Source organism: Aphelocoma coerulescens, chromosome 12, assembly GCF_041296385.1.
Source record: "Aphelocoma coerulescens isolate FSJ_1873_10779 chromosome 12, UR_Acoe_1.0, whole genome shotgun sequence".
In the NCBI taxonomy this organism is placed as follows: Eukaryota; Metazoa; Chordata; class Aves; order Passeriformes; family Corvidae; genus Aphelocoma; species Aphelocoma coerulescens.
In genome coordinates, this window is record NC_091026.1 from 20,948,300 (window position 1) to 21,020,388 (window position 72,089).

The following is a 72,089-nucleotide window of genomic DNA, read 5'->3' on the forward strand; positions in this document are numbered from 1 at the left end:
CTTGCAATTAAGTATTTTAATAGACATTCTGAAGATGGTTTTGAAAGGATGTAAAATTAATATTAGCAATGGTATGCATCAAGGGGCTCAGGCTGAACGATACCCATCACTTCATCTGCTAAAGAATGAAGTGTAAAAATAATACCCTGTAATATTTTGTACCAGCACCCCTTTTGCCTGTCCCAGGGGCAGACATCCTGGAATTGCTGTGAACAGCAGCCTGCACCCCCATATTCACAGGTTCATGACAGCTTTGGTGACCCTCCTTGATTCCTCAGGTCTCCAGGTCATCCTCTCCTCGAAGGTGCCTGGCACAGCCCTGGCACCACCACCACACCAAGCTCAGCACCCCAGGACATTCTGGTGCAGTGTGGAAGTGGGACATCCCCCATGCCACCAGCTCATCCCCACAGCTGAGGCTAAGCACACTCTGGCTAAGAAAACATTATTTCCATTACATTTGGCTTAAACCCACTTATTTATAATTAAGTTACTGATCCGTGCGTTGGTGTAAAACGACTCTACAATGTAAGTGCAGCAATAACCCAGAACTAAATCTTTAAATAACAATTGTCTAGTGAGAAGATATATATAGAATATATCAAAACTAATAGTGTTCATCCATCTTTCAAAACAAGTTAAATGTGCCTGTTTCTTCTGGAAAATGTGTGTTTGCTCATTGAACATTTTATTTTCATTACATTTGAACCTTTCAGCAGAAATAAAATACACAGTCAAAGTAGGATGGTTGTTTTGATTGGTTTGCAGGCATTTATATGTTAGAAGAAAAGGAAATACATTAAGATTCCTAGAGACATTTGTGCTGGTGACCACTGGGAAGAAGCAATATAAACAGGGAAACGTGTAATCAGGGATGACAGCTCCAGCACAGATCTTATTAACCAGAGAATGTAGAACAGGCTGCTAAAGAAAGGAGAGTCCCAGCACTTGGGACATTCCTGAGGAGTTTGGACTGAGAACTCAAACAGCATGCAGGGAGCAGGCTGCTGAGCCACAGGAGGGGAAACTCGGTGACCTCCTGAGGCTGGGACTCGCTCCTGGAACATCCCACACAGTCTGCACCAAGCACAGCTGACCTGGAAATCAAAATACTCCTCTCTGAGCAGGTGTCCCATGGGCAGGGACTGCTTTTCCTCAGAGCAATCAGGAAACAGCCAAAACCCCACTGACGCTGCACTCACAGCTTGGAAGAGCTGATTCCCAGTGAATTTGGGCACCTCTCTAGTTCTGCACCCACAGACAGACACCCTTAGGGGAAAGGACCCTAAGCAGTCAAACTGAATCCAACAGTGATAACCCAAGTTCTGGAAGGAATGAATTCCTTTAAACCACAGGGAATACATCTGAACTTGGCCATTCCTGGGTACAACACAACTGCCCATCCCACCACTGGGGACCCCTCTTGAATGAGCAGCTCAGTGACTTACCTGTCTCAGGAACAGCAGAAACCTCTGGTCACCACTGACACCAGGAGACCTGAACGGGAAACAGACTTTGTTGTTCAAAAAGCACATTGAACACATTGTCCATGAGGAATTCCACAGGAAGCTGAACTGTTCTTTGTCAGTGCTTACTGCACACTGCTTGGCATCAGCTTCAAGCTACTACATTATGCACCCAGCTCTTGGGCTAGACAGGAACACAGAGAATCACAGCCACGAGAATTTGAAGAAGTGTTGCTCCTAAAGCAATTAATTATCTTAAATACTTCTAAGCCTTTGTGAACAGATGTAACCTCATAAAGAAGCCATCATCCTCAAGTTCCTCAACTCACTGTATCTTCACATTCATCGCTGACACTACTGAATTTCCTTTTGGATCCTTTAAAGACATCTCATTTATCTTTATTGGATTTCCTTTCACTTGGGTTTAAAGTTAAGCCGTGCAGGAGAAGTTAAGCTGTAGCAGAGGAGAAGTAATCAGTGCATAAAGTCTGAATCTTAACGAAGGGTGTCCCAACTTGCTGAAAATGCAGAATCTTGTGCAAAATGCTGCTCTTAAGGGGCTGCCTCAAACAGGGCTCTGTGTGTGTGTGCAGTCACAGGTGCCAGAGCTGGGAACAACTCGTTGCACTTCAGGAAGCTGACTCTGGAACACCTGGAAGGTACTGAGTTCTGCCACACACCCAGGACTCACACAAACACATAAAGTATAAAATCAGGAAAACAGAAGAGTATTTGGTTCTGAAGCACCAGAACTGATCCCTGGCAAGCAGGAGCCAGAGGTGAGGCCAAGGCTGGGAGAGCAAACACATGGAATGATACAATGGTTTGAGTTGGAAGGGACATTAAACATCATCCATTCCCCCCCTGCCATGGACAGGGACACCTTCCACCATGCCAGGTTGCTCCAAGCCCCATCCCCCTGATGTTGCATCTTAGCACATGGACACAGGGCTTTGGGTCTGGGGCTACCAAGCTCGGGAGGAGACTCCAAGGAAAGCCAAGTAAAATCAAATACATTTAAAAAGCAAAGCCATTTTTCACTGTCACTCTCCCCTTGTGCCTTTCCTCTACTCAGTCCTGCCACATCCCAGATGATTTTGGACACAACCCTACAATAAGATCCACCTCCCCCTTTGACTCCTCTTGCAGCTCACCACAAGGGCTCCCTGCAGATGCAACCACAAACACTTCACCAACCAAGTGCAGAAAGTAGATTTATCAAACTCTCTGAACCCCACGAGAAGTCCTTGCATGAATAACACAAACTGACAGCGCCCAGAGAATTAAGCACACGTAAAATAAACAGATTTGGCGGTGCTAAATCAAGGATTAGCACTGCTCGTGCAGCTCGGCTGCTGGTGCAGCCCCAGATTTGCAGAGCAATGAATCAAACAGCGCCGGGAAATCGCCCATGGTTTGCATTTTGAACTGCCAAGGAGCTGCAGCTCCTGAGTGCACTCTGCCATTTGTGCTGCTGGAGCAGATCCATCACAGCACCAAGTGGGGAGTGCTGGGTGCTCCCCCCCTCCCCTGCTGTAAATCTCCCTGCTGAGTTATGGGAGGCTTCACATTTAAGAGAGTCAATTAGAAAATATGGATGCTCAAGGTACACTCATGCTGTTTACCTAAAATTGATTAAAGGCTGGAGCAAATAACTCCTCCATCATCTGTCCCAAGGGTGCAAATATAGACACTGCCAAATGTTTGGGTTTACTTCTACCACTACATTAAAACAGCTCAGCTCATAAATGGCACTTTGAGGAATACGGGCTCAGCTGCAGGGCTTTGAATCTTCCGTGATACACTGACATTATTTGAAGTTTATCTTCATTGAGCTTCGAGTATGGTATGGTAAAAGGAAAAAAACCACCAGTAAAACTTCCATGAAATGAGTTACAGATGCAGCTGCTTTAACAGAGATTGCAAAATCATGCAGTTATTCCACATGCTGCTGCTTAGAGTGTGCTTCACCCTGCACTACAGCACTCGAAGGAACAAAGGAAATGGAGCAAAATCCAAGATGAAAACATCCCCAAAGGAGACATATCGTCATCCTGTGCCATAACTTCTTTGTGGATGCTCTCCACCATGACTCACATGTTTTAACAGCTCCTTTGATGCCATTATAGTCATTTTTGAAGTCTCCTTATCTCAGTGGTTCCCGTAAATCAGAACAGCTGGAATAACTTCACTGGAATTACAGGGTAACAGTGTGCCACTGACTGCAGTGAGAGCCTGGCTGCAGGTTCCTTTTCCAATTATTTGTCTAATCCACCTGTGATCCGTTTCTGAGCACAAATCCATCCCATACTACACACACCTGCAATTTCTTATCACTGACACCGGACTTTGTTGCCACAGTTTCAATTTACACTTCAATATCACAAGAAAGAGATGGAGAATGTCTCTTCACCTGACCAGCATCTCAATGTTCTGGATTACAAAACTGTCTGCACAGAACTGAAGAACTCACTTATGTTGCCCTGGTTTCCTGTAGAACTGGGTAAGGAAAAGATATTTTGAATCACTGATCATCCCAAGAAGCGTTAAAAGAAAAAAATTTAAAAAGCATAACTAAAATAAATGTTAACACACTGATGAATCAAAAAGCTCAAAGGTCTGGTCTGGGATAAATATATATCTATATATATATATATAGATATATATATATATATATCTTTTTCTCTTGGCAGTATTCAATCTTACACTTATCAATGTGATACTAAAGGTTTTCAAAAGAAAATGGCAATTTAAAAAATTCTGAACAAGCCATTAAAAAAATCAAGCAAAATAATACAGTTTTAAAGCCTCCATCTGCTGTATAGCTCATAATTAATGTTTCTCAAATCGTGCTGGGATTACATTTATATTTCTATTGAAAAAATCTTGTGCAAAAATGTCCTCCGGTCCCAAATTGAAATATTAGAACAAGTGCTAACAAATTCTCCTCCAATCCTAATTTCTAATGTCCTCCTTGAAATTAATTTTAATTTCCTGATTTCCTTAGGAATGTCACACACTTAAGTGGCTGAACTGAGGCTCCTTGAACACAACCTTGATCCAAACTGAGGGGCAGGGAGAAGAAACAGCTCCTGCCAGGAATTCTCTATTTCTGTTTCAAAGCCATATTTTACTTTTCACCCAACACATTTCAGAACTGCAGTTTTCCATCAAGGCCTTGGCTCGTTAGCCAGGATTTCCTGTGGGATGGGAAGAGCCTGGTGGGATCCCCCCAGACCAAAGCCACAAGCTGCAATGAAATTGTGCCCATTGTGTTTCTGTTTGGTTTGTTCTGCCAGCCAGAGCTCCCCCTGACTGCCCTAAATTCACCTGCTCAGGTGCCATGCCCACACTCCAGGCTGGGCACAGTTATTGCCCCCCTGTTGGGTGGAAGTTAGAGCAGGAAAACTACTTCAAAAATGAAAAGCAGCAAGGCCAGGAGGCAAACGCAGGTACAAAGCTCTCGGCCACTTCCCAGTTAATCTGGGGTTTCTCAACACCGTTTAAGATGTCTGGGGGAAATAATTGAGTGGAAATCTGTTTAAAGTCCTGCACTTTGATTTTATCTAGGAATACAGATAATCAATCTCTGGGCTGAAAGCTGTGGATTACAAAATGTACCAGAGCAAATGGGAATTTTATTGGCTCAGAAATAAACATGAAGGGGCCAGCACAGAGATGACCTTGTGGTGGATGGATGGCAGCAGGGGAGGAAAGGCTGCCAGCCCCACTCTTTAATCATCCAGGGCATCTTCCCAAGGAGGAATCCCAGCTTCCAAGATGCAAACCAGCCCCAGGGGATGAGCTGAGCAGGTACTTCAGCTTTGGACGACACTCTCAAGCACGTGGTGGGATTCTTGGCATGTCCTGTGCAGGGCCAAGAGCTGGACTCTGGTGACCCTTGTGGGTTCCTCCCAGCTCAGGAGATTCTGAGATCCTGACAGATAAGTGGGGAGCCTGTTTCACACTGCCCAGCCATGCTCTCCTGCTGTCCTGCCTCCTCTCCAAGGGTGCTGGTTCCCACCAGCTCCTGCAGCCAGGGGCACACAGAGCCACAGCGGGTCCAGCAGAGCCCACCCCACCATGTGCTCACCAATTCCACTGCACACGCACTTCAGCATGTGAGAAACTGTTTGTGAACTTCAGTATTCAAATCTGTCCAACACTAAAAAAGGCTTTTGAAAATCTCTCCCCTCCTCAAAAAATTTCTAAGCCCCATTGGGCTTTTTTGTGAAATAGCTTTTTCCTCCCTTTTCAGTAACACAATATGTTATTCAAGAGCCAGAGAGTTGTCAGTTTTTCTGTTATGATAATCTTCTCAAGCATCCAATTCTATTCTGCTTCTTCCCGTCATGCTGTCACTCACATTCCAGCCTGTCACAAAAGAAAATGGCTGAATACATTAATTACAACTTGTTAGACCTCCATATAGTTAATGCTATTGAAAAAATCAAATCACTTGGAAAAGAGCTAAAAAAGCTAGAGAGAAACAGTTGCTGGTATTGCAGAATCTTTATGTGTCACACTTCAAAGCTGGAGCTTTGCAAGACAACAAAGATGATTATTATAGAGAATGAGAAAATCAAATACAACTTGATCCTCTACCCTTGGAATGTTTTCTGAATGCATTACAATATATATTTTCTATCCTGGCAAGAGCAGTTGAGCACTTTTCACATATTACCTTCTTTTATGGACTAATTACAAATACCAGTTTGGAAATTACAGTATAAAAACTTTCTGAAGCTAGGAAGGGATCCAAGCCCCCACTCACACAAACATCTCAGACAACAGTGAGGGCTGCATTAAAGTGAATAAAAGATAATTCTGTTGGGTCTAAGAAGACAAACAGTTGCCCTGGGGTTGGTGAAGGGAGGTGTTGACATGATGTCCTCAGTGAGACTCTGACCCTGACTCCTGTGGCTCTGCACAGGACAGAGCTGGATTTTTAACTGAAAAACTCAAACACACACCTAACTATTATGCTTTAAAATGATTCATTTCTGAGACCCTAAGATCGTTGTTCTGTACAAATCACAAAGCCCTGACACCCTATCAGACTTCCCTGGAAGTCCAAATGAGTTAACCCCAGGTTTTACACATGGCTCACCCAGAGAGGCAGCTCTGCAGAAACTTCCACCAGAACATCTGTGAGGACTGTGCTGCTGATGAAAAGTGACTGCACTGAACACCGAGCAGGCAAATTCTTCCCAAATCTAAGATCTGTTATCTTTCTACCTTAGGGACATTTGATTAGTCTTATATTAGAACAAATAGCCACTCCCCCATGTATGAAACCATTGTAGTAGTGGGGAAAGACAATAAAATCTTTTCAGCTCTGAAGAAGTTACCTGAACAGCAAGACAAAAATAAGAAACACCTTTGGATGATGCTGACCTTGTCCCTTTGTGCCGGTCCCAGTTCAAATTAATCTCTGGCGTGGCAAAGTGGGAGGATTAGGCCCAGTACCAGTTGTGCTCTGTGCACAGTTCTGGGCTGAGCCGTGGCCACAGCCAGAACTGCTGCAGCAGGAGCTGTCAGAGCTTGTCCGAGCTCTGAGGAGCCCACGGCTCTGGGAGTGCCCAGAGGCTCCAGCAGCACCTGCTCCAGAGTGCTGCTGGCTGTCAGAGAGCTCTGGCACACAGAATCCTCCCCCTGCCTGGGGTTTCCTTCTCTCCCCCTTCCGCCCCACGGGAGCAGTGAGGCTGAGGCACAGCCTGACAGGGGCTGTGTGACCCATTGCTGCCCAGAGCAGCTGGGGCTGCCCCTGGATCCCTGGCAGTGCCCAAGGCCAGGCTGGACATTGGGGCTTGGAGCAGCCTGGGACAGTGGGAGGTGTCCCTGCCCATGGCAGGGGTGGCACTGGGTGGGCTTTAAGGTCTCTCCCACCCAGACCAGTCTGCAGGTGTCTGACTAAGCAGCTGTGCTGGTGGGACTGGTGGAACTGGTGTCAGGGAGCTGGTGCTGTGCCCCAAGTGCAGCTGGGATGAGCCTTGGCCTCATTCAAGCACCTTTTGGGCATTTCCTGCAGATGTTCATCCTCAGAGTGGCCCTTGGGATGGACCTGCCACAGCAGTGTGGGGACAGTGACCCTGTGGGTGACAGCCTGCCCTCCCTCCAGCTCTCCCAGCATCAGCACAGCTATTCTTAGACTCCCCACCTTCTCCCTCACTGCTGTTCTGTTACAGCACAGCCACCTCGGGACCACGAGGAACAGAAACAGAATAAAAATGAACTGGAAGCAAACAGCTTCCCAGCCTCCTGCCACATCCAGCAGGTCCTTCACACTGATAACATTATGTAAAGAACAAGGCACAACTGCCTTCCAAGCTGAAAGGCTTTGCAGCATTACTGAAGCCAAAATCTCGCCCAAAGTCCCCGGACAGGTCAATGGCACAGCGAGGGGAAGCACTCAGCTCCCTGGGGAGAAAAAGTCACATAAACTTGTGAAAAGGTGAACTGCATCCCAGGCCAGATCTACAGGAAACAGCAGCAAGGATTAACCAAGGAAAGGTCCCCTCAAAGGGTGGTGCCCCACCCTTCCCGAGCTCCGGAGCTGTTCTGGGTGTTCTGGCATGCAGAAATCACCGAGTAAATTGGCACCAAAACGTATGGCCCAATTTGCCCAAGCAGATGTCAAATGGCCATTAGCATTACAGAGATTAGTAAACTGAAATTACATCTTATGGGTTTAGTGCCTTGGATCAAGCATTAACCTGCCTTAATTAAATTGCATCTCGGTAATTGATTTCACAGGGCTGAACTGTAAGTAACAAACTGCAGACGATCTGGGGTTTTATCTGGCAAGATGACATAAATCAGCCATTACACCTTGCATTACATCCTTGTCTCCATCCCTTCTGTGGGGCTTGTTCACCCCACTGCCTTTACCTCCACACAGCCTCCTCTGACTTCACACCTACATTTAATCACTGCGGCTTTTTCTGCTCCAGCAGAGGAAAGTCAGAGCTGGGTATTGCAGGGTAGAGAGCACTCAACATCTGATCACTGTGTCCTCCCCGCCATGAAGCTTCTTTTCATGTGCAGAACCACAAGTGTTTGTTCCACTCGCCCAGCCACAGGCAGTGAGTGAATGACTGAGTGTGCACAAGAGGATGGGACTGGGGCAGTGAACCAGCCAGGGCACAGCGATCCCGATGTAACCTGGGCTTGTTCCAGCTCTTCCCACACTGTGCCACAGCTATTTAAATAGAACAACAACACAATTATAATAGTTTCACTTGCTTTTGGCTACTCTGTTCAATATTGTCAAACACATTCGATGGGAGCAATCAGTGTGATCAAATACTGATCAATTCACTGTCCCAGTGCACATCCAGCTTCTTCCCTAAGTGAGGGACTGGCAGATGATCTCGGTGTCAATTATAGCCTTTTAAAACAAGGGTCATGAGCAAAACCAGGAGCTTGGGTCTCGGGGCCGAGGAGGAAGGAGAGGCAGCACGAACTGCCCTGAGCCCAGGCCCCGGAGCTGAGGCGAGGAGCTGCAGCCCAGCCCTCAGCCCGTCCCAGCACAGTCACTCCTGCAGCACCTGCAGCCGCTGCAGAAGTCCCGGCTGGGGCCAGAGGAATCACCTTCCCTGGCCCTGAGGAGCACGGAGCAGCTCCAGGGCAGGGTGCAGAGCTCCAGAGAGCCATGAGCAAAGCCCTGAGCCCCAAAGGGCACCACATTCTCTCTTGTGCCTGGGCTGTATTTTTCCTGACGTTCCCCTTTGCCTTCCAGAGGAGCTGTCAGTCCTAGTGCAGCTCAATGCAACTCATAACAGGCTGAAAAATGGCTTGAAACACATTTTATAGTGCCTGCGTTGGTGCTGCTGCCTGACAGGAGTATCTGGGATATCCACTCATGCAAAGAACTCTCTATGTCCACCAAGGCACTCCTGCCAAAGCAGCTCCCAGTGAAGTGCAAGCTCAGAGATGGACTGTGAGGGAAAACTCTGCACAGGAAACACATCTTGGTTGGGAGGATTGTGGCATTTTGCAAATATCCTACACACCCACATTTGGCATGCAGCACATGTCCCCGAGTCGTATTTCTGATCCAGGTATTTCTGTAATGAGCAGTGTCAGGCAGCCCCAGCGAGAGGCAAAGCTATCAGAGCTCCCTAAAGCCTCTGCGATAACCCAGGCACGCTCTGACTGCATCCCTCTACAATATGAGCTTAGAACAACACACTAATTATTCATGGGCTATTAGTGCTCCTTCTCCCTGCAGCACAAGACACAGAGAAAGCCTCAGAATCCCATTTTTCTTCACTTGCAAAGAGCAGGAGCAGAATGTAGCAAATTATTCCAGAAAGCACCTCTAAGAAAGAGACAGCACAAACAAAACCCCATTAACAAACCTCACACCACATGTTCCTCACACCACATTTTCCCCACACCACATGAGCAGCAAACCCACTGCCTGCCACTGGCTGTTAGGGAAAGCACGGCGACCTTTTCATTCTTTTTTTCCCTTAAATGATTTACAGCTGCATCATTCCAAACCTTCCCACTGTGTTTGCTCTTGAGCTTGTACTGAATTCCTCCGTGTCACATTTCCAGCAGCTGGCTGACACACAGCACCCCGAGGATTCACACTCGGGAGATAAAACACAGGAACACCAAGGGGAAGGGCAGAACATTCCCAGAAGGTGCTGCAGGGATCCCACCACTACAAACCAGAGCCTGGCACCAAGCCCTGCTGCTGGATCCTCCCACTCTGGTGCTTCCTGGGCTCCACACCAGTTTTTGGGTTTAGTCACATGAGTTATTATTGCTAGAGTTTGCCAGTAGTTGTTTCAAGCATGTTTTAACTTCTTCCAGTTATGCAGTGGAACCCAGATACTGAGGCTTGCCCTCTTATTTCAGGTGTTTTTATACTCCCCAGGCTTCCAAGGAAGCTGGAGCTTGCCAGAGACTGAGTACTCTCCTGGTGGCAAGCAGTAATAAACAGACTAAAGTAAATTTCATTAACAGTAATTTTTTCTAAGATATCCTTTAAAACACACACTTGTCATTGTTGCCAGGTGTTGTCACCAGTGCTGTGCCAGCAGCCCATGTCACCTGTGCAGGGGGAGCCAGGGGAGGAGGAAGGAGTGAGAGCAGGAAGGAGAGCAGCTCTCCAAGGCACAGCAGCCCAGGGAAGGGAGGCTGAAGTGGGCAAGGAAAAATCAGACACCATGGAGGAGCTGAAATATCATTCCCTGTGCCTGCTGACACTGCTCCATGCATCAGCTTGATCAAACCCTCCAGACACCTGACAGGTGACACCTCTACTGGATTTCTTGAAAATCACTAGCTGTAGAAAGATACAGCTGGTCCCACCAGCACACAGGAGATTTGCAAGATAAAAGCCAAACACAGATGTACAAGAAAAACACTGCCAGACACTTGGAGGCTCTGTGATAAAGTGACAGCAAGAGGCAGTGAGGGCTGTGCTGCACAGCTCCTGCAGGCAGCACTCGGGGGGTTGGGATACCCCAGAGCTGAGCCCACACTGCTGCCCCTGCAAAACCTCACTGAGCACAACTGCTCTGGGCCTGGCAAACACAAACCAAATTACTTCTTTCTATTGAGTTACCCTAAATCACAAGGCCTATCCAGCTAAGAGAAACCAGCCCTTATTCAATTGTTCCCAGATTAATTGCTGCCACAGAAGCACCACTTCCTCCAGCTGTACAAGGAGCGTCTCAGCCAACAAGAAATGAGGATGGATTGAGTAGAAAAAAACCCTTTGGGTTAGAGCATGTTCTCCATCCAGCACTGCAGCTTGGGAAGGAGGGGCTGAGGAAACTAGGGAAAGGAGGCAGCAAAGGCAGGAAGCAGATCCACAAGCTGTCACCTGGCTGAGAGCTGTCCTGCAGGGCAGGGGGGGCCCAGTTGGTCCCCAAGCAGTGACGGGGGCAGCGGTCAGTCTGTCACTGGTGTGACTGCTGAGAGGGGATAAGGTCAGCAGGAGGTAGGGTGAGAACACACGGGGACATTTGCTCTCCAATGAAATACAGGGACAACCTAAAAATGCCTCAGTGTGTGGCTGCTCTGCCAGCAGGGGATGGACATGGCACGTTGGGAAAAACCAGAGGGATCCACTGAGCAATGGCTCCTGGTAGCCTGAGATCATACCCTGCTGCGAGCTACTTCCTCCTGTTAGCAGATTGTTATCTGCCCTGCTGGTTATTTCCAGGACACTTCTCCTGGCTCCTACCCTAGATCACTTTTCTGCACTCATAGCCCCAGTGTGCCCAGTGACTCTGTACACTTGTCTCAGTGACGCCACCTTACCACCTAGAATTACTCTGTTACACAATAAAGTGATGTGCAAGGTGATGTGAATTGCTGGTTTAATAGACTTTCATTGTCTTCTGTCCATGTTCATAAAATATTCAAGTGTCTCTTTCCTGTTCTGGTGCTGCAGGGGAACAACTGGTGAGCACACAAGGAGAGCTGTGTGCGCACACGGAGCTCCTGCTGATTAACAACACAGAGCTCCCCTCCCCTCACCCACCCCGGGTCATTAGGGGACCATAAGCATCCTGCTCACTCCAAAGGACACTGATCGTGGCCCCTGTTGTCGGGGGGAACATTGGGGAGCTGCAGAGCAGCAGTGAGTGCAGCCCTCAGCTCCCCCGAGTGCCAGTGGAACTCTTGGAGCTTTTATTAGCTCTGAGATGGCAAGGCCTGGTTATTTGTACTCTCTGCTCAGCTCTTCTTAGCAATTAGGCTTCCCCCCCCAGCAGAAATGTCTTTATCACTTGGCATTTCCCGGCTGAGCACATGCTCATCACGCAGCTCTGGTTTGTTTATTCCGCTCCAAACTCAGTATCATTATAGTTCATCCCACAATACACATTCCTGGGTATTTCTAATGAGCAAACATCGAATACAGCTGCTTGCAGCACAAACCAGGGCTGATCCTCAGGGGCTGCAGGGCCACATGCACTGGCTACACCCATCTAGATGCACCTCCAGTCCAGCAGACAACCTGCAAGGAATGGCTCATCCCAGGCGTGGCTCAGAGCAGAGTCAATGGTGAAATCTCTCATGTATTTAAAGGACGTGTATCCACTACTTACAGTTTCAGTAGAAGGCTGATGAGAGTAGAGAAGTAATTGGGAAGCTGCCTGGGACAGGATTAATCTTGCTAACACATCTGGCCTTAGACAAGGCAAGATCCAGGGGACAGTTTGATTGCAAATGAAATCCCCAGGTGACCACAGCACACTGGGCTGGGGCTACGAGGAGTGGGCAACCCCCGTGAAATGTGGTGCCTTTGCAGTGACAGGAGGCAGTTGAGAGATATTTTTTTTAAATGCCTTTGGAGTGATTTTAAGTCCTATATCAAAGTTGCTTTTGTTTATTTCTTCCCACCAATCGCTCACAATGGGAGATTTACCTGCTATAATATATGCAGATGTGGGGGACTAAGAGCTTCAAAAAATGAAACCTGCACCGATTAAACACTTTGATTGGGAGAGTTTGCATCTCTTGTTTGTTTTTAATTCAGAATCAAGGCTGTTAATGCATAATATCCTGTTGCTGTCCCTCCACAGGACAATAAAGCCTTCTTGCTCTGACTAAGCAAGAGGAACCCCCTGTACACTGAAGCTGGGGATCTGAGTGTGCTGAACTCAAACCCAGAGGTTCCTGCTCCCACCCATCTTCCATCACCTGTTATTCAAACTCCCACTGCACTCAATAATCGGTTTCACTGAAGGAGTGAAAGAAAACTAATAGTGCTGATATCATCCATTCATGTCTTTTCTTTCATCTCAGCAGATCACATGGAATTTTACCATCTTCCCACTCCTGCACCAATGCTCCTGCAGCAGCTTAACCAGACAGAAGGAACACACAGCACAACAAAACCCCAAGGCTGCTACTCCAGGCCTGCTTTGAGCCCCTGAAAATGATTATGAAGTTATAAGGCACTATCTGCATGGCTTGTGGTCATTTTCAAGGGATGCCCACCCAAGACTTTACTGCTACATCATCTTTGGCCCTCCTCAGAGAGGAGATTGCCAGTTTGTGCCAAATCTGCCACTTCCTTCAAAGAAACTGATCAGGACCCCAACTGAAAAAATTCACCCAGCAAAATTACCAGGAGTCATGTAGCAAGAAAAGGGAGACTTGCTTGTATGAACATGAAGAAAAACTCTAATATGAAAATGAAAGAATCCAGAAAGGTCATCTGGTCTGTGTAAAGCCGAATTTCTTTTCTGCATCCAGCATAAGCAGCAAGCCATGTCTCCAACACACTCTGACATTATCACCTGCAAACCACTCTGCACTTCAACATAATTCATCATTTAGGATATTGGGCGTTTTTAATTAGCTCTTCTCTGTTTCTAAAGAGAAATTCCTACCCCAAGTAAAAACCTCTGTACTTACTGGCAAGTTAAAGGAAGGTAGAAAATAACTAATTGGGAGGTTTTTCTTTTTCTTTCTTTTTTTTTAGTCATTAGATGATTGAGATGATAGAAGAAGGAAGAATCTGACAGATTAAACAGTTCTTGAGGAGATATGTCAGCTTCAATAATTTCAAAGCATTAGAACTGTCAAGCTTTCAAAACAGGAAAGACTGTATCTATAGAAAACAAGGTTCTCCTAATTGGCATGCGTGAAAACCTAAATTGGGGCTAAAACCCTGTGATTAAAGGCTTTTGCTGATCACAGATATCTGCAAGCAACTCCACCTGTGGAGTGGTTCTCCTGCTCTGGGGGATGGTCAGTTCTGGCTGTTCCTTGGGCTGCACAGACACCCCAGCAGCCACAGCTGGACATCAGCCCTCACCTGGCTGGGCTCTGGCTCTGCTTTACCTGTGGCAGCTCCCAGCACCTTCCAGCTGTCCTGTAACACTGCTCCCTGCATATCCACAGTTCATAAAACTCAGCCTGAGAAAACCAAGCCTGCACAGCATATTTTTGGTCATTTCTCTGTAAAATGGTTATTAGATAAAAGGGGGCTTAGACAGGAAATTGGGGGAAATTGGTAACAATGCTCTCAGTCAGAAGGTGTAGGTCAAACTACTGCCAAAATTAATTTTTTCCAAGAGCACAGCGAGGGAAATACCAGTTTGGGCTGAAAATGTCCATGTTTTGCTGCCTGAGATAAAAATGTAACATCTGATATTGGAACAGTGGGTAAAAGATCCAAGTGTCTGCCTACCCTGGTGTAAAGAGGCCGTGGCTGCAGCCCTCCCACCCCGGCATCCCCTGGCAGGCTCCAGGCAGGCACTTCCTGGCCTTCTCCTGAAACAGGCTGGGAGCCCCCATCCCCAGGGCAGGGTTTGTTCAGCAGATTTCCACCACAACTCCATCCCACCAGCTTCGTGCAGGGAGCCCACCAAACCCCAGAGCTGCACACACACAGACAAACACAGCGTGACTCAGCTGGCTCCCAAACACAAAGGCAGAGCTGAGGAACAAAAGTCCAAGTGGCTTCCTCCAAGATGCCATCTGTCCCAGGCCAGCAGAGTGATTTCATTTGTCATCCCTGCACTTCCCAAACCTGACTTTCATGGAGAAGTACATTCCACAATGCATGTCAACCTTTATTAATCTGATTTTCTTCTTCCTCTCCAAAGATATTTAATGGTTTAGTAATGATCAATATTCTTGCTCTGATGATAAACAGAGACAAATGAGCCTGTGCAGCCTGGCTGGGATTTGTAATTACCACCTCTGTAGGCATCCAATTCCAGCTGATGGGAGGGTGACAGGGCTGCCTGGTGGCTCTGACAGAGATGCATTTGCAGAGGGCACTTGGCATGCAGGTGTCACAGGCTCATTTCCTCCACCACACCCAGTCCACTGCTACCAGCACAGTCCAGTGTGGGTATATGAAACAAAATGCCCTGACACCCCTCCTAATGAATTCCTCAGGGAATAGTTCAGAGGCCCAGCAGCTGCCACCTCACCCAGCCACCAAGAGCTTCATTTACCAGAGTGGCTTTGTCTGGGACAATGTGGGATCAATCCTCAGCATCCAGAGCAGGGGGGCATGGCAGAACCAAGCAGTGCTGGTGGTTTGCTTCACTGCCAACCCCTTCCTGGGCATGGACAGCCTTCGGGCAGGGAAACACCCGAGCTGGGGCCTGGGGATCCTGGGAAGGTGACAAACACTGCAGCCCTTGCCATGGCTCAGTTCCCCACTGCAGATCCCTGCATCAGGGAAGGTGTCCCTGCCCATGGCAGGGGCTTGGAATGAGATGAGCTTTTAAGGTTCCTTCCAACCCAAACCATTCCATGATCCTATGAACAGAAAAAGATTGGGATGGGGGAGAGGGAAGGACTCAAAATACTTCAGCATCTCAAGGGAAAATAAGCCAGAGCTGTGCTTCCAGTGGGTTTCGATGGAATGAGTTGAAAAGCGGGGATTCTTTCCCTGGTTTCCTCTCAGAAAAGATAGCTGGGATAGCAAAAGCAGGAGACTGGCAGTGGATGCAGAGGTGCAGCAGGAGAGACACCAAGGACAGGGCCCTGCCCTTGTCCAGCACCACCCAAACAAAACAAGGCACAGAAAAATCTCATTCCTGAAGCCACTGCGCCCCCATCAGAAATGAAAAATTCCTCTTATTTCCCATTGCTGGGTGATTTCAAGAAAGAACCTTTGCTTGCTGTATACACCAGTGCACATCGTTGACTTTTGGTGCTGCAGAGGACAACTGAATTTCCTGCCCTCAGCCATTTGTGCTTCTCCTTTCAGCAGAATCCAGCAGCCACAGATAATCGAGGTTATTACAGCCCAGTATCAAGGTATCATTCCAGCAGTTAAGGTTTCTTTCAGCTACTGTGTCTTCAACCATTTTAAGTGCTTTAAGTATAATTGTGTTCTCATTATAATGTTAAAACAAAGAGGAGATTCTGATGCCTTTGATCTTGTTTAGGAGTGATCAAAATTCATTGTTATTGTTATAAAGAAGAAAACATCTGTATTAGCAGATTTTCACTAAAATTATTCTGATTCTTTATGTATGCATACCAGAGTGCCAACTTCAAAGGAATTTCACAAACCTACAGCAGCTAAAGATGCAGACTCAAGATTTTTCTTTCATATTATAAACCAAATAGGACAGACAAAAGCTTTACTAACCTTGGGGTGCTCTTCCTCACAGTGCCAAAGGCTCCCTGACATACCTAAGGGAGCCACATCCAGCTCACCAAGAACAAACACGAGATGATGCTTTTCTCCCAGATCACATAAAGGAATTTGAAATACATGGTAATACATGTTTGGAATCTGAGCTTAAAGAACTCAGAATTTTTGAGCAGTGACAGAGAAAAAATGTGCAAGCTCGATACTTGCCTAATGTCCAATCTTGCCTGGGTTGGCCAAAGAAAGGTGAATAGTGGCAGACGTGTCAATATACTGAAATAAGAGCTGTTATTCTCTGCTGCTATGCAAGATAAGAGCTGAAGCATAGGTACTGAACCAAAATCCTGCTCCAAAGGAGAAAGAGCTGCCTGTGTGAGGAGGGAACCAGGAACAGAACTGTCAGGTCGATTACTGCAGGTCTGTGTTACAAAGACACCACGGTGCTCCAGAGGAAAGGCCCATCCTGGCAGCAAATTCCACTCCATGAGAGCTGTTCCATCGCACCTTGAAAGCATCCTGCTGTCTGTGCTCCAGAGAGCTGCTCCTGCCTCGGCACAGGAGCCCTCTGCTGTGCTCCACACAAGGCACCGTCCCAGCTGTGTCACTGCAGCTGCTCCCTGAACAGAGCTGCAGAGCAGCAGCAGCTTCTGCCACCTGCCTGAAAACACTGGCACATCCCAGACCTGTTCCTGGTGTCTGGGACTGCCAGAGCACCCAGGCACTACATGGGCTGCCCTGTGGGAGCAACAAGTCAGTGGCAGGACACAACCACTTCTGACACCAGTGGGAGACTTGCAGAGATTCCAATGGCTCCTATGTCTGATTTGCCACATCAAATCCAGCCTCTGAGCCACACAGCCCAGAGTCACAGCCCTGCCCTGGCCACTGCCACGCCAAAGGGCTCCCAGAGAGGTTCTGACACTCCTCCATGCACCCCAAACCCTCCTGTCCACTCCTCCACGCACCCCAAACCCTCCTGTCCGCTCCTCCACACATCCCAAACCCTCCTGTCCACTCCTTCATGCACCCCAAACCCTCCTGTCCACTCCTTCACGCACCCCAAACCCTCCTGTCCACTCCTCCACGCACCCCAAACCCTCCTGTCCACTCCTCCACGCACCCCAAACCCCTCCCATCCCCTCCTGCTGAGGCTCAGCGTGAGCTCTCTGTACCTGCTAACACACACGCTGCACCTCAGCTTTGGTAAATCAAAACATGCTCAAAAATCCAATGCTTCCAAGTAAATGTGATGCATTTCCTGAGGAAAAATGAAGAGATGAATTTTAAGCAATTATTCAATTAACAATTGTTATGTGTACAAGAGAAGCTGATTTATGGGCAGCTGTTCATTCAGGCAACTGCTTTAATTGGACAGTGTGCTCCTGGCTTCTCCCCAGCCCTGGCTGTTTAATTAATGTTAAACAGTTCAATACCCATTTAACCTACCAGCATATGGAGAATTTAACTAACACTGCAGAGGGAGGAGAACTCCATTCATTTCTAATTGTGCTGTAATAATAGAAAGATGTCTGAAGTGCACTGAAGTGCAAACCTGTGAGGTGAAACAGATTCAACACCAAGGATACACCCAGGTATTCAAAAACACAACTTTGCTTTCACAAACTGTGCCCAACCTCCTACAATTGTGTCCTTATTCCTACATTTCCAGCAGTAAGAAAGAGGGGAGAGATCAAGAGAAAAAAAAAAACAACACAAATGGACATTGGAATACAACAAGATCAGGCATCCTGCAAAGCCACCCAGGAAAACAGAGCAGAACCAAGGATCAAACCCAGACACCTCAGTTTTCCAGGCACAACACTAACTGCAGAAAGGATCTTATGTGCTGCTGCTGACACAAACAAAGCGTTCTGAAGTTCTGCTGCAGAGTAAAAATTAATTCTGGCTCCATTTTTAAAAGGTCAGTAAGTGTAAATATCTCATCACACAAATCCAGGTACGAGTTGAAGTGTTAAGCACTACAGTGACTCGTTCAAGGTCAGACAATGGGTCCCCGTCGGGCTCTTCCATTTCTTCAATCCATTGGGACACTTTTGAACCCAACCCTTGTTTGAAATTCAAATCTCACAGAGCAGTGTTTAATAATCCCACAAAACATTTTGTTTCAACTGAGAACAAAGGTTTCAGAGGTACTTGCATTTGCTATGAATAAATTCTTAATGGCAAATTTCTTAAGTAAATAGCATCCTAACTAATATTCTTAGTAAGTGAAAATTAAACCTGACACCCAGCTCAAATACTCTGGTTTTAAATCTCCCCATTGCAAAACCTTCGAAAAAGGGAACATTCTGTTTGAATTTACAAATGATTTGTGTCCAATGTATGATTAACTATGAGGGGATTTATTTACTCTGAGTTATGTGTGACAGACTCTAAACTCACAGACTGCCTGGGTCACGCAGCCAAGATATAAATAAAGGCAAACTTTGTCTCCTGACAGTGGAGCCAGTGTGAGCCTGAGGTGTTCCTGCAGACACGAAGATAATTTATCAGTGAAAAGGGGCAGGTCTGTAAGAAAGGTTTGTTCCTTCTGGCCACACTCCAAGCCCTCTGGAAAAGCCAGCACAGTCCCTGAGGCTGTTCAGCCCCAGCAGCACAGCAGGTCCTGCTGAGGGAAGGAGGTTCTTGACTGCAAGGAACGGGGCATTGCTTGGCTGTGGCACCAGGAGTCACCCTGGCCTACCTGGGGTCTGGGAAGAGACAAGCACGAGGTGCCTCCACACAGCACAGCCAGATGTGAGCTAAACACTGTACACCTGGGGCATTGCAAGAGAAGTAATATATAACAGCAGTATTTCAAATACTCAGCGTTTCAGAGGTGACTGCAGCTGCCCTCATTTACCCCAGTGCAGGGTCCTCCAGAGAAGCAGAGTTGGAGTGGCAACAGGGAGCTTTGGTCCAGGATCGTGTCCTGAGCCCTGGAATTCACAACCAACCTGCACCCAGGAGCTCCTGGGCCAGCATGCAGAGGGTTCACTGCCAGCAGCACCAGCCTCACCGTGTGAGCCCTGCAGAACTGGCAGTGTGTGGCCAGAGCCTTGGAGCCCCTTGAAAAGCCTGGGTTCCTTCCCAGGCACGGATATAAACTGCAGTGACCAGGCTACTGCCTCTGGAACAGCCGAAAGGGAAGCACGGCTTGCAAGGACAGATGACATCAACACTGCTGAGACAGTTGGAGAAAAAGGCTCACAGTCCCTCAGAGCTGAGCCTGAGCGCATCTGCTCCCCCTTCAGTGGGAGACGCTCCCTTCTCCTGCAGCCGTGCCTGGCATTAACAGGAGCGGAACTAAACAGAGGACGCGACTTCTGAGCGAGTGCCAAGCGCAACGGCACAAACAAAGCAGATCTGCTGGCAAACCTTTGTAGTTATTTATTTGTTCGAGTGCCGAAAGAACAATCATTTCCAGCTCAAATGGGCAAACAGGGCAGAGCTGAGCAGTAACACAGCACAGAGGGATCATCAAAGCTTTGCTCTTCTGATCTATGATAAACTCAGCCATCAGAAACCTTCCACCTCAGCGCTTTCAAGTGCAACAACACATTAAGCACTAGAACACAGATTACAAGGGAAATACACTGGGTAAGACTTATTTTCCTCTCAAGCACAGAGACATTCTTGCAGATGCACAGAGTGATGCTTTTGTTTGGACTAGAAACGACCCCAGCTCAGGGGGTCCAAAACCAAACCTCCATGAAACAAAATTGGTTTTGCTTCAGGGTGAAAGAATGCAAAAAGGTTTGAATTCAGCTTCATTTGAGCACCTCCTGCTGAACTGTCCTCTCCAGCAGCTGAAGCAAGAAACTGTTTGTGTCACCTTAGCAACAGATCCCTCAGGCACCAACCTACTGGGGCTCATTTATGGCACAATGGAAACAGCCGCATCCAGAGATCCCAAACACCAATTCCTGATCTGGGGGAAGAACCTCTTCAGATGGGAAAACAGGTTAACCTCAGTGAGCCATCCCAGCCTTGCCTGCTGTCCTCACTGAGCCCCTGACTCTCCAAGAGCAGAGAATGATGTGCCTGTGTCCCAGGGAAAGGCAGGGGGTGTCACCTCTGTGCACACAGGGACACCCAGGGCACCCTTCCTGCCACTGGCAGGTGACTTTGTGTCACACACAGCCGAGGTTTCATTATGCCAGCCTGTTCCTAGCTTTGGGCAGGGGGGATAAAAACATCAGCCAGCCGGGGGAAGCAGCCTGGCTTCAGTGCCACCTGTAGGTGTAACTGTGAGGCACTGAGGGCAACTCTGATTTGGACCCCTCAGCCTACAAAACACTCCAGACCCAACCATGAAGGGAGGCAGGCAGGGTTTGTCTGTCCCACTCACATCTTGATGTGGTGAAAATGGAAGAATTACGTGAGGAAAATGAAAAGATGTTGTTGGGGTTTTTTTTTTTTTATATCTATAAAGTTTGTGTCACACTTGATGGCTTCTATGAACAAAAAATGTTCATAACATTGAGAGTCTGAGAAGAAATTTCCTTTTAGCTATCTGCAAATGAGGTCAATTTCTTTCTTAGGTGGTTTTTGACAGGTTAATATTCATGCTCAGCTGATGTGAGAGCTGGGGATGTATAGCTCGTCAGGAGCCCTGACATCTCAGGTTTCTCACAAGCCAGACTGAAGCACCTGTGCAGGCACCTTCCTCCTCCCCAGGACACTGAATTCCCCAGGAAGGTGGACACAGAGCCCACCTCCTGCCTGGCCAGGTACAGCTGCACTGCTGATGTGGGAAACGCCTGGAATTGGGTCAGATTAGGGGATTTCTGCCTCTGCACCAGGGAGGGGTGAGAGTCAGACACACTCATGAGCAGTGAACACCCACTGCAAGCCTCACACTGTCCATCAGCAGAGCAGCTCTGACCCACTGGGGAGAAGAACTGGGTCCCCCTGCCCTGTGCACACACCAGGTGTTTTATTTTATGTCTGGACACCTCTCCATGGTCAACACCAAAGTCATGACAGCATTTCTAGTTCTCTTCTTCATGTTCTTCATAGAAGTTCACCTTTCACTTCTGCAGCCCTTCCAACACCATCTAAACTTCTCTTACATTTTCTTTCTGTGTTTCCATGAAGTACCAGACAGAGAAGTGCATGAACCTGCTGGTGGCAATAATTATGTCTCCTGTAAACACTGAGCTTTCTGGTACTAAAGCCCCTGCAAACATCTGACAGTTTATAAATTCCTGGTGGTCGATTCTATGAAGCTTTGTCAATACAAACTGAGCAGCCACCTTGGGGTCTTTGTATGGCTTGTTTGTTTTTCTTTAAACCCTTCATTTTCACCTTTCTCCAGATTATCTCTTCCATCTTAACAGAAACATAATAGAACTTTATAAAATACTTGCTGAATGCTATTTAATATTGCAGATAATGGGCCCAAAGCAAGTTATCCCCTGCTATGCTCTTCAACATAACACTTAATTCTGTGCACAGCAATAAGACTGTACAGTGTGCACCATCAGTGCACATTAAACTGGGGATTGATAATCAAACTTTTGCCAGCATTCTCTGATTTATCCAGCTACCTACTGCAAAACTCCTTGAAAAGAGGTTTCCCACAGAAGCTGTGGCTGCCCCATCCCTGGAAGTGTTCCAGGCCAGGTTGGAGCAACCTGGGATAGTGGAAGGTGCCCCTATCCCTGATGGGGGGTTGGAACAAAATGAGCTTTAAAGTCCCTTCAAACCCAAGCCATCCTGTGATTCCACAAAAATTTCACCTAAATCACTTCTTATGATTCTTCCTTTCTGTAGAAGCAGTAGCTGCTCTCCGGAGGGTCACAAAAGGTTTTCCAGCAAAGACAACACAGCTGCTAGACACAATCTGAGTTCCATAACAGGTACAGAGCAGGACTGCAGCTCCTGGGAGCACAGGGAACTCCCTGCTCACAGCTCAGCCTCTGCGGAGGGGTTCTGCTGGAAAACCCTGATTTCCATCAGGCCATAGAAGAGATGATAAACTCCCCTGTGCTGCCCAGCTGTGCCTCCTGTGCCAATCCCCCCTTTCAGGAGCAGCTCGGGCTCTCTGTGGCTCAGTTGCTGCCCACCAGAACGAGCCCTGTGAGCAGCAGCACTGGCCCAGGTGTTGTCCTGCACCGACTCTGCCACGGCCCCAACCCGCAGCTCTGCCACGGCCAAACCGGGCTCCAGACCCGCTCACAACCTGCCAGATTTAGGGCTTTTAAGTACAAAGGCGTTTCTTCCAGTTAAGCCATTCATCAGGGGGTTTGAAGCAGCAATGCCCAGCAGCACCAGAAGCAGAGGGCAGTGCCCAGAGGCACAAGAACAGACTGTTCTGTCAAAGACACATCCCTGGTGTAACACTTGACCTGCAGTGCCTGGATGGGGCAAGAAAACACACATTCACTTCAGATGAAAGCTCCAAAGCTACTCAATGTGTGAGAAATATTGCTGGCTCTTCCCTCTCCCATATCTTAGATCAATATGTTCCTTTCCCTCCTCTGTACTGTCACACACACAAACCAAACTATAAATTTCTTTTGCAGAGGTAATATATTATCCCTTTTCTAAGCCAGCCTCTTGCAAACAGCATTTGTTGTCCTACATGCATGAGACATAAAAAGGTCCCTAAGGCAGCCAGAGACTGCTTTGATGTCCGGGAATGTTATGGATGGGGGCCAGTGGGAGGCCCAGTGCAGGCAAGACAAATCAGATGCCAGCCCCCCAATGACCCCCAAAGGTGGCCAGGCCCCAGTGATGCTGATGAGGACATTGGTGTTTGTCAGCTCAGGCTGCAAACGGGGCAGCAGAGACAGCCCAGCAGTGATGCACTGGGCTGGAGAAGCTTCTCTTCAAGCAGAGTATGCAAAACCAGGGGAGACCTTCTCTGGTAATTACACAAAAACTTTATCAATCACTTTGCCAGGTGCCTTCTGCTTCATCTAAGGAGACATCCCATCAATTTTTCTTTTTCCTAGTTCAGTACATCTCTTCACTATGGGCTTCCAAGGCCTGTAGTTTTAGCAGTTATAGTCATCTCCTTGTCAATGGAAGATGATGATAAAACCAGCTGGATTTCATAAAGTACTTGGAGTATTTGGAAATTAATTACATGTTGCCTTTTTTATTATTTATTTTTAATATTCAAGAGGATCTTTCAAAAGCTTCACATAGTCTGTGTCTTTTACCAAGACACCAGAAATTTAAGCGCTTTTCAGTGAGCTTCTGCCTTCCTGATCAAAAGGCATCTCACCATATGGGGAAAAAATCCAGGTTCCCACTCCTATTTACAATTATAAAACAAGGAGTCAAATTCCAGCTAAGCTCGGCTTCATTGACAGAAATGGAACTACAGCACCTGAGAACAGAGATACTAATTGTCACTTCCCTTAATTACACCTATTTTCTACCCATTCTGGTGGCTTCCATGGCAGAATTCCCAGTTTTCTGGCAACCATTTGGGGTTGTACTGGCGACATATTGGCCTCGGCATGCAGTGGAGGAGCAGGACTGGGATGGACCTGGAAGGGGCTGATCCCAGAGCTGGGCTCCTCTTGGGTTTTTCCCACAGTAACCCCCAGAGTTCCTGCAGAGGAGCAGGGCCCTGCAGGCTCTGTGCACGCACTCAGGCCACACTCCCAGCACAGCTCACACCTTTCCTGCCCTCCCAGAGCCCACAGGCACTCCAGGAGAGCAGCTCCACCCTCCCCTCCGCTGCCTTCTCCTCCTGCTGAACACGCACCAGGCATTAACATCGAATAAATCACATCTTCAGAAAGGGAAAAGGCAAATGGAGCAGCTGTTGCATTTTTAAACATCCCATAATCCCAAATAAATATTTCAGTTAATGAGTGTCTGATAATGAAGAGAAGAAGAAGAATGAAGCTGTTTGTTAGGAAATATGTCTCTATTTTTAAAGGTTACCAATTATAATTGTTTAGCTTTGTGCTTCCCTCACTTCTCCCAAGCAACTTGTGTCGAAAGGCAGGGATTTTCAAACTGTTCCTTTCAACTACAAAACAAACACCTGCTTCACAATATAGTTCCACAATGTTTGGGTGCAGCTTCCATATTTCCTTCTTCTCATGACACAATTTTCATTGGCCACAAAAAGAAGAAAAGTCACTTCCCAAATTACCATGCACATATCTATGTGTTTAACTATTAACACATATCTTGTGTTTAACTCTACACAATCTCATCCTCCCAGCAGCTTCATTTTGATTTAAAACAAACTCTTCATGCACTTCCCATTCCAAGAAAACATGAGCTCAGTAATGAGGATGCAGTGCTTGTGATGGAACACAGCCCTGGGCACCCGTGGGCAAGGACAGACCCACCCTTCAGAAGAGAGAATGAAGGTTTCAGGAATGTTTACAGGGGGGTTCATCTTCCCATGGCTGGGAGTTCCCAGCTTGCTGTAAGAAATCCACCTAAAATCAGGATTCAGCATTACAATTTCTCCTCACTACAAGAAAATGCATTGAAGAAAATGATGACTATTATTGTAACACCAGGAAACCCAATAAAAACACATATATCCTCTATTACTGTAAACCTTTATATTCTTATTAAATATTCTCCCCGGTTTTATATGACATTATTTTATATTAAAACATAAAGACCAAGATTGCTCAGTTCTCAGGGATGTTAAAGGCTGGGCAGGCTCTGGGGCACAGCACTGCTTTGCTCCTCTCCTCTCTTACTCTCGGGCATCTGGGGAAAAGGAAGGCACGACCTGCCTGAAAGAAAGAGAACGTGTGAGGGGGAACTGAGAACAGATTTGTTGTTCTCTGCAGGGAATCCAGCAGATCACACTGGACCTGCTGGTCAGATGTTCTGCCTCTGATGTCTGTGATTGAACACAGGCCAGGGAGCACGGGTGGCAGTGCTCTGAGCCACTGGTGCAGCGTCACCGTGCTGGATCTCCGGCACCTTCCTTGCCAGGGACACAGCCCTTCCTGCCCCACACTCTGCCTGCACCAGCTGGCACCTTCCTTGCCAGGGACACAGCCCTTCCTGCCCCACACTCTGCCTGCACCAGCTGGCTGAGGAAAAGCGCTTCACAGTCAGCAAACTGCTGGGGAATGGAGGCTGCACACACCCCTCATGCTCCCTGACTCGCCTGCCTCTTTCTCCTGCCAGTCAGGATTCCCACCGTGTGCTCGGGAGATATTCCTCGTTCCTGGAGCAGTGATGACTTCTGTGCAGAGAGGCAGAGCCTAGAAAGAGCTCAGGCCAGCGAGGGGAGCACCACCTTCTGATCTGAGGAGTCAGAGAGGTTGAGCATCTCCAGGAGGGACATCCCTGCAGCCTCGCTCGGCTCTGCTCCCTCGGAGGATCCCACATCCCCTGTTGTCAGTGGAGAAACCTTCCCAGTGATTTAAGGAGGCTGGAATGTACCAGCCCCAGGGACATGTGCCAGTGGGCATGAACACACACCAGGAAGGAAAAGAAAGGACAAACCCCTGCCTCACCGTGCAGGTCTGACACCCCCAAATGCACGTGGGCAAGTTAAAGTAAATGGATCAATGAGAGACAAAGTGTGCCACCAACAAAGCAAATTCTTAATTATTCAAACGCCATTGGTTTTGTTCTCATGAAATAAACAGTTCAATAATTAGCTACTGAAAGTCTGCAACAGGTCCAAGTTCTCACAGTTTGCCTCCAGCCTCAGCTTCCATTTGTGTTTCCATTCGATTGCTCCTACTCTGACATGCTTAAATCTTTCTACAGATCCATAAACATGCAAAGCCCTTTAGAAGAAAAATACCACATTTGCAAAGACAAGCTGAAGTCAGAAATTCAGGGGTAGAAAATTCTCCTAAAAACCAACGTGCTTGTTTTATAGCAACTCCTTCCAGAATCCATTGCAAAGGACAAGACCAAGATCAAATTCCATCAGTGAAGGTTGCTGGGTGCTTGGTGAGGGTTGTAACCCTGAGCTGCTGCTGGCACACAAGTGTGGGCACAGAGACCTCAGCGTCCCTCCTTGCCCAGGATCGGGCATGGAAAACCACAGCCCTGTAAAAATCATCTCCAAATCAGGTAATTTTCACACAGATTATTGCAGATGGTCTTACAACCACTCCGTACTTCATATGCCCGGCATAATTCCAAACCAGCTCCAGGATCTTCACTACTACAAGATCACAGAATCGTAGAACTTAAAATAAAACCAAATCAACCAAATCAAAGAGTGATACAATCATAAGAAAAAACCCAAACACTTGCCATTCACTCAAACCATTTGTTTTTCTTCTGCAAAGATCCCAAGGTTTTGTGACCAAGCTAAGCAACATTCAAACAGCTCCCATCTCCTCCTCAAGGTCTAAATAACCTCACTGTTGGGGAGGATGAAAGTTTGATAAGGTATGTAGGCTTGGCAGAAAGGTCTGTGAATGTAGAAGGTGGGGATGAGGTAGAAATGAAAGCAAGTTTTGATATAGAGTAAAAGATGTTTTGCTGAACCAGTGATCACTGAGTGACTGAGAAGGCAAAGGTTGGAGATGAGTTGGAAGAAGATTTTTAGGAGCAGGACAAAGGTATGTGATTACAAACAAAGACATGTTTTTCAGCAAGTAAATAAGTCTCAAGAAGAGCATAAGTAAATAGAAAACATGTCTTTACCAAAAAGAGAGATATGGCAGGCAAACAAGAAATGTTGATGTAGCAAGAAGAAGAGAGGTCTGAGAATTTTCCACTGTAAGCTTTAATTGTAACTTACTTACTCTTGTGATTGGATAATAATGACTATAATATGGTGATGGTAGTAGCTATGATAGGCTATAGGCAAATGTAAAGGTGCTGTGTATGGTGCTTATTGGTTGTTATGTGTTAAGATACTCAGCAAAGAAAAGTATAAAATGCTTTGTAACTTGAACAGAAAGGGGCTTCAGGGATGCCTACAGCTGGAGCTGGCAGCTGTAGGGCTGGCTCTGGATACCCACTCCCTGAAATGCTGTAACTTCACCTATGCAATAAACAGCTTGAAGTCCAGACATCCTTCATGAGCCTTTCTCCTATACCTCACTTTTTAAATTCAAAGCTAATTTCAGTGTTTACAATTCCAATTAATCTCCAGAGAGCTGACAGAGTTAATAACATCTCAGCTGGGCAAAAGGGAAGGAAAAAATAGAAGCTGAATAGCAGAGCTGTCTGTGTCCCCAGCCTTCCCTGCAGGGGCTGGGGGGCTCCCAGAGCCATGCCCTCCCCTCCCCTGGCAGCATCGCTGGCTGTGCGAGCAGGAACAGCCCCAGAGCAGAACCAGAGCACGGCTCCCCTGCCCCTCGTGGCACCCAGAGCGTGTCCCTGTCACAGAGGGGCCACCAGGGCCTTCTGCAGGGACAGCCTCAACCACGGAGCTCCGCAGAACAGCAAAGGCTGCAGCACTTCTCCTGCTCCTCTCTCCCCAAGCACAACAGGAGGGGGGATTCTGCAGACTCCCCAGGATTCTGGGCACAGTTCTCCAGACTGATTTGCAGCACTGCTGCACACCTGCCTAAACACTGATAGAGGTTTATCTAAGGCTATGTTTATTCTCCTTGTAGCAGAGATATCCATTTGAAACACATTTAGAACATCAAACAAAGCACAGACAACAGAAAACAGAGACAAATCACCATAGGAAGCACCAAAATCATCCCCAACTACTTCCTGCTCATCCAGTGCCACCCCTGCCATGGGCAGGGACACCTTGCACTATCCCAGGTGGCTCCAAGCCCCATCCAACCTGGCCGTGGACACTTCCAGGTATGGGGCAGCCACAGCTGCTCTGGGCAATCTAAATTCAATTAAACCAGCAGGTTTTGTCACTTCAAGAGAGAAAATGGGGAAAAAATTATACTCAAGTTGGAATTTACAATTTTTCACCTCAAGCACTCTAAAAGATAAATTTAGATTTCTTTTTAAAACAGTGATGGATGATGCCAAGGTTCATTTAAGCAAAATCCACTGACAGTGTGATCTGTGTTGTTGCCCTGGCCCAGCCTGTCCACCAGCTCCACCACTGTCAGACTCCATTGTGGCTACACAAAGTGAAACTAATGCATTCAAACATGCTGCCGTATTAGGTTAACAGATCTGAAGTTGAGTGCAGCCCATTCCATCACATCTTAAACTGATTTCATACTGTGCAACACAACATGGCAAATTAGCAAACAAAGGGAAACCAGCCCATACCTGAAGTGTTAGCCTGCAAATTAAGGTCATTGTACACAGAAGGAAACACTTCTCTGCTGACTGGTCCAGAGCACTCATCTGTGTCCCTGGCCAAGGAATTGCCCCATAATTTGCATTTCTCTTGACTTTCTAAGTATATATTCTTATAGAAGCCCACTAAGGCAAGCAGAATCAGTTCCCATGTCACAGAGAGGAGGTTAAGTGACAAGGAAAACCTAACGGTACATCCAAAGTCAAACAAAAACCCTTTGTGAATACCTCTCCTTCCAGCCTCTGGCCAAGCCTTCACCCCCAGGACAATCCTGTATCAAGTCTTCACATTGCAAAAAATCACTCACTGCAGCAGGAGAGAATCGGCTCAAAACAGTGCTTTGAGAACAGAAAGGACTCTCCTCAAATTAAACTGATTTCAGTTGAGATGCTCTGGCAGACCCAGGGGATGCTCCTACAGCCCCCAGCAAATGCAGCCTCTCAGATGAGGGAGGAGAAAGACCACACCAACTTTTGGCACTTCCCTCACTCCATGCCAAACTGGGCTTGAAACTAAAAATCCAACTGCCCGGTGGCTTGGAAACAGAAGCAGGGAGAGAGGGAGGAGACAGCTGGGCAAGACCTTGCAGTGGTGGGAAGCCATCAGTGAACTCCAAGCAAAGCAGTTCCTGCAGCCTGGGGACACGCTGGCACAGCTCCGAGGGCCGAGCCTAAGGCACCAAACCCGGGCACACGTGGGCACATTGAACCCTTGGCTTGATCAGCTCAGGAAGGAGAACACTGTGTGCTTCAAAGCCAAAAGCAGCTCTAAGACAAGCTCAGTCCCACTGATCCTTTCCCATTTGGACCGCAGCTTTAGCCTCAGCCCACCATCAGCATTTTAAAACTCAATTAGAAACCCAGGTAAAGCTGTAAGATAAGGACAGACACATTCAAATGGTCACTGTGGAGTCTGGCTACCCAAACAGGGTTTAAATCTTGCAGGCTTTGAAGCCTTTAGGTCACACTGAACAATTCAGAGTGGAAGTTGTGGCAGTTTGTAATTATCTGTGGGGGTTTCTCTCAGAGATAATTATATGAGATTCTCTCTTACAGTTCAAGTAATTAACACAACTTCCTTCATCCGTTAACATCGCTGACACTGTGGCCTCATCCTCATGGGCACAGGGAAGCTGAGGAAATCAAAAGGATCCCATTATCTCCAACTGCCTTGCAACAATCTCCACGACTCCTGTTCCTTCCATCAGAGTTTTCCTGCACTTTGGTTCCAGGCCAAGGCATCAATTAATAGCACACTGCTACTTAAAAGCTTAGGAATAACCAGACTGAAATTAAACCAAACTACCACTCTAGCAAGTACAAAAGCAGAATTATAGCTTGGACACAGCTACATCTCCTCCCAGTGTAGAGGAAGGGAATCCTACAGATCAAATAGCTTCAAACTCAAGAGAAGTTTGAATGAAAAGAGTGGAGAGGGTTTTTTAATTTGTTTTGTTATTATGGAAGCAATTATTTCAGTTTTATTTGCAAAGCCATGTAAACCCACAACTCAGTTTTCTGTGGAAGACTCCTAAACATTCACAGACACTGCAGTCTAAGGACAGAACTTTTCTGTGTGGAATGGCCATGACAAGCCATTAAACGAGGTAACAATATTAGGGAACTCTGTCTGCTGTTTTATTAGCTGTTCTGAGGCAGACATGATGATCTGAGGCTGGAAGATTTATACAGACAGTGCATTTTATTAGATCAACTGCTGGGACCTGGGTGGGGGAAAAAAAAGTGGGACAAGCTCTCAGACACACCAGCCATGAAGACTGCTGTCCCTGTTCCAGCAGTCAGACTCATAAAATAAATTGCCTCTTACTAAAAACCTTCCCTCTGTCATTTCACCCAATGTCAATACAAAATAACTTCAAGTGACTCATGCTTTTTTTTTATTATTATTTTCTTCATTTCTGAGGAGCAGTTGCACCTCAGCTGTTCAGGAGCCCAGCTCACAGGAGGCTTCTGGAGCGCCTCAGCCCCTTGAGCAGCACTCACAGTGCCACTGAGTCAGCAGGAGGATGCCACAAGCCCGAGGCTGCTCTCAGTCCTGTGACTGCCACAGCCACCAGAAAAACATGCACATCTCTCCCTGATATCAGCACAGTGGCACCCGAGTGCCTCTCTCCCTGCAGCTCCTGGAACTCCTCCTTGTTCCTCCCATACGAGCCCTGCCAAGACACTTTGCCTCAGCGCAGTGCAACAACCTCCCCCGACAGGGGATGTGTATCTTGCATCACAAGTTCACTTAAGCAGCCCCTCTGCAACCTTGATGCAGATTTAATCTGTCATTGTACACTCAGTTTTAGCTCCATTCTTGTCTTTTTACAGTCTGTCCTAAAAAAGTCAGCTAGATATCTTTTCCTTCACTCGCAGCCTATTGAGTGACCTTGGCAATAGTCTAATCTGTCTTGGCAGATTCAAGATAGAGAAAACAAGCAATGGAGACAGACCTGCTGGGCTCTGCTATTGATCAGCCCCTTGAGTGAAAGCTCATTATGAGCAGCAGGAACGTGTCAGGTACAAGTTCTCCTACAGAGCAGCAGCCAGTGAGATGAGAAACTCTCAAATGAAGAAGGGGTGGCTGGGCTTTGCCTTCTGGGGTGGGAAAGCACAGCATGGGAAAGGGGGAAAGGGCAAGGGGACAAAGAGCAGACAACACCAAGTCCAGTGAGGCTGTACATCAGAGACTCCCAGTGAAGTAAACTAAGTTTATTTATCAAAAAATCCATTTATGTTCCAATTCACAAGGTTACATTGGCAAACTTTACAACAAAAAAGACCAAGCTCTTAAGAAAATGTTGATGTTTAGTGGGTGTAGATATATACACAGATACAGGCACAGAGTAATGCACCATTTAAAGTATTCCTTCTACTGCTCACAGAGCTCAAAAAGAACAGCAACAATACACTAACAGCCAAATGAACTCCCATTGTTTTTCCCTGGCAATCAGTGTGTAGCACAAGGTTATTGACATGATTGTTTGAATAGCACTGCCTCGTCTCCAGAAAGGTCTGTTCTTATCTGCAGACAATTATTCTGTGCTCTCCCTGCAGCACAGGGACCTGGTGCAGCTCCTGCAGCCCCCAGGGCAGCAGCTGGCACCCACACCGGGCTGTTTGGCACTCCTGTTATCCCCCCTCCTTGGGGAGGCACAGAGACAGGAGACCTGCCTGTGTCTGCATCTTACAGGGGGGCTCATAACCAGCCCCCTTTACAAGGTGCCCCAAACAAACACTGCCTGGCCCTGGCAGGGTGAGCACCAAAGCCTCACCCACTGCCAAGGTTGTAACTGGGCACCAAGGGGAGCAGCTGCCACTGGGAGGGGGCTGTGCCTGCACTGAGAGCCAGAGGCAGCTCCTGGGGTCTCTCCAAACCACCCCCAGAGCCAGAAGGGGTTCAGGTGAGCAGCACCACGGCCTGAGCTCTGCCCTGGGCTCCACCCTCGGAGTCAAACAGCCGCACTCAAACACAGCCCTGCTTTCACTGTGGGGTGGCTGATCCTCCACCCTGCACAGGGCAAACCCACTTCACATCCGTGTCAGATGCTAAGCTGAGCTAGGTGAAGACAAAGATTTCCAGCATCCAGCTGAGAGGAGGAATATCTGACCCTGAAGGATGCTTAGAGCTCACAGACCTCACACCAAGCAGAAATGTGCAGGGGAGCAGACAATGGAGATTGAGAGCAACCAGTAGGCACACACAAGGAGGGGGAAATCACAGCACAGGATAAATCCTGCACAGGAGACCTGATTTCCTTCCCATTCCTCAGAGTTAGACACCCAACCCCAGCTCAGTGTTGTGCCTGCACAGCTCCTTCACAGGGACTGTGGGATCACAGACTCAGGCATCCTTCCTTCAATCATTCATCCAAGAAAAAAAAGGGCAAAAAAAACCCCTCAAGATAAAGATTAGGCAGTGCAAGGCATCCAAAGGAGGAGAATCATGAAGCAAAACTCTGGGGAGAATTATGAGGGAGATGAGAATCACAGGGTGTGCCAACTCCCCACAAATATCAGCCCCACTAAAGGTGCCCAGCTCTGGTTCCTCAGCACTGGCACGTGGGTGGTTCTGTGCAGCACCTCTGCCCCTGGCACACCAGGCAGACAGATAACTTCACACACTGAGGGAGGGGAGAGGGGACAGAGCAAACCTCGGGCTATTTAAGGGGCTGCTGGGATGCCTGGACAGAAGTGCCACCAACCCATGAACACATCCATACCTGGGGGTACAAAATGCTGCAGTGACTCACAGTCCCATCGATCCAAGGAATCGATGATCTCCTACCTCATGGTGGTCATCACCATCACAAAGAACGCTTTGCTGCAGGAAGATCTCACTGCCATTAATACACCAGGGGCTTGCAGAGCAATGTAAAGTGTTCAGCCTTTATTGCTCATCACCACCTGACAGTTTAGTGCCTGAAGCCAACCAGTACAGCCACTCCTGAAAACCACAGACCTTTTACCTCCCATCAACAGTCAGCAATAAAACAGGGCTCAGTGAGTGTGTTCCCAACACAGCAAGAAATAGAGATCACGAAGCACCTGCCAGAGCAGCTCATCCCCCCGAGGTCACACTGGAACAGCAATTAACGGGGACATTTCACACTCCAGCAGTGGCTTCAAGCTTTCCAGATGAAAAAAGTGATACAGAGTTATTCTTTGTGGTTACAGCTTTTGGAAGACGCTGCTCAGGGCCCTGGAGGAGGAGCCGCCGTCCCTGGGAGCATTAAAAAACGTGGCTGTGGCACTGGGGACACAGCTTAATGGTGAACATGGTGGCAGGCTGATGGTTGGACCTGGTGATCTTAAAGGTCTTTCCCAACCTTAACAATTCTGTGATTCTGTCCTCAGCTTTAGCTGATCTCACTGAGAAATTTTAAGGTATCTCTGTTTCCTCAGGAGCACTCTGCATAAGGAAAAAACCAGTGGGGAAGGTGATACAGTGTAGGAGGACTGGAAAAAGCAATTGTGATGTGCCTAAAAGCCTCAAAAGCGTTCCTCTGAAGCAAAGTGTTAATATTTTTCATAAAACATTTATAAAGTGGTACATGATATTTATAAAAGAACATCAGCATGCTTTTATAGAGAACTGGGAAGTTCTCAATACTGGATTTAGCAGAAAAAGGGAACCTCTCTTTTAGAGTACTTTGCATCATTTCCTTGACATGTTGGGTTTTTATTAAACTTTATAGGATGATTTCAAGAAGTTGCCCAGTGGTTATAAAGCTATACCTGATTTGAAAGACCTTTTTCACAACAGAGAATAGAGGCACATCTCTTCTTATAAAACTCTTAGAAAGGGCTCCATATTCTTTTCCCCTCACAAATTTCATCAGAAGCATTTACAGTTTTATACAACAGCTAAAACCTGTGCACCGAATCCCAGAATAACCAGTTCAAAATAGAAGCACTGGCAGGAAAAATCCATGGTCTCAAGAGACAGCATTAATGTCAATTGCTGTCTATACTTGTGAAAAAGCTGCTGGGAGACAACTCCACCAGGTGTCCCATCCCTGGCAGTGCCCAAGGCCAGGCTGGACAGGGCTTGGAGCGCCCTGGGATAGTGGAAGGTGTCCCTGCCCAGGTGGCACTGGATGAACTTTAAAGTCTCTTACAACCAAAACCATTCCATGATTCTCTGGCAATTCTGAGCCATGTTGGCACTATCATAAGTTGTTTAATCAAAAATGTCCTTATTCTTGTTGCATTAGCACAGGGAAAGCAGCCCAGTCCCTCAGTCTTTTCTAGCCTGAAGGAATAGATCCTGTCCACAAAAGAAAAGGTCTATTTCCTTTTGCAATTGTGGATTTTCTGCCAAATAACAGAAAAGGTCAGCTTTAAAATTAAAGCAATACTTCTGGTGGGTTACTCCTGGTCAGTGAATAAAGCCATATTTCTGCAGCACATTAGTATTATTGGATTTCTAAATCACATTTCAGAAGCTGACAAAACACAGACAAAAAATCCAATATCAGTAACAACACAGATATTGAATGGACTCAGGTAAAACAGGTCAACACCACAAGAACATTTTATTTAAACAAAGCACATGTACAAGAATCACTCTGGATACTTACTAACTGTGATCGGTATTAAAACCCCAAACATTAAATCACTTCCTACAAGACTTTCTACTGGGCTATATGCATAAAATTGTCATAAGATCATAAAAATTAGTGTAAAATCTTTCCCCAGTCCATCACAATGACACAAAGCAGAACCAGCAATGAGGGTGTGCCAACACAATGTGTTCTCTCCCCCAAAACCCTATGGAGAGGGAGGTGTAGGGATCATACAAAATGCAGTGACTATTTATTGCAGTATTTAACTCTCCTCCCACTTACAAAGTTTTTGCTATTAGCAGATATAAACCTCCCTCTTGCAGCAGATGCTTTTGTTCTGTTCTCTTCCCAGGGCACAGAACAAATACTTAATTACCACCCCTATTGCCACACAAATCTGCACCCAAACACGGGAAACAATGAAAAGCTGATTTAAATGCTGCCTGTGCAATATTTAATAGCAGTTGTAAACTGTAGAGGACCAGGCTGTGTAATGTTTTACTGGCAGTACAAACTCCCTGAGCCTTTCAAGGCAATTGGAGCCCTGGGGATTAATGTAACTGTGTGTGTTCCCCACACTGGGCTGCCAGACCACAGCCTCTGCCTCACTTAAATTCACTTCTTTCTGTAGTTCTGCAGTGAATCACAGAAAAAACCCCAGCTATTATAATATAGCCAACACCTTTGCAGCAATGTCACCTTCTTGAATGGGACCTCCCTCTAAACCATCAGGTTTAATTTAGACCCCTGATTCTACAAAGAACTTGGTTTCTCTTGTTTCTAAAAGGCACTTAGCAGCAAACTCTCATTATCATCACTGCAATACCCAAGAAATTGACTGCCAGAATCCCATACTGCAAAGAATTACATTTGTTGACTCAAAAATTGCTGTCTAGTTTAGTTGCTGAACACGTGTGGCTTGTGGAAGGTAAAGATGTTACAGCAAGGAAATATAATTAGCACAATGAGGATCATCAAACTGCCAGGACATTCCATTTGGTGTGACAAGGCCGGTTTACAAGAAGAGAACAAAGTGATTAGGGGAAGAAAAAACAAATCACCAAACAGATATTGGGATGAAATCCTTCCCTGGGAGGGTGGGCAGGCCCTGGCACAGGGTGCCCAGAGCAGCTGGGGCTGCCCCTGGATCCCTGGCAGTGCCCAAGGCCAGGCTGGACATTGGGGCTGGGAGCAGCCTGGGACAGTGGAAGGTGTCCCTGCCATGGCAGGGGTGGCACTGGATGGGCTTTAAGGTCCCTCCCAACCCAATCCATTTAGTCTGGGATTCTAAATAAACCAAACAAAAATAAAAGGAGTAAAAAAAACCCACACACACACAAAAAAAAAAGCTCCTTCCTGAGAAGTCAGCGAACCCTCACCTGCACTTCCCAGGGAACTACAACAAATCGGGAAAGGCACAGTCAGTGCCCTCTCTGCAGCTGGAACAGCCCAGTCATTCAGAGGCATCACAAAATTCCTATCGGGGCAGGATTTGCACCACTCACCCCTACCAGAGACACAGGAAAGCCGGCTAAGTCTTGGAAAGACTGGCAGTGGAACATCAGACCATGCAGTGATGAGGCTCGGTGTCTGAGGGTGTCACTGCTGTCACCACCACATGGCTCTTAAAAGACACTAAACTCTGCCTGTAATAAGACAGATGCTACTTTTAACCTTTCAGAAGTGCAGCTCTAAGAAGTGCTTTGTGCTCAGACACTGTGAGGCAGTGAAAGAAAAGACCCCTGCTCTCCATCTTCCTGAGAGGAGAAAAGCACTTGTGTGTGTGGAGGACTGTTGTCACCCCACGGATGTTCCCGAGTGCTGCCCTGATCTGACAGGGACCTGAGAGCTGCTGAAATGCCACTGAAGTGAAGAAAGCAGATTGTTGTGAGCAACAACAAACGTGCCTCCCGGGCAAAGGCTGACCAGGAGAGGAAAGCCTGCAGTGAAAAGCCATGTTGTAAATGCTAATGCAGCCTTCAAAAAGGTGCAGTGGGAAAGGTAATAAAGGTGGTCTGGGGGGGGGGGGTTGAACAAAGAATTCCAGTTAACTCAAACCACGTCCATCTACCACATTAATACAACTAAAGCCCTATTTGAATCCTGTGTGTTACTCCAGAATAACAGTGATTGGAGACAAGACAAAATTAACAACCAGGTTGAGGACACGGACTCTCCAGGTGCCAGCTGTTTTCTGAAACAGGTCATTCAAAAGTATTCAGCTTTTAGACTCAGCAATAGCAGCAGGGGGAGGCTATTTAACCTGAAGATAACACATGAGACTGCAGTGCATTCCTCACCCATCCTAGGCAGTTATTTCATTCTCTAGATGGCACTCCCGACAAGAAATGCTGCTTTCACATCAGGTTTTCCTGAGCCCTGTGATCTCCAGCATTGGAGGCCCTCAAAGCTCAAGTGGATGTGACCCCAAGCAAACTGGTGTAACCTTAAATTGGGTTTCCCTGGCCACGTGGGGCCCAGTCAGTCTCCTGAGCTGCACTCCAACCTGTGCCACAGCTCCAAAGCTTCACTTACACAAAAATCCACATTTTGTTTCAGAAGAAGGCTCTCTGCATGAAGACATTTAACTGGTCATAAGTGATTGTGTTACAGCAAATTTATCTGGTCACAAACACACAGGTGGTGTCAAAGCTGTAGGTGAGAGACAAGAAGTACCAGGAGGAGGAATGAAAGAAGCAAGAGAGACTCAAAGAGCTGCTGGCAGGTGTTTTCAAGCCATTCCTGTAAGCAGCACCTCTGCACATGCACACACACGTGGCCAAACACAGGCCCAGCAAATTCCTCAAGTCCCACTGCCCGTGAGCTCATGTCGGCAGAGAAATGATTAAACAGAGGGTAGTGATTATTTCTCCATCTCATGGCAATACTGGAGGCACTTAATTTGATACAGTCCCAGTTAATAAACAGAAAACAGATGAGATAATTTATCTCTATTTACTAGAAATTCCACAGGGAAAAGAAAACCCTGTCAAATCTGTTTGTGTCTATAATATTGCATGGAAGTATCTGGTAACTACTTTGCACACTGATCCCAAGGCAGAAGAAAATTCATTCATATGTTGGCTTCTAAAAGCAACACAAAAATACTCCCTCTTCCTTCTGCTTTATTGCCCTCATTAGAGATCATACAACAGCACCAAAATCCTTTGATATTCTGTGCATATTGGCCCAGGTGAAGGGGGGTTATCTGTAGACTCCATCTTTAGATAAATAATTTCAAGCTTTTCCACCCCAAAAAACCCAGAGAACAGCCTGGTTTAGAGCACACAACAGGCCTGGAACAAAAGCTTAGCATAGCTGACAGGACTGGCTACACCATCTTAATAACACAACACATTTTATAACCCCCTAACACTTGGGAGCCATTAATTCAAAGTGATTTTTGAAGGGGAGACTCCTGCCCAGCACTCACACAATGGTAACTCTCAAACGCGCTCTGGCAAACTTAAACTAAAAAAATCACAGCCTTTGAACTGTCCCCAGTGCCTGGAGGTGTCACTGTGCAGAGCAGCAGGGCATTGTTCAGCCCACTCTGGAGCAGCACTTACCCCACACGTGGCTTTCAGGCACATATGGTTAGTTCTGTGATCCCAAGTGCTTCAAGACAGCGAGATAATTTTGACTGGGCATTACTCATCCTGCTGACGTGCTGTATTCCTCCCACTACCCCACTTCCATCGCTGCCATCAAATTGCAGGCTGGCTCTGGAGCAAAGCTCTACTCCCACCCTGTCTGCGTGCAGCCAGGCACACCCAGGGCCCCCTGCCAGGGGCTGCGAGGCAGCAAAAAACACTCCCGGGTTCGTGTGAATAAGTGAATGACTGAAAATGAAACCTTTGACTCAGCTTTAGAGAAGAGAGCTTAAAATAGCATCCGAATGAGAATGAGTTTGATCAATGCCTTCCACCCATCCAGGCCTGCGTGGTTCTCGCTGAGCAAAAGGCGCCTTTGCCCACCAGGGCCAGGACAAGCCCCTTCCCTTCCCTGGAGCAAGCCAAAGGCATGGGAAAGGTGTCTGCCCCAATTGCACCCCGGGGCCATTTGCACACTGGGTCAGCAGCAGAGCCCCCTGCTCTGTCCTAGAGCCCCCTGCTCTGTCCTAGAGCCCCCACAGCCCCTTCCCAGGAGGACAGGGCTGATTCCCCCGGCAGCCCGAGGGGACCAGCACTGCACCAGGCTCCTGGCTCTACCCAGCAGACCCAGAGGGGAGGCAGCAGCACCCTCTCTCTCCAAAGGGGTGCAGCTGTCCCACCCCACTGCTGAGGAAGGAGCTCCTCCCCAAGCTGAACTTCCCCCACCTTCCCCGGGTCAGCATCAGCTCTGGACAATCAGCACCCAGCATTACAAGGATCAGAAACAACACCTCCAAGCAAGAGCAAGTTCTGTGCTGCCCCTGCTCAGAGGGGCTCTTCCTGCAGGGACCGATGTGGCCCTGATGGTTTCCAAGCAGGTGTCACACCAGGCCACTCCTAGGTGCATCCCTAAACCACCATAATTGAGCAAAAATTCATTCTGGGAAGGATTTGGGGAAACAACTAACAACTAGCATCCCTCCAAAAAAAGAAGTTCTCACCAGGTATGACAGAACCATAAAGTATTTTGGCATCAGTGTTACAACAATCCATCATCAATGCAAAAACACCAAACCAAGGGAGATGGGACATGAATTCTTCATCAGGGCAGTTCACTTTTCAAGTCTACCACAAACACCGTTAGTCTTCATTTCTACAATTCAGCTTAACCTTTTGGAAATGTTACAGCTAATAAACTTAAGGGAATAATAAAGAAACATTCCTTTCCTTGCAATTTCTATGCCTGACTTCTTCAGCTTCTCCCTCTCACTTTCCCATTGTTTTTAACATTACTGCTCACCGCCCCCCCCCAGCGTCTCAGCTCCCAGATCTCAGTCCTGGCTCTCATGTTTCTTCTCCTTGCTCACACATGTTGGGGGTCTTTAAATTCCTGAAATATTCCCCACCACAGCTTAGGAAACAGAGCCATTGCCTGCTCACCCAAAGCCAGCCACACTTCTGCCACAGCCTGAGGCAACAGCACCAAAATCAAACCAGTCCCTGGCTGAGCTTTCAGTCTCTGGCAGCCCCAGCACCTGACGCTCCCCCAGCTCAGAAGGGGTGTCCCTTGTGTGGAATTTGTCATCACCCTAGGGCACCACCCCAAAAGCCAGTTTCCGTCGGACACAGCAGTGTCCCGTAAGAGAAGCTCCCAGGACAGGGAACAGGGACTGCTGCCAGGAGCTTCCCTGCAGGAGCTGCCATTTTCTTGTTTATACAGTTCATCTGTTTGGTCTTCCCTTGTTGCTAAAATAGATGCTGAACCCCAAAATATCGAGATGGAAGGCTCTTTTCTCTGTCAAAACTCAGTTTACATCTCTGATCAAAGCCAGTTTGAAAGCATCTTACAATACAGTTCAAGCACTTTCTGTCAGGTTTCTTCCTGCTGTGAAAGCCATCATCTGAGAAACTGCTCCTTCAAAACCCCATGTGCATGGCAGTTGCATTTGATTCATTATGCTTAATAAGGAAATTGATGTAACATCATTAAACAGTGCAATTAACTGTCCAAATGACACAATTACACATGTACCCTAAGTACATGAAGAGCCTGGTAATTGCCTGAACATTAATTCAAATTATTCAATAAAATTATATTTAAAAATACAGATGCTTAGTGCAGGAAAATAATGACAGGAGTCCCAAACCAAAGGAAACAACCTGTGCACATTGGCCAGGCACCTGTGCAGGCTGTTGGTCAGCTGCTGACGTGGCCAGGTGCCATTGTCACACCTCCAGCATCAGAACAATCCTGCACAGCAAAGGCTCATCCCTGAGCAGGGACAAGGAACCAGGATCCTTTCCACAGCAGCAGGAAGTTTATTTTCAGGAAGCAGACTGCACAGATTAATTTTTAAAGCCACTACTCGCTAAATCTTTTAGTATTTCTACAAAGGCACACACCTGCGCTATCCCCCCTTTGGGACAGAAAATAAACCCCAGTTATTATTTCTATAAACCTGGATCACATTTTCTGCCTCTATTTGATGGCTGAGACCTCCCAAAGAATGGCTGTATTTAAGGTGAAATTATGCTTCAATAAACAGTGTCTATGGGAGGATCACATCGACTTGGAAGTAAAACACAAGCCTTTGTTCTTCTACACGAACCACAGAGAATCCAGAAAAAACAGGTCAAATTTTTCATCAGTCCAAAATCATATGAAATATCACTGCCTCAAGCCAGGCTCACCTCTCTCAGGAAAGAATTCAGCTGAATCTTCAGCAAAATAAGTAACTCTGAAAGTGGCTGCAGCTGTAGCAAGTGCCCATTCCTTGCCCTGCTGGAGAAGTAGCTGTTGGATGATATTTTTCTAAGCAAACACAAAAAGTAAAACCCCTTACTGGTGCTTTAAGAAGAAATTCTGTAGTCCTTAAAATTTTTTTACTCTTTTTTCTTACAGCTTTTGGGGCCATCCTTCAAGTGTTGAAAGTGCTCATAACTCACTGCTTCAGTGCTGCAGATGCTTTACTGTTAATGAATTCGGGCTTACAGCACATTAAATGCTACAACAAAGCGTGCAGGGGGCCATAAAAGCTGTGTAACCTTGTAGTTCAACTGGGATAGTTTGAGATGCACAAGGATTTCTGCATCAGACCAATAAAAACCTGATCTGGCTTTCACAGGGGTACCCAACACAGAGTTCCAAGCCAAACTATCAGCAGCCAACCATGGTACCACATCCTTCACCTGCAGGGGAATGGCCAAACTCCTCCTCCTCCCAGCTTAAAATGCAATTTTCAGCTGCATCATGGCCTGGAGCACCAGAGCTTCATCTCCTCTAGGGTCCCCCAGATCACTACTGCTGAATGCTCAAGTTTTCCTGCAATAATGTAGGGATTAATGAACCCTTGTTTAACACACAACAGAGAAGTTGTTTATAAGGTGCTTCCAGAAAAAAGACATTCAGACACGTCGCTCTAATAAGTGTTATGAAACTATTAAATCCTCAAAATACTCATTGAAATGAATCTTAAATTAATTAATCGTGCTTGAAAACAAATCCACTTTTTCAAGAAATGGACTGTGTTATACACACATACATCAGGTTGCCACTAAGAAAAATAATTTGCTTCTGAAGTGACATTTGTCAACTAAATGAATAAGTACTTTGACATTTATAGAAACTGTGACACTGCTAAAGCTGTACAGTACTGCTTAATGTTATTTTCCTTTTATATAAAGAGAGTCACAATTTGAGCATAAAAATTGCTCTTATTAGGCAGAGAATGTCAAGTCTCATTGCTAAATTTACTGGAGTGATTCAGCATGAAAACAAGCATTGCCCTTTTGGCTTTCAGCAGCTCTGTTAAAGTGCCCATTCATTACCCACATTAACTTTACTGCAGTGGCATTACCAAGGCCAACCAAGGGGGATTTTGAGTCAGAATATCCCAGATTCCTTCTAGCACTGACACAAACTCACACAAATGCAGTGCCCAGGCAGCCCAGAAAGGCCCTGACAAGTGCTGGGAAAGCGAGCACAGACTTGGGCACACTTCCTGCACGACATCCACAGCATTGCCAAAGTCCCCATAACCCCAGGCAAGGCAGGGGGATGTCCTGAAGCCACGGAGCTGAGGCAGAGCCAGCTGGGGGACAGGGAGGAAAGAGATCAGTGGAGGCTGGTCTGGGAGCGAGCAAGAGCTGAGGCAGATTTAACACTGATGAAGAATGGATGACAAATGACATTATCCACCAGAGAGAAACCAACAGATGAATCCAACCTTGGATCCCTAAATGTGCCAGGACAGTGCTTATCCCCGGATTCCTCCCATCACAGCACAGCTTTCAGTCCTAGAGGACAACATGCAACAACTCCTCAACACCACTCAGAAACCCACAAGTGTTTCCCTCAATGTTTAAACACTCCAGAAGCTCCCCCACAAACCAAGGCCCCTTTGGAGACCAAAACCAAAGCGATACATTTTTCCAGATGCTCCTGGTTGCTCCAGCTGTAATGGCACACTTATAAGAAACTGTAATAAAGAAGACAAAATGCTCATGCAATACAGCAGGAACAGAGCCAAAGAGCCATTAATATTGTTCTCCCAAAGAAAAATGGCTCACTGAATAGCCTGAAAGGACACCTGACATGCATCTTTCCCTGCTTTCACAAAATATAACCATACATAAAGCTGATATGATTACTTGCTAAATCTAATAAGTTTCTTTTTCTTTGATGGTTGTTTGCTCCTTAATGTGCTTTAAATGCATAATAAAAATATAATGAAAAACATACATTTATTCTATGTGGCAGCTACTGCATATTCCATAAAAAAAAGTAATCTTATAAAGTTTAATTTTACAGTGTTTCTTAAATCTATTTCTACTTATTCACTATATGCTGAAGGTATCTGCAAAGGAATTTAATACTGAACATAGCCCCTTTCTTCACTGATATTAATGCCAAATTTTCTTTTTACAGTCATTGTCTCGTCCCTTCTGTAAGCCTAGAAAAGGAAAAGAAAATGGATTTAAGGTTTCCAAAGAGTCTCATTAAAATGTAAAGTCCAAATATCCACATAATTTTTTCCCTGATTGCTTTAGGGCTGTTGTGGGATTTTTCCTGTCTGGGCATTTGTCTTCCATAACATTTTAATTTCCTTGAGAAAACTCTGGACTGAGCTTATCTCCTTGCCACTGGTGATATCAGAGCATCTGTTTTGCATTAAGGGAATGCAAATTTGAGCATAGCTGAATTAAAGACCACTTACTTTTCAGAGAGCATTTGTCAGGAGAAACACCAGAAAATAAAAGCTATTGACAGGAAACCCTGTGCAAATCTTTGGGATAAGGCAGTCCAGAAAAGCCTCTTGGGACAGTCTCCCTTGCTTCCCCTTGCAGAAGAATTTACTGCCAAAATCAGATTTGCAGCCAATAGTCAGTCAATCTATTTTAAAATACTCCTACATTACACACACTTGGCTTTCATTCCCTGCCAATCATTTAAAGCAAAAAACCCGGCCACAAAACTCTTCAGGATGTCAGCTCACATGAGATCTTCCATGGACCTCAGGAGGTGACGGGCACTGAGGACCTTCCCCGTTCCAGCCCTGTTCCCACTGCCAGGCTCAGCCTGAAGCCCAGCACAGTCCCCAGCTCCTGGGTGGGACAGGGGAAGCTGCTCCCTCGTTGTGGTCACTTCAGCTGCACTTGATCCTAATTTTAATCAAGTTACTCATCTTTTTAACTCAAGCTGTGTGGAAAACCCCCATCTGTGGTGGCAGAAATTCTGTGCCCCAATTAATTAGGATATCATCCCCCTCCCAAAAGCCAGAAGGACGTTTTCCAGTGAAGTTCTAGTCCTTCCACAGACAAAAGGCTCTGCATTCCCACAATCCCTCTGACAGTCCTCCACTGCATCTATCCCATTTTCCACAGGCACACCTGCCCAGAACAGTCCTGATAACTCAGCAGGAATTTGGCAGAGCTCCTGGAGCAGAGGGACTGTCCTGGGCCTGAAGCAGAGACATCCAACCCACCGAGATGCCCTGGGGTCACTGGTGCTGGCAAGGGCCAAGCCCTACAAGGCAGAATTCCCTTCTGCCCCCCAGTGACGGGCCCAGGTGCCCTGACCCACGGCCCTGGTGCAGGTAACCCTGGCCAGGGGCAGCCAGACCCACGTGGAACATGGGCAGGGCTCTCCCAGCACAGCCAGGGCTTCCCAGGAACATCAGGTGAGCCATGAGCACCCACACACAGCAGCTGGGCTGGGGGGAAGGAGGCATCTCCTCTTTCCCTAAAAGGATCCTCACGGTAGAAACCACCCCGTGGAGTTCAGCTCTGAGACTGCCAAGAAAACTGTGGGAAATGGGAAGCTGTTCCCACTGAGGGATGGGAGTTACAAAGCAAAGGAAGAAAGATGGGAAAATATTCCCTGCAGATGTCAAACAAAGCCCAAACCCTCAGAACTAGTTTGTACAATTTTTCAAACACGGGCTCACAAATATTTTGTAATATTTCCGCACCAGTACAGCTAATTGGGATTTTGGTTGAGGATCCAATAACAAAACATTCCTTTTCCAAGAACATCCCTTGCCAGAGCTGGTGATGTCAGACTTCACAAATGCAAAGCAGTGGCAGGGCTAAGCCCTGCCAGGCTTCAGTAATGTTTATTTGGTGTCAGAATCCCAGAGGAGGAAGGATGAGCAGCAGATGAAGTAGGGCAGCACATCTGAAACAACAAAAGATCTGCCTTGAAAGCAGCTGGACTGCACCAGCCTCGTGGCACTTGCAGCTGTGCAGCTTCCACCCCGGCAGCACTTCAGTGCCAGGAGCAGCCACCACCAAGAGTTAACCTTCCCTTTCCCTCAAACAGGGCAAACATCCTCAATAACAGCAGCAACTCCCAGATGCTGAGGTTAAACCAAAGCAAAGCTGATGTCTTCAGTCCTCATCTGAGTATGAGGAGGGTGACAGAAGAGGTAAAAGCCCAGGGACCACCAAGAGCGCAGCAAAGAGTCACTCAGGATCTTCGGGACACAGAGGGAACTCCTGCCCTACAAAGCTCCCATCCTTAGGGCCACTACAGCAACTTCCAACCTTGCTAGAGCTGAAGGGTTGGTAAGCACTAACAAGGACCAGAACCTCTCCTTTGGAAATTACACTTTGGATCCCTCCCCAAATGTCTGCACAGAGCTGCTCTGCAAACATCTCACCTGCTGGCCCTGGGGTTCCCACCCCTTCCTCTGCATCACACCCACAGCCACCCAGAGGTACCACCGGAGCTGGGGTAAAATACAGCATCCTCCAGCTCCCTCAGAGCCCATTATTCTGTCACCATAAAAATGCCACTTTAACACACTCGGGCAGGAGGCTTTACTGCTGACAACAGACAGCAGAACTAAACATGCTTTAAAATGGTTTGAACTGGGAATAATCTTCCTCTCTCTGCCCATCAGAGAGGGGTGCTGCTCCTACAAACAGCATACTTGGTCCTAAGGAGAGCTTCAGGGATCCCTCTGGAATCACCCTCAGGGCTTAAAGCTCTTCATGAGCCATGACTTGAATTCACTTTCTTGCACCTGTTTGTGCACCTGTTGCTCGATACTCTTACCATGCTGCTTCTGCCATGTGTTTTCTCTCCATCTTTACCCTTAAATGCAAAATGCAAGAGCCACTTGCTCATCTCAGCAATGCTGACATGTTGAGTTTGCTCAAACAACAAGGATCAATAGCACACAGAACTCAAGAGACCTGCCAGAACATGGAAAAATATAATAAAGATCAAGGTGACAGCAGGTTTTAATTACATGAGGGGAGAGGAGAAGGTGTGTTCTGCAAGGTCTTTGCAATTTGAGACTATAATCAAAATGTCATCAGCCTGCCTCCTGTATTTTCAATCTCTTAGGAAAATGACTAAAATGGTATAACATTTTCAGATTAATTTTGATGCCTCCATCAGAAAGTCTGACATTTGGCTAATGTCAGACATCACCTACACTGTCATTTGATTTCTCTCTCCCCTCGGGTGTCACTTCACTAATGACCTAGAAGTGGTAATGAAACACAGTGAACAGACTAAAGACAGAACTTTGGAAAATGAAGCAATATCTGCTTTGACATTCTCATGCTGCTCGTGGAAACATCCACAGTTGTGTTATTTGCCACGCAGCACAGGTATTTTAAAGCCATGGGTAAGCATTCTCATTTTTCAAATTTGATAATGAACTAATTTGCTTCAACATGTCAAGAATTCACATCAGAACACAAAATATCTGTGAGGAACACCACAAAGTCTCTCAGGTTTCACAGCTACATCGCTGCAGCTCTTGCTACATCGAGCAGCTCTTGCCCTCCCTTTCACATGAAACACTGTGTAAATCATGACCTTTCTGTGCTCAACCTACTCGCTCCTGGTATATAATTATTCCCTTAAATCTCCTGGGAGTCTGAGATCAAATAACATGCCAAAAAAAAATGACATTTTCTGTCACCTTCCATGAAAAATCTTGTGACACCAACCACACATCACAACACACGAGGAAAGGCTAACTTGGCAAAAACGCCATAGAAATGCAAGAGTAACGAATTATTTAAGCCCCTTGTAAGAAAACACCATAAAAAATGCAAGTGGCATCATGGAATCAGAGAAACAAAGCTGAAAAGGAGCTCAGGAGATCAGAGAGGCAGCACTGCCCCAGGTGCTCCGGGAGCAGCGCAGGGATTTCGGCTCAGCCCTGCAGCATCCCCGGGGATTCCTGAACAGGGAATCCCATCCCAGGGAGCCTGAGGAAAGCCCCCAGCACTGGAGCCACGTGGGGCAGACGCTGAACACGGCAGGAGGACCCTGAGGACACCCCAAAGCAGCGCTCCTTCCCTACACAGTGACCGCTGGACCTGGAGCCCTCCTGAGCACCGCACCCAAACAATTCCTGCTGGCACCGAGGCACGACAGCCAGCAGGAAACAGAGACACAAACACCTTCCTGTCACTGCTCCGTCGCGACAGAGGAGTGGACAGGACGCTTTTTATTCTCCAAGTAGACTCCACCTCACAGAGTTTGTTTGCTCACATCAGCTCAAGGCAGCACTAACCCCGCTCCCAACCCACCCTTGCTCCCTGCAGGGAATATCTGGGATTTGTCACAACTCCTTCAGCACGCTGGCTGTTCACCTGCAGGGTTTTTCCAGGAGGCTGGAGCACTGCAGCAGTACACTGTGATATTCCATACTGCACTACAAGCAACAGCTACATCCTCATTTCCACTGCAAACAGAGCCCTTCCCAACTGCTCTTTATCAGTATTCTTTACATTCACCAAACTTCTTCCCATCAGTAAAGAAGATTATTGCACTACAATTTTAAAGCAAAATGTGGCTGGTTTATAACCAAATGATCGTAAGTATTTTCCAATTACTTCTCCCTGGGGCCTTTCAAGCACTGGGAATGAGAACTCTGATATCTAAGACTCTCTCCCAATTCTTAATCTTTTTCAGAGGCTCTTCTACAGGCCAGGATAACAGCAGGAAAAACTTTGCTGCTCTCCAAGGTCTCCATTCACATCACACAACAACTTGCCTTTGTCCTCTCATTTTCTAGGCGGAAGCAGCAACTGAACTTCCCAACGATTGAGTCCTTCTTACAGAATTTAACCTAGAAAGAGATTTGCCCTCCTTGTTTCTCTGGGTGTTACAAGAAACCCCAAGTTGCCCTAAGTTTCCAAAAATCCTCCAGGGAAGTCCTACAGTTAGTTTAGGAAGTTCTCTGACTGCTGTGGCCCTTACAGATAAAAATTTCTTACTCTGCATGATGACACTGTTTGGAAAAGGTGCATCACCCAGGGTGAAACCCACAGGTGGGACAAACTCTGTGCCAGTGCATCACCACATCCACCTTTTGGCCACCACCTCATACAGGGTAAGGGGGCACCCGAGCCCTCCTCAGCTGCTCACCACCCACTGGGGTTCATCCCCGGGGGACCTGAGTGCCCAGCACCCACAGCCTCCTCCCCCTGAGCTCAGCGTGACCCCACAGCTCCCACCTGGCTCCCCTCGGCTCCTCCACACTCAGGCTGAGCTCCCCCAGGGCTGGGGGCTTTGGCCACCCCAGGACACGAGGGGTGAGCCCCAGGCAGCAGCAGCAGGGCTGCAGGGGCTACCCTGAGCTCCAGCCCCTGCCAGGAAGGCAGGAACAGTTCTCCAGGCTGGGAGCAGCAGGAGCTGGGGCCGGGGTTTTACCGCACCCTGGGCTGCCCAGCACAGCTGAGGACAATCGCACTGAGCAGGTCCGGCTGCAGGGAGGAGCAGGAGCAGCAGGGAGGGCGAACACCAAGCACTAAGGCAATTTAAACCCGGTGGTCTGGTGGGATGAGCGACCTTGTCTGAAACTGGGAACCACAGCTGAAAAAAAAAAAAAAAAAAAAGCCATTTTTCTTGTGAGTCTGAAAATTGAAAAAAAAAATGCTGCAAGAACTCCAATTTGCTAATGGATAACACATAATTCCTTTGCACAGAACAATTTGAAGCTGTGTTATTCAAAGTCAAAAGGTTATCAAAGCCAAGAGTTGTTACAGCGCTGAGAAAACGAAAGATTAGGAACTCCTAATTAGTACAAAAGTCATGAAAGTATGTGTAGAAGAGCAGTTAGCTCTGCATACTCTGCTGGGGAAGCAGCATTTGCTCTTGGATCCACGCACAGCATAACCCTCGAGGGCAGAGCTGTGAGCGGGGCTCGGGGCTCACACAAAGGAACTCGGTGCTGGACAGACACTTCAGTTTTGGGGCCAGGTCATTTTTTCCCAGTTCTGAGCCTGCGAGTAAGAGTTAATTGGTGAGAACTGTGACAGCAACTGCTCTAGTGCAGAAAACGTCTTGCAGGGATTGCAGGAATGATCTCCTTCATTACTTTGCGTGTGCTGCCGGGGAGCAGATGGATGGCGGTGCCTGGTCAGCGCTGACGGGGAGCAGATTGAGCACAGTGACATGCAGGTGAGGTGGGATGTCTTTTACCCCCTATTGACTCAAGAAAGAATAGTCCTGGAGAAAGGATATCACTGTTATTGCTTCCCAGGTTTATTTCAAACCCCCGTTCCCCTCCCTTTGGAAGAGACTGGGCAACGATCACCAGCAGTACAGTGGCAAAGCAATAAATAAATCAGTCAATAAATCCTGAGCTGTCTGCAGCAAATGAAGTAATTTCACCATATTTCAGAGCCTGGTACCTGTGAGCATGTCAGGATGTGCTGCCAACAGCTGTCTTTGTGCTGAGGACCTGCCCAGAGTTTTGTGGAAGATAAACATTTGCATGCAAAAAGCCTCTTCTCATCAAAGCCTAATGCTGCTCTCGCAAAGGATCTGCCACCAGCTGCAGTTGAACGTGAACTGTTTATTTCCCATCTGGGTCTGAATTACAAGGAGTAGAAATTGTGACTGAAATAACTGGATAATTTATTGAAATAATTAAAATTTAAAATAATTTAATAATTAACATTTCTTTTCCTTTCACACTCAGGTCTCATTGGAAAATCACACACTGGGAGGAGAACATTTATATTGTTTTCTAACCACATATTTGCACACCATGAGGGTTAAAATGCCCCTAGAACAGGAGGTTTGGATGGTTAAGTGTGAGATGTATTTATTCATTTCTTTGACACACGAGAATGAAACAAATAAACTGTTGCTACTGAGAGAGCTCTGGACCATCCAAGCATTCCATAAAGAGACATGAACAGAGCTGAGCAATAGAGGTGACAGGGGAACCTGGACTGTTCTTACTCCTCATGTTCCCACCAGGTTGTATATAAATGCTGCATGGACATCACTGGCAAAAGCAGATTCCTGGTTCTCAGACAGACAGATCTGCTTTTTCTAGCAGAATCCCCAACATTATCACTCCTGTAATTGCAACAGAGTGGGGATTTGACTTTTAATATCAAGGTGAAAGCACCTTATATTTTAAAAATTAAATTTACAGTTCAATGTTGTAGTTGAAACAAACAGAAAATCTCCCGGGGAAGGGATAATGGCTCCATGTTCCTACATGAAATGTCTGCATACATGATGCATAAAGGCCATCGCTTCACTCGAGTCTCTTGGAGACTCATCTCTCCAGAACAAGCTTTCAGGCTGTTTTCCCCTGGCCATACGTGCACTTCCCAGCCCTCAGGGTCACAGGCTCTGCTTATGAAGTCGTTAACACAGAAGGAATAAGTCCTTTAAGAGAGGAGAGTTATGTAACTGAGTATCTATAATTAAATTGAGCTGTGACACCAATAATCAGACTCCATGGAACACAGGCTGAGACTGAACTGGGCAAGGAAAGCAGGGCTCAGGGGATGGGTGGGACTCCAGACTGCTCCCTGCAGCTCTGGGGGAAACAGGGCTCAAGTCAGAAACAGCCAATGGTTGTTTTTACCTCAGCAGTATTTCATGGGTCTTTGGATATAAATACTTTGCCCAAATCTCACTGTCATCAGTGGAAGCTTTTCCATGCACCTCAAGGGTCTTTGAATGAAACTCCTGGTGCTCAGACTCACAAGCAGCTCCACATGTCCCACACTGATGGTCTCAGTCCCTGGCAGTTTCAGCAGAAAAGCCACACAGGTTGCCCCTCTCACCTGTGCAGCCTCCTGCACAATCACAGCTCGGGTGTCCAGAGTAAAGCTTGACACGAGGACCATTTTCCTGCTGCTGCCCTTAATTTATACATCAGACCGTGGACAGCTCCAGGCCGGGCTCCAGCCCCGCCCTGGCTGACGCTCCCTGCTCTGCGCTTTGCAGTCACTGCCTCAGCAGACGGCTCCTGCAATATCTGGAGTTCTTTATGATCCTAATCTTTAGTTAAAATTGTGAGAGGCAGAGGAGAGCTGGTGTACTGGACAAAGGCAGACCAACAAGAGTATTTGGGAAGACATTAGGGAAACGGGCTGGGAGTATTTGGGTTTTCCACTTTGGAAGAACCTGCTGTAGTGGTGTTTGCAAGGGGAGAGGCGTGAGGAGTCGAATGCCACCGAAGCACTGAGAGCTGTGGCTGCTAATTGCTGCCATGGGGCTGGAGAACATTCCCTGTCTTTGCCATACGCAGCTACAGAAAATTGCTGCTCATCCAGCTGCGGGTGTGTGACGGGCACAGCGCCTTGGGGACAGCTTGGGGCCAAGCTGGGCCGTGCAGCAGCAGCACGTTCATGAGGAAATTCACCCCGTGCTGACACTCCAGCTCTCCCAGCAGCATCATGTAGTCCAGATAATGTAAAACCCCAAAGAGAAGGTGTCCCTGGGGGATGAAGAGGGTTCTTTGGAGGAAGAGATTAAAATATTCCTGGATGCAAACCTCCCAAATTCCAGCAAACGACAGCAGATTCCGGGGCGGTAATGGATGTGCTGCAGATTCACATCGGCCCAGGAGAGTTTAGGATCCATAAGGTCAAATGCAGCTGGTACATTTTAAACAGAAAGGGAGATAAAGCATAAAGACAAGTTCAAGCTTTATTTGAATTCAAACACAGAAGGAACCAACCGCTACTGAATTTCAACAGGATTCAAGTGACTGCAGCCTTTAGGGTCCTGTGAAAGCCTTGTGAGTAACTATCCCCCAAAGTGTGCTCACACACAAGTAACTTGCTTAAGTAAATACCTTTAAATCAGCCCTGCTCAGCGCTGCTCAGCAGGCACAGGTCTGGTGGCAGAACACCTCAGAACACAGCTAAGTGTGCAGATACACAGTGTTGTAATTAGAAGCAGGACGACATTATCACATGGTCATTCTCTTTAAGCCTTCCAAGATGTTTCTCTTCCATATTCCTCACAGCTGTACCGTCTCAGGGTATAGGTGCTATCCTAGGACCCTCACAGAAGGTGGATAAGGACAAGTGTAAGAGAAAAAGAGGATTAAAAATTACAAAACAAACCCAAATGTATCTCATGGTTCTCTTCCCCTCAAATTTGAAAGCACAGTTAATACTTGGGGTGTAAGAGAATCTTTGGGAAGCAGTTCTCTGGCCCTGTGCCCTCCCTGAGCTGTGCTCCATCCACATTTGCCAGCAGATCCATGCCCCTGCCCGGGAGCACTGGATCCAACCTGGGACCAAATATAACCACAGTCTTTTGGTAACTACTAGGATTTTAGCAGAATTAAGCAAAGTTTAATCCTTTAGGTGATACCACTAGGAACTGGGATAAGTTATATTTTGCTGCTGCTGTGGTTCTCCCTCTGAGTTCAGACTTTCATTCTCCAGCTGTTGCTGGTGTGGTTTGCAGGAACAAGAGTGGAAATACCTCCCTGGAGAGGCCCCTGGCAAAACCCCCTGAAGCAGAACGAGGCGTCTCAGCATTGACAACACAAAGGCAAAGAATATGCTGTTCTCTAAAGCAGTGCTGTGGAGATTCACAAGCTACAAGATGTAAAAGGACACGAGGAAGATGACTTTTATATTGGCTCAGAGGCAGCAGCAGCACAGGCGCCGCGACTGAAGCAGCTCTTGCCCTCAGCACATTCCGTGAATGGCCTCAAGCACATTAAAAACAAGCCAGGGAGGGAAAACAGCCAGAAAAGCCAAATTCATTTGGTTTGCTGTCTGTAGGGATAGAGCATCACGCTTGAGGTACTAACAGCAATCTGAACAATTGTGGAGATGATGGGGATGGTGTCACTGAAAGGCATCCTCTGTCAGCCCCAGCTGGCTCTGCTGTCCATCCACATGATGGAAAATGCCTTTGGAGGCAGAGGGGTCACTCTGCTGTCCATGGGACAGTCTCTGCTGGAGCAGCCAGGTGCTGCTGGATTTGTTCGTTGTTTTTCATAGCTGTGAATCCTTCAGGCAGGATGAGGGGATTTACATCCACCTTAACTGTGCCTTCTGTGAATCACCTGCAATAAAAGTGGACATGAAGAGAAACTTTGCAGCTCTAAGAAACTTTGCCAGCCTTTTCTTCATTATTTTCATTTTCTGCCTGTTCCACTTACATGATTCCTATTCTGTCCTGCTTCTCACAATCAAGCTTCCTTTCTTCCCCCTCCGTCCCTTCCTAGACAACTCCCTCCCTCTCATCCTCCACCTCCTTTCACGTCGTGACTGACAGCACAGAGCACTAGGCAAGTTCCCCTCAAAGACTTGAGAGAGTTTTGACACAACTTTGTGTTCTTCTACCTTTGTGCTATCCAGAAAAGCTGTTTGCATCCCCTGACCTGGGAGGCTCAGCTTGTAGCTTGCAGCATCCAAGCGTTGTCAAATACCTGACTTTTGAGCACCTCACACCGATGGGGAGAAACCAATTTATATCAACATTCCTGATTCTGGGGCGCTGTGAGCAGAGGGTGAACAGGGTTGGGGGTTGTCCTCTACTGCCACTCATCAGGTTACCAAATCTATTCAGGTTTGCTCAGATGATGAGGCCTTGTCAAGATTTGGAAGCCTTGTAACACTTATCTGGAATTCCAGATGTCCCACAGAACCCTGGAACAGTATTTGTGATCAGGCTGTGTGTCATCTGAAAGCCCAGCCACACTCCCTGTGTGCCAGGCAGATATCTGGGCAGGTCTGAACTTGGTCTTCACAAGAGGTGCTGAACAAAACTATCGTAATTCATTTCTCTTTTCTTTCCAAAGGACCAAAAGTAAACAAAGGGCTTAGTTCAACTCTGGGAGGCAAATCAGTCCAGTGGCTTTAGGGGTGAGCAGATCTGGAATTAAAATGGCATTTTTAAAGTGCCCTGGACCAGCTGTTATTTTGTTTCAGCTCCAAAAGCTTCTGCATGGCATTATCTGCAAAGTCCCCCTGGGATGCTGTGAGTGAGAGATACTGTACAAACCCTGACATTCATTATCCTGCTGCTGTGAACGTGCCTCGGTGGCTCGGAATTTCAGATGCCTCCTGTTAACATTACGGCTTTTAAAAGAGGATTTGCATTTAAAAACAAGCGGGTTTGCTTGCAGTCCTGAGAAATACAGAACAATAACCAGACTAAAAGGTGGCCTCCGATGTGTCAGCCAGAGCAGCTCAGGGCAATCTCTGAGCTCCTGCTCACACTTTGCCCCTTCCCCCACGCCCGTGGCCAGGGAAGGTTTATGGAACCCAGCCTGTCCATCACTGCCGGCAGTGCTGACTTCCCAGCCAAAGTGGTGGCCCAGGCTTTTCCACCGAGTGATGAGGTTTTATTCATAAATACTGTATTCACTCTGGGTTTCATCATTAGCTCTACAGCTTCACGGGGTTTAAAAGCATATGTCAATTAGCACTAAACGCACTCTTCAGGGCTGTAGCAACAGGCAGATCTTCTAAAATATCCTTTACAGCATCCTCGGCCGCATTAGAGACCGATACTCTTCCCACAAACCCAGCCTATTTTCCGACCTCGGAAGGTCCCCTGAAGTGTCCTGTCGGTCTCTGCGGGCCCGGGCGGCGCTCGGACGCGGCTGCTGGCCCGAATGTTCTCCCACAGTGCCACCCGGCGGGGTCTGCGAGCCGCGCTCCGCCGGGCTGCGGGCGCGCACCGCAAATGGCCCGACGGGGAGGGAGCCGGGGAGCCCCCGGCCAGCCTGGGACACGGGGAATTCCCACCCTTCCTTGCAGGCAAGGAGGAAAGGGAGAGGTTGCAGGGATTTGGGCTGTGCAGTACTCCCTCAGTCTTAGCATATGGGAAAAATAAACACACTATTGCAAAGGAAGCACAATGGTAGCACGGGGAATATTGGGAAAAATAAACACACTATTGCAAAGGAAGCACAATGGTAGCACGGGGGATATTGGGAAAATACGGCACAGCAACTGCGGGAAAGAGAAAGAAATGGTTCACGAGGTGTACACAGACAGGTACAGGAGTCACAGCTCAGCGCGGGGCCTCCCTCCTTCAAGCACAGCGGCTCCTCCGTGCTGACAGGCACACGATCCCAGCCTGCAGGCCTGAGCTGCTCCTCTAGAAAACAACATTTCCTTCTGTATTTCCAGGCTCCAGAATGGGACGAGCCACCAGCATCGCTTGGAGTTGTAAATCCCAGCAGACACCGACTCCTCACAGCCGCTGCCGGCGCTGTCCCGGGGATGTTCCCGAGGGAAGAGCACAGACCTTGTCCCACGGCACAGAGTGGCAGCTCCCTGTGCCTGTCCCACCCCACACAACGTTGTGGTTGCTGTGAAACCTCCTCCATCAAACAGGCCGCCATCAAGCAGCACTTTTTTCTGCAATGCTGGGTCACACAACAACAAAAACACTTCAGGGAAGGCTTTCTCCCATTTACTATTAATTCTTTTCTGTAAAAATCACACAGAGAAGCTTGACCTAAGAATGAAAACAGGAGTCTAGTCCAGAGGATGTTGTGCTTCACTTTATGATCCTGTTAGAGGTGTCCTGCGTGTCTTTGCCCAAACACATCAGCATCTGCCTCAAGTCAGGGTGTGCACAGGAGCAGCTCTGTTCCACACCTGTCCTGCAGGAACCCGCTCAGGACCGAGCTGCTGGAAGAACAGTCACAGCTGACCTGGGGCTGCACTTCAGTCCTGCCAAAGACCTTTCAGGTAAAAGGAAAAAGCCCAGTTCATGCATTGAACTGGAGCATCTTCTCGATTTTGTGGATTAGTTTAATTTTCTGTTTCTTTTCAGTGGGACTCCAGACTTCTCTGGAGGTGGGTCTGAGCAGTAGGTGATTGATTTCCTCAGTTTCCTTGATTGATACCCTCAGTTTCTTCTGCTACACAAAATAAAAGGGAAATTCTCATCTCAAATGTAGATTTAGAGACAAGACTTTCTTGCACACCCTTCCTAGGAGCTGCCTGCAAAACTGTGCTTCAGTGCTAAAGATCTGTGGCAAGCCCTCATGTTCCAATGGAGTAACAAAAATATTTACACTCATGCAATTTAGTTAAAAATTCTGAGTATCTGTGTGCTAGAAGTGTTTGTGTATTATAAGAGGACGTAAGTGGCAAGTATGAAAAAAACCCCACACTAACTGTACAAAGACTTTAAGATATTTCAATTTTTAAAATCCTGCATTTTGCATCTGTCAAACATTCCTGTGCAAGGAGCAAGGACGTGTTCTGAGCAGCCACACAAGGAGGTGAAACACCTCAGCCTTCAGGCTCTAAATCAACCCCTAATTGTGGTTAAGACTAAGGAGGGAGTCTACGTAGAGATTAGGTTTCATTCTCTGGGAGTTTTCTCATTGATTTAGAAAGGACTCAGGTCACTGCTCCAGGGTTTCCTCCATGAAACATCCGTGATCACGGCTGGATAAAGAATAAAGAATTAATTTAGAAAACGCCTAAGAGGAGACATTGAAATGTGAGTAGGGAATAGGAACCAACAGTCTGTCCTCAAGCTCCCTGTTATTAGCATTGAACATGAGAATAAATAAATACAAAATGGAACATAAACAAGTCCTGCCTGTGAGGGACTGCAGTCTGACAAAGAGAGCAATAACGAATAAAAGAGCCAAAATCCTTGTTCCAGCATGCTGGGGCCTTGGCTTAGGGGCATTCCAGAGCCTGGAGCAGGCAGAGAGCATCCATATGGACCCCTTGCTCTGTGACAGCAATTCCCAAATGCAGGCCCGGCTGTGGTGTGAGGACAGGGCCTGGAGCCAAGCACGAACAGGCAGCAATGAGTTCTCACCTCCCTCCTCACCCCCTCATGAGTCTCACAGCACTCAGAACCTGCTCAGGGAGAGACACGGCTCTTGTCCAGAGCTAATTAATAATGGATACATTCAGTAGAGAGTTTTAATAAAAGATCAGATTGACGCTGTTCAGGTGTTCCAAACACAGGTACCATCTCCACATGAGTCTGTCTGGCTCTTTAGCACCTCTGTGGTGTCTGTAGTCATAAATCTGAACAATCCATCCCACCTTCGCTCCTGCCTTCCTCCTGCTCCTGCGTTTTTAGGAGCTTCAGGGACAGCACTGCCTGGCTCTATCCCTGCTTTTACACTTGTACACTTTTCTAAAGAAATGGGATGTTCCAGGTGGCAGCATCAGAGGGGGATTCACGTGCCCTGGAGGAACAGGGATTTACACCAGGAAAACTTCCAGCGCTGATTTAGGTGAGAACATCATATCCCTGTGAAGGGAGTGGGACGGACCAGGGGCCATGGCCTCAACCAGGAGCCTTTGAGAGCTGTTGAAGGACTTTGCCAGGGACATGGAGTGACAGGACATGCTGGACAGTGACACGAGCTCTTCCTTTGCTGTGCAGGGAGGGCAGTTCTGTTCACTGAGGGTATCATTGGCCTCTTCTCTTCCTGGCCTGCAAAATCCCATGTCAAGAATACACAAATTAATAAATAAAAATAAAGTGACACCAAGATGTAAACAGCCATATTATTAATTTGAAGTGAAAGGGCAAAAAAGCCACAAATCCCAGAACGGCTGATGCTGCATTACCTTCCCATGTGGCAAATAAAAACCCTGAAGCAAATGTGTTTGCTTTTCAAAGAAACATAGAAAAAAGTTTCCAGTGTCAGTATCATCCTCCCTTCATCCCACCCTTTTTTCCTTCCTTCCCTTAAATGTTTCAAGCTCTAAATTTTTCAGCAACTAGGAAAATATTTGTAAAGCCCATTTAATATTTACAGATGTTAAGTGGCGGAAGAGCAACTTCCTTTTACATTTCCCAGCAGGCGCCTCATGCTCCATCTCTGCTCCTGCCTGTCACTGTGAGTTACATCACCAGGAGCTGGAGAGGGGAGGAATCGTCTGGGAGGCTGCAGGATCTCCACCTGGGCAGCTTTTCCCATCACATCAGAGTGAACTGATGGAGAAGCACATTTCCCTCCTGATGGGCAGGTTTCAGGTGTACTTTGGATGGGCCACTGCACTGAGAAGCTTTTCCTTCCAAATAATTTATTTTTCACTAAAAAATACAAAATTAACTTTTAATTCCGGAGACAACTCGTTTTTAAAAGCTACAGAGATTTCTCTGCATCCCTGTTGAAATGCAGTCTGTTAAATAAAACAGTTACACTTTTGTTCTCCATCCCACAGATTCTTTGGGGTTCATTCTCATTCTTTTTTTTTTTTTTTAATTTAAAAGGAGCTTGTAATTGGATAACCATGAGTAGCTGACTTTTATCAAGACCCTTGATTTATTTTGTTGCTTCCTTTACAGCAAACCATCTTTATACCTAATTATAGAAAAGGCTTATGCTACAAAATGTGCAAAATAACGATATAAACCTGTGAAATTAATTATGTGTGGTCAGGTACTGACATTGCCAGCTGACAGATTGAGCTGATTTCTGGGTTCTCATTACTGTCTACGGCAAGGGCTCCCTATTGTGCTGTTGGATGGTCAGAGCTTCCCTTTTCAAAGACAAACCTTCCCATACTTCCTCAATCAACATTCCAGTTGATCTGTCATCCCTCGTTTTAACAAAAGAGATACAGTAGGATAAGGTCAAGTTTAAATCATTAATAAAAGCTCTTTGGAGGATGAGCCATGATGTGGGACACAGCTGCCCAGGGTCACTGAGGGAACGCCCTGGCTGCCTGGCAAGTGTGCTCTTGCTGGGGCACCAGCGTGCCCCCCAAAGTGCTTTCCCAAGGAGGAAGGGGAGGTGTAAGGCACCAGCCCCAGGCTGGGGCTGTCCCTGCCCGTGGGGCACCGGGGCTGCCTCTGGCATCTGCCAGGGCTGTCACCCGTCCTTGCATTCCCAAGCTGCTCTGCTGCGAGCCTGGGCAGCTTTCCATTCTCCATATTCTTTGATTCTTTCAAAAATTAGGGCAATACGAGCTCACACCAGTTCTCCTCCAGCAAATGGAATTTGTTCTGACACCTCTGGCATGACAGGGCAGCGCCAAGCCTTAACCTCCCCACAGAGCTGCCACTTCTCCTTGACCTGGGGTTATTTCCATTGTAATCCATGTCCCACAGATGCCAGCAGATCTCCTGGAAGCTCTTCTGCCTCACACAGAACTGGCTGGAAGCGTTTCCAGGCCCTCCAGCCATGCTTCCTACTCACCTGTGATCCCAACACCTCCCTTTCATCTGGCCATTGTTCAGTGTACCTGAAATTAAGGATGCACGACGAGCAGCCCTGGCATGAATGTTAATCACCTGTTATTTCATCCTCAGAAACTTGCTGCAGATCCCTTTGAGCCCTGGCTGTTTCAAAGAATAAGTGAGGATTAGAGAGAAACGCACTCACCTGATTTTATTTTTGCTGGAGCAAATTCCCTGCTGGCCAGGGAAGGGAGCATCACATTTCCAGGCAGGCTTCTGCAGGGACAGAACTCTGGTGTTGCAGCACAAAATCCTGATGAGCCAGGTGGGGTTTCTTGCTGGCTGCACGGGCCGGGCAGTGGCTGGGGGTGACACCGGGGTGCCGGGGCAGAGGAACCCGGGATGGCAGCGAGGGTCCTGCTTGGCCCCGCTGCCGCAGCCGGGCCTGGGCTCTGCTCTGCAGCGGGGCAGGATTGTCCAGCTCTGCTGGGACTGGGGTGAGCCCCGAGCCCCAGAGCCCCTGCAGGAGCCAAATCCACCACTGAATGCTCCTGCTGAGACAGAGCTGCCTTCCAGGGCGTGGAGATGCCACCAAGAACCCTCCTCACGTCACACCTGCTGACTCTGTGAGAGCTCTGCCTTTGTCTGCAGGGGCAGGGATTTCGCCCACAGAGGCACTGGTACAGGTTATATCCATTAAATAAGGTCTTTTCTTTGCTGATGGACACAGAGTTTGGAGAAATCTGGCCAAGGCCCTGACAAAAGTAATCCTGACTCTGTTCCTGGCGTCCTCACAGAAGCACTGAACACATCTGTTCTCAACAGAGGCGGGAGAAATGTTTTTGCCTGACATCTCCATGTTCTTGATCAGGGATTATCGATTCTGCTTTTGAACCAAAAAAAATGAAGAAGGTTCAATACAGAAGCAGAGCTGCTCATTAACTCACTCTGTGTTTAACACAGAGAGGGCACCGTCTCCGACAGAACTGCTTAAAACATCAATGCGGGCAAGTTTTAATGAGAAATTGGAGATAAAGTTTAAAAGCATTTAAAAGTGAGTCTGCTAAGAGATAATGTGTAGCCTAGAATGTTCTTGGGAAACAGAGGGAGGAGGAGCCTTCACCAGCTGCATCCGAAGAATGGATTTGTCCAAAGGGATCTCTGCAGGCTGAGCAGGAACTGCCAGTGGCCAGAGCTGGAGCTGGAGGTGCCTCGTGCTGGACACAGCCATGGCACCACAGAGTCACAGAGGTAGAAAGGGAAACCCACACAAAGAGCCAGAAGTGGATCCCCAAAATCTTTGGTTGTTTTCACATTTGCTCAGGGGTATTTTATACCCAGTTCTCATGGATATTTAGCAATTTACTTGGACGTTTTTTTGTAAATCAATTTTAACCTAGTGGGGAATATTTTCATAAACCCTATTTCAGATTGCAGATGTGAGTGCTCATGCTGGAAGCCTCATTAGAAGCATTACCAGTAATATGCCATTAATGTGTCCAACAAAAAGAAATTAATTCTGAAGATGAACTACAAATGAACTTCAGATCAAGAATTGTCTGCCAAAATTACTTTGTGATGAACTCAATAGCGAATACTGGCAAATTGTGACAAGAAAATGAGGCAGGATGTATTGAATAAATTTCTTGTAGGTTTGCTGTAGTGGTGGTCAAGGTATTGCTGGGCTGAGTCTGCAGCAGGAGCTGAGCTCTGCTGCAGGAATAAACTCTGCTTTCGTTTCCTCACCTGGCATTTTCAGTGATCACAGAACCAGGGGATGGTTAAAGCCCACCCAGTGCCACCCCTGCCATGGGCAGGGACACCTCCCGCTGTCCCAGGCTGCTCCAATCCCCAATGTCCAGCCTGGAGCAATCAGGTGATGGTCCCTGGGACTTCCAGGGAACAGGAACAGGAGGAGAGGGAACGGCCTCAGGCTGGGCCAGGGGAGGCTCAGGGTGGGCATCAGCAGGGATTTCCCCATGGAAAGGGTGCTCAGGCCTTGGCAGGGGCTGCCCCGGGAGGTTTGGAGTGCCCATCCCTGGAGGTGCCCAAGGAAGGGCTGGAGGTGGCACTCAGTGCTCTGGGGACAAGGTGGCATCGGGCACAGCTTGGACTCGACGGGCTGGGAGGGCCTTTCCAGCCTCAGTGCCCCTGTGAGCCCGTGCCCCGGCAGGAAGCGCCGTGTCCCGGGGGGCCGCTCCCTGCCTTTCCCTCGTGGCTCCCGAGGCGGCGGCTGCCGCCAGCCCGGACACAGCCCCTGCCAGGAGCGGTCCCTCGGCGCTGCTTTGGGTCGGGGCTGCGGGGCCGCAGCTGCACTGCAGGGCTGGCCACGAGGCTGGCTGTGCTCGTAGCCCGGACTGCAGCGCATCACCATCCGGAGTTGCCGTGCCGCATCCCCCGGGGCAGGGAGGTCGGGGGGGACCCCACTTCACCCAGAGCTCTCCAGACCACGAGTACCTTCATGGGTGTCAGCAAGATGCCATTTCCATATTCTGAACATTAGCCCCATCCCTGTTTTCTCCGGATTTATAGAACCCCAGTACTGCTGAAATAGGAAAACAAACGCAGTGAGAGGCTCTCAACAGCCCCGTGACCAAACCACAGAAGGCAGGACCACAGTTTGGACCAAACCTGCACTTTTCTGACCATTTCAGCAGAATTATCTGGGGATGAATGAATGCTACACCACGGCTGGACTCGCAGATTTACAGCTGATGCCTCCCAATGATGAAACATAGCAGTGTGTAGCAGCTCTGGCAATTTCTCTGCATCAACTGGAATGAACTGTCTGGGATTTTGCTGAACAATATCTCCTTGTACTGTCTCCTTTCATATGGCATCACACAGACATATCTGTGACCTTCACAGATGTCACATCAATAAAGAAAAAGGTTCAGTTTAAAAAATGAACGTAGCAGATCCAGACCTGGAGTAAATCTGTGCAGCTGCAGCAGAGTCAGCAGAGAGAAGCTGATTTACAGACACTGCTCCACGATTACAAATAGTTTAAGTGAATTGTTACTGCTGTGCCAGGTCAGGGATCTGGTGATTAGACAAGAAAAGGCATGTGATTCATTGGAATATGTGAGCTTTCCCAGCATGTGGAAGTGCAGTGCCTGGAAATGTGCAAGAGAACTAAAGAACGTTCTTTATGTGTTTTTGAAGTGGCACTTGATGATGTCATTTAATCCTGTCCAATTAAAGGCACTCAAAGACCACCACAGTAACAAAATAATACCTGCCCTGTTCCATGCCCTCTGAAATGCTGTAATCCGTAAGAATTCACCTTTCTGTACATAAAGTGAGGGCCACCAGCCCTCCTGCAGAGCTCAGCATCACACTGCAGCCTGGGGGCTGGGCTGGGCACATTAGGGACATTGTCACCAGCAGTTAAGCACCAGGGGAATGTGACATGGTCAATAAGGGTTTTTTTAATCTTTCTGCTTTTCCTGAAGGACAATCTGAGCCTGGGTATTCCTGGCTGCAAATATAACCTGGGATTTATGAACAAACAAGCCTTAGCTCCCGTGTGACCTTTTCATGTGGTTCTGAGTGCAGCCTGTGCTTGGCTTTCTTTCACTGAATCACAGAATCATTTGGGTTGGAAAAGACCTCTAGGACCATTGAGTCCAACCATTAAATCATTCTTTCATAGACTCATGGAATCCTGGAATGGTTTGGGTTGGAAGGGACTTTAAAGACCATCCAGTTCCAGCCCCCTGCCATGGGCAGGGATACCTTCCACTAGACCAGGCTGTTCTTCGGGGGATTCAATTTCGGAAGCTGCTGCTGTTCTCCTCAGCCTGTAAAATACTTAAAAGATAATAATTTAATAAGCAGTTTAAGATTATGGACCATCTTCGTGTTTCTTATCTCTGAGTTTCCTTAGCACTGAGATAACCATAATAAATCCATTCCTTATGCTTGAGATGTTTATGGGCTCTAATTGCTGACAGGGGGAAAGGGGGAAGGCTGGGAGCAGCGGGATTTGCCAGGGGTGAGCAGCACCGGGCTGAGCTCAGAACATTTCACACCTGTGAGAGCTCAGGGCACATTTCCTGCACACGGCAAGGACTCTTCTCATGGGTTTGGGATAGAACAGATACTGATGGCTTGAAAATAATGGAAATATTTATGGCCTGAGACTTCCTCTCTCACTGAGCTGTGCTGGGGTTCTTCAATGTCCAGCCCTGACCCTGCAGACCTTCCCCACCCCTCACAGTCAGAGTGTATTTACTTCCCCACGATGGGGAGAGGCACAAGGATGGAAATGCCCGCGGCAAAATCACCCCCCAAACACCTGACTCGGAAGGGCAGCTGGGCCACAGCCCATGACATGCATGAGTTCAGTTTTATTCTATTAAATCCCCAGCAGAAGTGATAAACTATGAGATGTAATAATGCAATTGCCCTGAAGGGAAGTTTTATAAAGTGCATTTACTGTTGCTGTTCTGTGTGTTACTTTTGGGGTACCTAAAAGCAGCAGCAGCCAGTGAAGCTTGGGGAGCATCATCAGAGCCCACAGCGAGCACAGTGCTTGGGTTTGCCTTCCCACAGCCCCTGTTCCCTTCAGAGAGGGACTGGGCATCCTGCTGCCATGGTGGGTGAAGGAATTACCCACAGCTGGGTGGGCAGGTGACCTGGCTCTGCTCTCCTGCCTGCTGTCAGCCTTGGAGGCTTCTTTTTTTCTTTTTTTTTTTTTTTACGAAGTTGTTTTCCTTACCTTGATCAAGAGTTCTAAACCTTACACAGCCCCACATCCAAGTTTTAATTAATATCAGCAGAGGCCTTTGAAACACTCAGATAAAAGCAAACTATAAATGCAACACATTCTATTTCCAAGAGGCATCAGGCAAGATAAGAAAAGCTCCCATCCCCATATTTGCATTTTAAGGCAATTTGAAGAATCTGGGACCTAAGTATATTCTTGGATATTTTTAGAGCTGGGCATTTCAGTTTTATTATTCAGGTCAAAACAATTCTCTACACCCTTCACCTCAGAGGCATTTGGTCTCTGCTTCTGGGCTCCAGCTTTACAATCCGTTCTATAATTGTGGCAGTTATTTGGGTGGGGGTAGGTGTGAATCCATGTGTATACATGTTTTTAGGTCTAGTGTGACTTTAAAAATAAAGTTTCCGATGCAGCAAACACTTCCACATACCCTGAACCAGACGTAATTAATGCCATGGAGATTACTGAAGGAAAATAAAATGCATTCCTGGGGACGATGGGACCATTCACTTACATCACCAAAGCAAGATTAACTAGAGATGTTTGTCATGTAAATGCTTAGCTGAGAAATTCCCAAGAAAGTAAACTCAGAACAAAAGTTGCTCTTTTTTTCCAGTGTCCATTTTGTTTTCAGTACAGGATTGTTTATGGGATTTTTAGAGTCATTCTGGAATTCTCTGGGGCAGGGGGTGAAGTCAATGGAATGAAATAAACTCGGGTCCTGCAGTTCTTGTGTCCAATCTATTTTGGGGTGAAACTCTGAAAATCTGGGAAGGCCTAAGAGCCACATGTGCCAAGGTCCTTGGAGCGGGTGCCAGAGCTTTGGGCGCTCTGTGGCTGCAAACAGGAACATTAACACTGCTGTGATTTATCTGCTGCAGAGTGAGGTCCTCACTGGGTTGCAGAATGCATCTGGACCAGCCTAATGAGCACATTCTTCACCATTAGAGAGGCTGTGGAGGGCTTCAAATATTTTAGACATGATTCACAGAGCCAAAAGGTCTTGTTTACTGATACGCTATTTATACCTAGCTCAATTAAACCTCTTTGGAAAGAAAAAAATTCAAGGATGCCAACACTGGCAGTGCTGTTGGAAGTGAGTGTCTCCTCATTAAAAAGGTTAGAAAAACACCATTAATAATTTTGATCGACTCTGTTTATGCCCTAGTCTTTGTCCAAGCTGTCCTGCACAGTGTGGTTCTGGCAGAGCAGGGATCAGATGGGGTTTGACCGGGTCCTGGTGGCCACTGCTGACAGGTGCCACATCCTTGGGGATGAACTTTGCCATCAGCCCAACCTTCACCCTCACCTGGCAGCAGCTGAGCAGCCTCAGCAGCCGGGCCATGCTGCACTGGGACAGCACAGGGCTCAGGCAGCCGGCCTGAGGCAGGGACAGAGCTGGACCCGCTCCCTCCGGGGAGCATCATTCTCACACCAAGCTGTTCCCATCCCTGGAAGTGCTCAAGCCAGGCTGGAGGGAGCTCTGAGCAACCTGCTCCAGTGGAAGGTTATTACCACAGGCCTGGTTCCTAGGGTACATCACCGTGTCCCACAGCCATAGGGAGGAGGAGGAGGAGAAGATCCAGCAGGCAGGAATTGTGCAGCAAGATTGATTTATTTAATTATTTTACAAACTCTTTTATAGACTTTTTTCTTCATAGTTTAATTGGACAAAGGGCCAGCCACCCCTTGGGGGTGATTGGCTAAAATCCTAAAACATCCATTGTCAAAATATTTTCCTACTGTACTATAAACAAGACTTTTCAAGGTTGCAGGTGGCTTGGTTGTTTACATAACTCTGCTACCTCTTCTGTGAGAGAGAAAAGTCTCTCACGGGCTTAGAAAATAGCAAGAAAATCTTTGCTAGCAGCATTTTTGTATCTACAGAAAGTGTCCCTGCCCATGGCAGAGGATGGAAGGAGATGGGCTTTAAGGTCCCTTCGAACACAAACCTTTCTAGCATCCAGTGATTCTATGGAATGTCCCTGCTGCTCCAGCTCCTTGGTAACCCTTGGTAGAAGAGCACCTGTGAGTTCTCAGTGCTCAGGAGTTCCAGAGCCTGCAGGGATGGGGCAGAGAGCGAGCTGGGTGAAGTATGAGGCACACAGCAGGGCCCTGAAGGACAGCACAGGGGGATGGGAGCAGGCACAGAGCTCCACTGGGCTCCTGCAGGGCCTGGCTTCACAACCAGGAAAGAGGGAAATTGCCAGGAGGTCCCATTCTTGGAGAGAGGGAGATGCCTGTTCAAAGGAGAAAGCCAAAGGATACCATCAGAATCTCACGTTCTTGGAAGTGCAAGGCTTTTGAACCCAATGGTTAAGAGAAGTCTGTGCCATGTGGGTAAAAGTTCAGTGTCCTGCTCTTTCCTGAAGCTCCCTCAGCAGGATTAAACTCCTCACCTTGACATTCATCCATGTGTGTAGACTCTTTCTGCGACATGGAGCAGCCAGAGCTCCCTGTTCCACGTCACCAAACCTCATCCCACCAAACCTCATCCCACCAAACCTCATCCCACCCTTGATCAAAAGCAAGAAGCCTGAGAGATACAGGGAGTGTTCCTGTGGCAGTGAGCACTGGGAATGCTGCCATAAAATATCGAGATGTAAATCAGTGGTGGAAAGGAAGCACAACAGCCTTTATAGAACACTTCAGAGCGATGTACTCATTAAATAACAAAGGTTTTTTCCCTTAATACACTATTAACAAATTCCAAACCATCATATCTTTAAAAAATTGTCCTTCAGTCAAGTGGAAAGTGAACTAATGTGGGCTTAGAAAGAGGTTGGGAGTGCAACAAATTATAAATGCTTTCTACTTTATCAGCATTACAGAGTACTATTAATATTAAAAATAGCTTCTAAAAACATACATGGCATACCATAATGGAGATGGCTGGGTTTCAATACATCATCCTGATGACTCTTTCCACAGCAATGAGTTATGCAGGCACTCCAAGCTCTGCTTTGCAAATATGGTATGCACGGGCTGCAGGGAACATTAAAAAAAGCAGTTTTGTCTGGGGATTCAGGATGGGGCTGGGCTGGGATTTCCGACAGGAGCACTCACGGATGAGCTCTGGGTGTGCATCGAGGCTGGGATGGGACCTTCCCTCCCACCACGCATCATCCCTGCAGAATATCCATTATCCCATCAGGAGCTGGGATCGGCTCTCACACCCATTCTGAGTGGTTAAAAATAAAGATGTTAATGGTAAATGCTCTGGGACCGAGCAGCTCCTCTGAAGTGCTTTGTGTGTACACGTTTCGGTGCTAACTGGCACGAGCATCCTTCGAAGGGGTGCTGGGTCTCTCTGAATGATGAAGGAGGCAGTTTCCATAGCAAGGGCTGTTTTTATTGACTGCTTGGAGGAAAGAGACACATAAAACCCTAACTGGGGCCAGAAATGAGTTCGAGAAATCCCTGGGTAGCTCTAACTTACACTCAAGTTTGTTTGCTTGCCTTTTTTTTGTCCCTCAGGCTGCACAGCCCTTTACTCCTCATAATGCAGCAATTACAAATATGAGGGAGGTCAGTGACCCGTTCCCCAGCCCTCGAGGGCTCGGGTAAAGCTCTGCCTTCCCTCTGTGGGAAAGGCCCCCTGTCCCCAGCCCCGATGTCCCCAGACTTTCACTGGTAACATCACTGGGGCATCCCCCCTTCGCTCCCGACCTCTGAGGATGCGATCCCCCAAGCTCACCAGGCCTGCCCTGTGTGAGTGGCTGTGCCATCTCTGCAGCTCCTCAGCTTCTCCCAGCAGGAATTTTTCAGCTGATTTGCCAGTTTCAGCTGGATTGCCCAAAGCCCCAAGGTCCCTCTGTACCCAGAGACCCCTGTTACGAGCAGGACTGACCCGGGGAGCTGGAGTTTGTGCCTTCAGATTGGGACTGCACACTTGGGTTTCTCTCCCCCCCTTTCATGTGCACTACAGCACCAATTCCTGTCCAAGAATCCCTTCAGCTGTGACATTCCCAACTTTTCTTCCCTGCTGTTTACAGAACTATATTGTTACTTCCCTGGCAAGGAAGAATATTCTTTACAGAGCATGTGTGGGCTGCTTCAGTGGGTCCCCTGGTCCCACTTTATTTTATTTAGTGACATAGGACTATCCTTAATTTGATCACCATTTGCTGGTTCCCTAATTCAACCCCAAAGACCAGAATTCATTGAAAGGCAGAAAATTCATTCTCTAAAGGAATTAGAATAATGGTCAGGCTGTAGTGCTAAGGTTAGCAAAGTTACTTATTTCACTACTTTATCACCTCTAAAAAATAAATGTTCCTGCCTAGAAATGGCAAACTGCACTTCCCTGTGTCTGGGACTGTGGAACACCTTTCCTTCAGGCATTCCCTCGTCCCTTGCTCCCAGCTGTGTCTCCTGGGCTAATGAGCTCTTGTTGCCCACTGGGGAAGGAGGCAACTGAATCTGTGTGTGCTGTGCCCACGTCCAGTGACAGGGACCTGCATCTGCATTAGCTCGTTCTCAGATGCAAACCCCTCCACGGCCCTTATGTAACACTGTTTCCTCTCTTGTTGATGTGATTACAGAGGCAAATAATTCTGCTGTGCTGTGTGAAATCTTTACAATGACAGGTACGAGAAATTCCTTTGCCCAGATTTACCTCCACATGCTGCTGTGGAGCTCAGAGCCATAAATCTGCTTCATCTGTGGCCAAGACCTACATTCCAAAGCCATGTTGTGAATGTGTGTGTATGTCAGGCTGTGATGGATGGACACACACACCACGGGCACAGCCACCTAGTGCCAGCCTTCCTTCCTTCTTCCTTTCCTTTCCTTTCCTTTCCTTTCCTTTCCTTTCCTTTCCTTTCCTTTCCTTTCCTTTCCTTTCCTTTCCTTTCCTTTCCTTTCCTTTCCTTTCCTTTCCTTTCCTTTCCTTTCCTTTCCTTTCCTTTCCTTTCCTTTCCTTTCCTTTCCTTTCCTTTCCTTTCCTTTCCTTTCCTTCCCTTCCCTCCCTTCCCTTCCCTTCCCTTCCTTCCCTTCCCTTCCCTTCCCCTTCCCCCTTCCCCTTCCCCTCCCCTTCCCCTTCCCCTTCCCCTTCCCCTTCCCTTCCCCTTCCCCTTCCCCTTCCCCTTCCCTTCCCCCTTCCCCTTCCCTTCCCCCCCTTCCCCTTCCCCTTCCCCTTCCCCTTCCCCTTCCCCTTCCCCTTCCCCTCTTCCCCTTCCCATTCCCCCTTCCCCCTCTCCCCTTCCCATTCCCCCTTCCCCTCCCCCTTCCCCTCTTCCCCTTCCCCTTCCCCCTTCCCCTCTTCCCCTTCCCCTTTTCCCCTTCCCATTCTCCCTTCCCCTCTTCCCCTTTCCCCTTCCCCTTCCCCTTCCCCCTTCCCCTCTTCCCCTTCCCTTCCCCTTCCCTTCCCCTTCCCCTCTTCCCCTTCCTCTTCCTCTTCCCCTTCCCTCTTCCCCCTTCCCCTTCCCCTTCCCCTTCCCCTTCCCCTTCCCCTTCCCCTTCCCCCTCTTCCCCTTCCCCTCTTCCCCTTCCCCTTCCCCCTTCCCCTTCCCCTCTTCCCCCTTCCTCTTTCCCTTCCCCTTCCCCTTCCCCTCTTCCCCTTCCCCTTCCCCTTCCCCCCTTCCCCTTCCCCCTTCCCCTTCCCCTCTTCCCCTCTTCCCCTTCCTCTTCCCTCTTCCCCTCTTCCCCTCTTCCCCTTCCCCTCTTCCCCTTCCCCTCTTCCCCTTCCTCTTCCTCTTCCCCTTCCCCTCTTCCCTTCCCCTCTTCCCTCTCTTCCCCTTCCCCTTCCTCTTCCCCTTTCCCCTCTTCCCCTTCCCCTCTTCCCCTTCCCCTCTTCCCCTTCCCCTTCCTCTTTCCCCTTCCCCTTCCCCTTCCTCTTCCCCTTTCCCCTCTTCCCTCTTCCCCTTCCCCTCTTCCCCTCTTCCCCTTCCTCTTCTCTCCCTACCTCCCTCCCCAATTTTTCCCAGTACTTCATAAGTAAGTTTAATGTCCAACAGCACCTTCTCCGTATATAACCCAGACCATCACATGAGCCATAAAAGCACCTTTAGACTTCCTCATCCTCAGTACCAACATCACACACCCCTGATGCTCTCATCCATGACAGATGTGCTGGGGGGATTCCCATTTGCTGCGAGGGCTCCCCGCTCCCTGCCCTGTGCCAGCTGCAGGTTGGATGTTGCCTGTTGCCTCACACCCAGCAGAACAGTCTGAGTCAAATCCAGTACCAACTCCAGCACTCTCATTTTCCCCTTGTTGGGAAGTGTCATTTTCAGTTGTGCTTCTCTGCATCCAGACCCTCCGGACAGAGAGGGGTCACAACCCCTCCATCCAGTGCGGATCCAGAGCAGAGCTCCTCAAGGCAGCACGAGCCAAAGGATGGCCAATTTCCCTGAGACAGGACGAGAGTTACAGCCCCTTAAATCAAATTAGTGACAGCATCTGAGTGGGAGCCTCGGGGAGATGAACGAGCTGGCAGCTTCTAGAGAGTAACAACGAGGTAATAAACAAGATTAACACAAAAGTAACAGAGGGATGGAGATCAATGCGGGGCACGCCCATGTAATGTCAGAGGGGTTACATGCCACACTTGGGCAGTGTGTTTGAGGCAGGCACTGGTAACTCACACCTAGACTAAATCACAGCCATAAACCCCATGCTGTGCTCCCAGAGCATGAATGATCTGCTCTGCAATGAATGGGAAAAGAAAGGGAATTCACTGTTCACGGTAAGAAGAGTTGCTAACCTAAGCGGCTCCTTTTGCTGGAGCCAGGTTTGGGAAGGCCCTCCAGCTGCCGGAGGATGCAGGCAGGGGCAGAGTTTGGGCTCACATTTTGGGCACATGAGCTTATCTCAGGGTGGAATCCTTTGGTGCCCTGGCCACCGTTTGAGCAAATACTGGGAAGTCTCCCCTGGGTCGCTGCTGAGCACAGCCCCGTGGCACAGCAAGGCTTTTCATTCCCATGTGCTGCTTCGGCTTGCAAGAACATTTGATAAGCTCTAGCTAAACTATAGGGAAATAAATACTTTCTTTAAAATCCATAGTTGTTTCTTGAACTTGCGAGCAGCCAGTTAAGCTGGATGGATTTAGAGAGGCCCTACAGTGTTTTTCTGTTGAAATACCAGATGATAAACACAATTTTTCTTGTGTCCCTGCAGAAACAAGGCAGCCTGGGGTAACATAAAATGTTCCTTTACTTCCTTCTGACAATGGCCCATTTCTTCTTTTAGGGGATGATTAATATTTATTACTATAGTAAACGGCAATTTAAATATATGGTGCAGCCCTGCGGTGCATCATTAATTTAAGGAAACAGGACACCTCCTATCAAACCACAATGGGTCCTTCTGCAGTGAATAATGGGGGTGATCTGGCAGCCTTTTAAAAGGAGTTCCTGAACCCGTTCCCATGCAGCAGCAGATTGTTCCAATGGCCCCTGGCGTCACACGGACACTCCCCAAGTGAGGCACCTTTGTTACACACTGCAAGTGGCAACAAAATCATCAGAAAGTGGGAAAACAGCCACAACCTGAACATGGGTATCTGTGTTCTCCTCATAAAGGCTGTGGAGAGAAGTCCTCCATCCTTGTCCATCCGGGGCCGTGGGTGGGCAGTCAGGACTGCTCCATCTGCAAAAGGCCACTCGTAATTTCTTCCAAAACAGGGTTTGGAGCTGGGAGAGAGACCTTTGTGGCCAAGTTTCAATTAAGAAGATATTTTGCAAAGGAGGAATCTTTGTTTTCAACTCTTTTTCTCTTTGAGATTCCTGAGCTGTTTTCAGATGTGCCTTTTGGAAAGTTAAAAGAGGGCTCTTAGTGTCAAATTGAAAAACAGTTTAATCCATAAAACTACATGCCAGATTCTAAAGAGGAGCATCAGATAAGGTTAGTCCTGCTTTGCTAATGGTTCTATTTTTTAACTACAATGATCTGCAAAATTACTTTTGTTTCTTTTACATTCTTGCATTTCTAAGATTTCTCCCTGGTAGTAAAGTTTTTTATGCCATAACATTTCAGTCTTCAAAGACAGCTCCAAGAGCCTGACACAGACACACACAGAGGTGTCACAGACACTTGACCATGGCTTTATTTACATGTAC

The 72,089-nt window shown here is 47.5% G+C and overlaps 1 long non-coding RNA gene across 2 annotated transcripts; it reads right to left on the reverse strand.

The window, feature by feature from the left end:
* Positions 1 to 748: 748 nt before the first annotated feature.
* On the reverse strand, positions 749 to 48,669 carry LOC138117530 (uncharacterized). Of its 2 annotated transcripts, XR_011154690.1 has the most exons (4): positions 48,410 to 48,669; positions 17,736 to 17,821; positions 1,449 to 1,497; positions 749 to 1,097 (listed from the first exon to the last, which is right to left on the reverse strand). It is a non-coding gene; the product is annotated as an uncharacterized lncRNA (long non-coding RNA). The 2 variants fall into 2 exon arrangements; XR_011154689.1 differs by lacking the exon at positions 17,736 to 17,821.
* Between the last annotated feature and the right edge of the window lie 23,420 nt (positions 48,670 to 72,089).